We start from the raw sequence: 72,089 nt of genomic DNA on the forward strand, positions 1-72,089 counted from the left end.
ATTGCAAGAATGTGATCTATAGAGAAGCCCAAAAGATGATAAATTCTCACCTTTACTAAAATTGGAACATGATTGAAGAAGATTTTACATTTGTTGATATTAATCTATTGCCCTAAAATACTGCAATATGTCTTGATAATTTTATTTATCACTTTGGTTTCCTTCGTTGACATTAGACCAAAAAGAAGGGTGTCATTAGCAAAGAGGTAACATGTGAAATAAGAACTTTTATCTATAATTTCTTTCTAGCATTGTCATTCTTTGAGAGCTAAAATAGTTCTTCTTAAAGCTTCTTCCATGATTAAACTAGAAATAGAGAGAGGGGGTATCCTTGTTTGATACCTTGAGAAGATTGAAAGAATCCACATAGAAAACCATTAGTAAGAACAAAGAAGTTTGCACTTGAAATATAAAAAATAATCTAGTTACACCAGCTTTTATGGAAGCCAAACCTCTATAGAATTGTAGAATAAAAATGCCAATTGACTTTGGCATAAGCCTTCATCACATCCAATTTGATGATCATAGCTGAAATTTTACCTGCTTGGATGGTATGTAGAATCTTGTGTGCCATAAACTCAATTCCTTCTACTTGCGAATAGCCTTTGCATACCAACCTTGCTTTATTTCTTACCACTTCTCCATCTTCATTCAATTTGTTCTTGAATACCCATTTTTGTTCTTATCATATTCTTGTTAGTAGGCCCAGGAACCATCTTCCATGTCTAATTTTTCTCAATTGATTCAATTCTTCTTCCGTAGCTTGTATCCATTCTTCATCTTTGTTGGCATCATCAAATTTCTCGGGCTCTATCTTTGACAAAAGACAATGATTCACCTACTCACTTGCTTTTGCAAGTCTTCTCCTAGTTTGCACTCCTTGATTCATATCTCAAATAATCTGATCTTTCAAATGATTCTTTTGGATATACTTGGCTAGATTTTTAGGGGATTTTTCTAATGTTTGTTCATTCTCTTCTATATATATATCAATCACTGGTTTGAGTCAATAGACACCATCTCCCATTGGCCTCTTTTAGGTGATAAACATTATCTTTAGTCATATATCCTTCAACAACTAATCTTCTACAATTCGCCTTCTTCATTTCACATCCTTTGCCATGAAATGTGAGATTATATCCTTTGTTATATATTTGACTAAGACTAAGTAGATTGTGCTTTAGCCCTTTGACACAAAGAACATCCTCTATCTTATTCACTCTATCAATAGTTATTGTACCCTTTCCAAAAATTTATGCAGAGCCTTCATCTCCAAATTTGACTGATCCATCATTCCACTTCTTGAGGTTGATGAACCTCCTCCTATCACCATTCATGTGATTGGAACACCCACTGTCAATCACCCAAGCATTTGGTTCTTCTTTTGCATGAAAAGGTCCACACAACCATTGATATTTCACTATCCTTGTCAGTCTGCAAGGTTTCAAACTTCTTAAAATTTTCAACATCAACATCATTGTCACTAACTTTTAAGGCCATGAAGAGAATTTTATCATTCAAATCATCATGGTCCTCGTCTTCTGAAGAGTAGTTTCTCTCCTTGAATAAAGACTTATTTTAAACTTTTCAATTTTGTTGCTATCTTTTGATTCTGTAAAGGGGCATTAAGAAGAAAAATGACCAATTCTACCACAATTGAAGCATTTGAAGGGTAACTTTCTTGTGTGTTTGTCGATGCCCATTTTCAATCTTCTTACAAATTTTGCTTCCTCATTAAATCCATCAATCTGATTAGATTCTTCATCCTCCACCTTCTTACCAACTTTGAAAGTTGCTTCTTTCTTTGGGGCATTTTTGTCAAATTCTCTCATTTCAAAAGTAGTGAGAGCACCATATAATTGACCCACTGAATAGTTATCTAAATCTTTAAATTCCTTAATATAGGATCATACCTTATGACTATATAATTTAAAGAGAGATCTCAAAACCTTTTTCACAATCTCATCTTGTTTCACTTCTCCACCAAGACCTCTAATGCCATTAACTACTTCATCCACCTGGAGCATATAAGTAGTGTAGACGTATAAAAATAACCATATTCCTAAATGAATATTTTATGTTCATTCCTCTATTTAATTAAATCCAATTTAATTAAATCACCCACATTCCTCTATTTAATTAAGTAAATTATTCAATTTATTTAGTTAAATTCACTAGAGCCCTTTTTGCATCATTTAATTGAATAAATCATTTTATTTAATTAAAACCCTTCTCTCTACTTTTTAATTAAATTCACATTTAATTAAATAGTTTACCCTAATTAAATAAGTCTAATTTATTTAAAATCCCCAACTTGCAACCAAATTGAAATAAAACAATTTATTTTAATTAATTCTATTTTCCCTCACCCACTTGCACTTTCCTACATCTCCCACTTGCATCCTAAACCCTATTCCTAAATTCTTCTAGAATCCATCTAATCCTAATCAATTAACCCAAACCCATCAATTATCCCCTTTCCCTAAATTTGAGGAGGTCACTTCTCAAATTTGGAGTAAAGTCTTCAAAATGCATTAAAGCCTTTATCCATTCAACAAGAACTTGTTGAATGCCCCCAAATTTGGAAGGACTCTTACAAATTTATCCCCAAAGTCTTCAAACCATTAATGGTTAGCTAACCCTTAGTGGCATGGTTAGAGACTTTTTGCCTAACTTAACCTCCATCTAACCCAAGGGTCTCATCAAGCATTTATTGCTTCGACCATAGTTATTCCTTTAACCTTTGCACAAGAGTTTACCCCTTGGGTAAAAGCTTTATCCAATGGATAACCTTAACCTAACCTTAACCCTTACCTCCTAGGGTAACCATGAGGTCTTCTCAAGCATTTAATGCTTCTTTCATCTCCTCTCAAGAAGTCTCTTGTTGACAATTGTCACCATTTCATTGGTGAGAATTGTAAACATGGATTGACAACTTTCAATCTTGACCCTTGATTAACTCTTTCAATCCTGGCCATCCATTGCCCTATTTTTGCTATAAATAGAGCTTTCCTTCCTCCATTTTGGGGATCCATGAATCCATGAATCTAAGAAATCTATTATCTAAGATCCATGAAAGCTTTAGTATCTCATTTATGCTCAATTTTAGCACATCTAGTCTCTCTTTGAAAAAGGAATTAATCTAATAAACATTTTAGACTACTTCCTTTATCATTAGCTTAAATCATATAACTAGTATATCATGTTAGGATAGTATTGCTACAAACCTTGTCATCTTATAATCTAGTTTAATCCATTTTTGTATAAACATGCATAAATAGGATGAATTCTCATGTTAAAATCAATCAAAAACATCCCTTGTTCTTGTATTTGTCATCCCTAAGCCACTTTGCTCAGTGATCTAAGAGCAAAGGCATTGGCTTGAGGGACCTTGTGAGATAGAGAACCATGGAACCATCCTTGGGAAGTTGAGTCATTCTTCATGACTCCATAAATTACACCAAGAAGTCTTATGGGTGTGTGGACAAGCCTCTTGGAGCTTCATTTTCACATTTTAAGCTTCATCTTCCCGCTTTTCCTGCATACATTTCTGGCACCCACCATGGGGCACTACCCCATTAATCAAATCGGTTTTAAAAAATAAACACTTTTGCAAGTACACAGGAAATAAGAATTAGTGCATAGGAACATCCCTTAGCACATTTGGTGGATCTTTTAGTGCATCCAGTGCACTGTTTAGCGTGTGGGGTCTATTCCCTAGCGCGTACGGTCTTTACCTTAGTGCATTGTCCCCACTAATACTTTCCTATAGGTCTCAGTGCAGGAGAAAAATAGAGTAGTGCATCTGAAACATAGTTCAACACGTCGGGCCTTTTCGATAGCGCATCCAAATTACTTTATAGTGTGTACAATTTGTTTTTTAGCGCATCACAAACTGAGGCAAAAAAGTAAAAGTTGTAACTGAATGCGAAATTAGACTTGTTGAAGTCCACATTTGTCTAACAATTTTGCTTGTTATTTCGCAGGGTTCTAACAATTTTCTTGTAGATAGGAGCTCCATTTTTAGGATCATTAAGATAGTCTAGAGTTTTTACTAACTTAGATAAGTTAGTTAAAATTTGAACCTCTTTTGATTTTTCTTAAAAACTGAACTCACATTTCGGTTGGGTACCTAAAAAGAACCACAATCAAAATATTTATTGCTTTCATAGGAGAAAAACTTTCCTTTTTGGGTTATTAAAAAGAACAAGACAATCTTTCATTTTGCAAAAAGCTTTAAAAACCACCTCACCATCCTTTGGTGTTTAAAAGGATCAACTTCAAATTTTTGCAAAGTAAAAGAAACCACACTTGTCAAATTTTTGTTTTCAAGTTAAAGAGGGAAGTCCTTCCCCTTTTATCGATTTCTTTTGTTGACCACCAAGATCGAAGTTCTGCTTTTGTTGACTAGGTTCTTTTCCTAGATTAGAAAATCATTGCTTTAAAGGAATAAAATAAACACCATGTTTTTGTGGAGCAACATCTTCATATAGATTTTAACAAATCATTGCAATGAAGAGTTAAAAAGAACACTTGTTTGCTTTGCTACGAAAGTGGAAGGAATATGCTCTCCCCTTAATTGGGTGATCAAAAATCCAGACCACTCTTACACGTTCAGTGTTTATTGCATTTAAATCCTTTAGCGGGCCTGCCTTCCCGAAGGGTTGAAAAACTCTTAAAGCCATTTTTGGTTGGTGTGAAGGGAACGACCTAAGTGAGAAACAACTTTGAAGCCAAGTGTTCCAACCCACTATAATCAAAAGTGGAAAGCGACGAAAGTCCTTTTCAACGGTTGCGGACAATGATTAGCCTTCCCCCAGTATCCTTGAGATACGTAAAGCCTTTGTTCTAAAGGTTGGGAAGCCTCCTAAGGGAGTTTATCACTTACGACCGAACATGAAGCTTGATTACAAACCTTAGCATATAAACTTTGAGCTAAGTCAGTAACCAGACATTTGTAATATCATAGTGCAAGGGTGGGGAAGAATCCACCCCCAAGATCGCTCACCATATATCTCCCAAGATAACTATTCAATTGTGAAGCAATTCATTTTGAGTTAATTTCTGGCAAAAGGCAAAAAAATAGGTGCCCTCTAGGGGTTGACACTGCTGTTTGAGTTGACGGAGTATCGAGACTAGTGGGCTATGGTATTACTTATGACCCTTGAATTAAGAGTCTTTTTGAAATGTATTCTTTGTATCCAAACCTGTTGAAACATTGGGGATTTGAACACATCCTTGCAAAACATACACTTACTGTTTAGATTAAGCAAAAATGGTTACTTCTTTGGTGTTGTGTCTTCATTTGTTACTTTAGAAAATCATCTATCATCACTGAAAACTCAAGGCAAAACTCCAAAATTGCAGAAAACAATCAAGTCAGGGCAGTTTAGCGCATAAGAGCAACATCTTAGCGCATAGGAACCATACTTTAGCGCATCAAACCCTATCTTTAGTGCATAGGAACCATACTTTAGTGCATCAAACCCTATCTTTAGCGTGTAAATTCTTAACAGTAGCGCTTCATCAAAATCTAAAATCAGCAGTAGCAGTTAGCGCATCCTGAAAATAGTTTAGCACGTTGAAGCATCAGCTTAGCGTGTGGAAGTCAACCTTTAGCACATAGAGTATAAATAGTAGCGCGTCAGTGGCTCATATTAGCGCATGATCTTTTAAACCAAAGCTGAAACAAATTTAACCAGTGAAACCAGTTAGCGTGTAGCAGGGGGCAATATAGCGCGTGGGGTCTTTTCCTTAGCGCTTTGACGATATTCTGTAGCGCATAGCGTCTTTGTTTTAGCGGGTGCTCAAAACCAGAAAAATAGGGGGAAAAATAGAGGTCAAATTGGAAAATTTTGAAAACATTTTCGGAAACCTCCTTCCATCAGCCTTAACTTCGTCAAATCAGAAAACCAAAAACAGAGTATCAAAAGCTATTTCCAAAGCAAGTTTCTCATCAAACAAACGTTGTCCAAAATCTAAAACTGGTCGCACGATAAACATATCTATCCTATCAAAATCAGGAAACATCATCACAAGTGGAAAATAGGTCCTTTTTATCACACAGATTTTTATCCCAAAACACACTTGTTTAAAACTCCAAGTTGTCAAATCGAGTTTCCATATTGGGAAAACTCTATTCCATATCATTTGATGCACTTTGTCGTGAGGGGGCATCTAAACCTTCACTTTGATAAAGTAAAACTTAAGTTTCCAAAACAAGATAAACTAAATTCAAAACAACTCAAAAGGAAACCATTGATCGCTTGTGCATGACTAGTCCTCATATTCTGAGAAGAAATAATATTTATCATAATACTAAGTTGAAGAAACAACAACCAAGTTCTTCGAAACTTGCCAAAAGAAATAAATTTTTATACATCAATCGTCAACTCTTCAAATCTCATCGAACATTCCTTCGTCATGTACGATTATATATTTAGAACAAATCAAACGAATTTGACAAGGAACCTTTGAAGAGTAGAGCATTTTGTCAAAAATCTGTGTTTAGTCAACAAATAAATCACGGAGGAAAGATCAATCCAGCATTCTTTCCCGACGAGTGCATCACTTATAACTTCCCAAGGTTACCACCACCAACCCCCGAATATTTCTAAAATGCCTACTATTACTCGCTCTCAACGAAACAAACAAAGCAAAACACCACCAAAATCAAGCATGAAACGAAGGTTATCTAATCCTTTTGAAGGTCCACATCTAGAGGACACTGAAATTTTTGAAGAACTTCTTCAAGAATGTCAACAAAGCGCTTCATTTCAAAAACTTGTGGAAAGACTCATGGAAAATGACAAAGAAAAATACCTACTCATGCTCACAAGCAAAGGAGTTAAACTTCCGGAGGACTTTGATACAGACATTTTTCGAACAAGATCTCAACATTACGAATATCAAGAATGACAAAGAGAAGAAGATGCACGTGACCCTGACCAAGATATTCCTGAACAAAATCTACAAGAACAAAATATACCTCAGCAAAACATCCCCGAACAAAACATACCGTCCCATACCCCATTTCAGCCTAGAATTAATGTAAGAGAAGAATTCTTCCCCCGGCAAAACAATGCACCTTTGATTGCTCTTACTCAACAAATGCAAATGTTACAAAGACAAATGCAAGACATGCAACAAGGTACAACAATACGATACTCCTTAACTAAAATTTCTCCTTATCCGTTTGACAGAAGATTGAACATGATACCTTTTCCTCCAAACTCAGATGTTCCCAAATTTGACAAATATGGTGGAAAAAGCGATCCCCGTGATCATGTTCAAGAATTCTGCACAATGAGTCTTGAATTCGCTCATGATGATACCTATTCGATGAGGTTATTCCCAAGAAGCTTGGGATGGAAAACAATGGAATGGTTATCCAAAATCACACCTCTGGTCAGATCATTCGATGAACTAGTCAACAAATTCATAACTCAATATTCCTATAACATTCAACATGCTATCACCATGCTAGACGTCTGTAACACCAAACAGAAAAATAATGAAACATTCATGGTTTTCCTTCAACGATGGTGGCGTATGGTTTCAAGATATCCTCGAGATATCCCTGAAAAGGAGAAAATGGAAATTTTCATCGACAACTTGAATGGTGAGATGAGTTATAGGCTCAAACTCCAATGCATACCATCTTTTGCTAAATTGATTGAAAATTGCATTCAAGTAGAAGAAGCATGTGTCAAGAAAGGAACACTAAAATTCTTTAAAGAAGGAACAAGTTCATCGCATTGCAATAACCAAAACAACAACAATTTGGACAAATCTAGATTTTGGACCAGAAACAAAAACAAAGGAAATGAAGGAGGCAATGAATCACATGATCCAAAATCTAAGCAACTCATGCTCGCATTATTAGGAAATCCTCAAGCAACAAAGAATCCCAAAGGTGCTAACCCAGGCACTAACACTTACGCACCGAATACTAATCAAGATCAACCCAACACCAACAACGCCAACAATGCTCAAAACAATCACACAAATTGAGGGCCTAATAACAATTCACGAGGTAACACCAACAATTTTCAAAAACGTGTCTACACACCATTGGGACAATCACTAGAGTCAGCATTCAGAGAACTCCTGGCAAACAAAATTATCTCTTTACCAGCAATCAACATCTATGAACCACAAATCAAACCACCTTGGTGGAATGACTCACACTTTTGTGATTTTCATTGCAACAAAGGTCATCAAACAAATGACTGCATGAGATTGAAAAACATTGCTCAAGACATGATTGATAGAGGTAATTTAACGGTGGATGGTCTCAAGACAAATGGTGACCATGGAGCCTTTAAGAATCTTCTTCCAAGCTACAACAAAGATGGAGCTTCAACCTCAAACGATACACGTGGGGCTCGTATCAATCATATATACAATAACACCATCAATCATATATCAGTTGTAGACAATCAAGTAAGCGTTATCACAATCAAAGATAGACATGAACATGAATCCGTCAACGTAACAACCAGAGCTCAAAAATATGTCTTGAAGGGACATATGGCAACAAAAAACATCATACCCAAAATTCAATATGACCTAGTTAGTCAACTATGCAAAACTCCTGCCCAAATATCTATATTGGAGTTGTTGAAACTTTTGCCAAAACACAAAGACATATTGGAACAAGCGTTACTCGAAAGAAATGTACCTCAAGATCTGGATGCTGACAAATTCCAAGCCATGGTGGCTCATATGACAGGACCTCATAACCTCACTTTTTCTGAGCATGATAATATCTCATTGAGCCATCCACATAATACTCCTCTCCATATTTAAGTCATAATCTATAAACACTGGGTTAAACGAGTATTAATAGATGGAGGAGCTGGACTTAATATTTGTACCTTAAAAATTATCCGTGCATTAGGCTTTTCTGAAGAGTCTGTTGATCCACGCAAGAAGATAACTATAAAGGCATATGATGATAAGGAAAGATCATCTAAAGGAACCGTGATGTTTCCTATTCAGGTAGGACTGATACAAAAGGATACTATGTGCCAGGTCTTAGACATAGATTTCACATACAATATCTTATTAGGTCGACTTTGGATACATGAAATGCAAGCAGTGCCTTCTACATATCACCACTGTGTCAAATTTCCCTATAATGGGCAGGAGGTTTCTATATCATCTGATCATAATCCATTTCAATATTGTAATGCAATGGGGGAAGCCCAAGATGGCCTGGTTCCACATAATAGAGAAAAATAAAATTCATCAGCACAAGATCTTCAACAAGAAAAGTCTAAATCATTACCTAGAGATTTCAAGAAGAAAATGAAGATCAAAGAACAAGGCATGGGAGAATACTCTTTGGAACCCATGTGTTTGGCAAACTTACCAACTTCACCTAGATCTCATGGATTACCTACCGCATCAACACATCAAGCAACTAAGCCCATCACCAAGTTTGATGGCACATTCATTCAACTCGACACTCTAGCACATGAATCCAAGGAAAAGAATATCCTTAGTTGGCTATACAAAGATGAGGAAGAAGACCGAGCAGCTACTGTGGAAGTAGATATACCCACACACCTATATGGAAAAGGCTACTTAATCATGCAACAAATGGGATACAATGGCAAAGGACCTATTGGTAAGCATCAGGAAGGCGTCACAGAACCATTTGATCCTCCTTCACAATTCAGTAAAGACAAAAAGGGATTGGGCTTTGAACTCACTCTACTACCAAAGAAGGTACCCCGCAAATATCAAAAACCTCAATGGAAAGCAAAGAAGAAGTTAAAGGAAGACTCCTGGTAGGAGGCACTATTTGAGTCAGCAGAGACAATACGTAGAGAACATGAACATCAAGAACAAGAACAATGTAAAAAGCAGCCTACCAACCAAAAGAAGGAAGCATCTACTACAGAAGCACATCATATTCAAGAACCAACATCCAACAAAGAAGACTCCCCTCTAGATTACATCATTCCTCCCCGAGGAGAGACAATATATGAACAAATGCAAAGAGTGGAAGCATGATCTGACATAGAATTAGAGAAAACTATCAAACTTGTCTCAATTATCAAAGACTTGTTCTCACCCTACAACATACCAGTTCATAGCACTGCTAGAATCTGGGATAATACCTCTGAGACTAATTCCAATGAATATGAATGGGGCAACTGTTCTAATATTACTAAAGATATTTGTGCAAATGACAGTAATACACCCATCTCTCAAGAAGAACGCGACACAGAATCTAGACCACTTGAATTTGGTCCATAAAATATCTATGACGCCAAGGAAAACGAGCAACAACATTATGCGCAAGTCTATATGGAAGATGATACCATCAAAGACCTCGACGAAATCCTTAACTTCTTTAACACCCCGGCCAATCACGGTGATACTTCCATCTTGACACTTACAGCAGTAGAACTTGATCCACCAAATGATTCCTTACCACTTGTCTTTCCTGACCTCATAGACTGGGACGAACCTGAAACTCATGATATACCAATTTTCCCAAATGATGAATCCATTATCCATTACTTGTGTACCATTAACCTGGAAACAAACTCTACCAGTAAACAAAGTAATGATGTCTATAATTAGGGGAGTGCCAAGTCTCTCAGTCGCAAAAATGAACCAAATAAAAGATCTACTGCTGAAAACCAGTCAATGGCAGCAATAGATCACACAAAAGTAAAAATAAAGGACGCATCTGAGGGTGAAAACCTTTTTAAGGAACCTAAGGATGGGAGACTTGACACTCTTCCTGAACATTATCACGAGCGATCACCCATATTGATTGAGTCTACTCAATCAATCAACATTGGTACTATAGAAGCAGCCAAAAATATACACCTTGCAAAATCTCTGATGGAAGCAGAAAGATCAGAATTTATCAAATTTTTTAAAGAAAAGAAAATCAACTTTGCTTGGTCATATGTAGATATGCCCAGGATTGATCCACAATTAATCATGCACCACTTGTCCATTGCTCCAGGAGCTAAGCCAGTCAAGCAAAAACTGCGAAAGATGAATCCACATGTGGCACTCATGGTTAAAGCTGAATTGAAGAAACTATTAGACGTTGAATTTATTCGACCCATTGACTATGCTGAATGGATTTCCAACATTGTACCAGTATCAAAACCAGATGGCAGTATCAGAATCTGCACTGATGTCAGAGATGTCAACAAAGCCTATCTAAAGGATGACTTTCCTTTACCCAGTATCGACATAATTGTAGACCTCACAGCAGGCCATGCAATGCTATCACTAATGGATGGTTTTTTCAGGCTATAATCAAATCAAGATAGCCCTAGAAGATCAAGTTAGAACAATGTTTACCTGTCCTTGGGGAACATACTATTGGAATGTCATGCCTTTTGGCTTAAAGAATGTAGGAGCAACTTATCAACGAGCAATGACAACAATCTTTCATGACATGATGCATACCTTCATTTAAGACTATGTAGATGATTTACTAGCTAAATCCTTCACCAGAGAAGAACATCTAAGCATCTTAGAAAAGATTTTTGATAGATTGGAAAAATTCCAAGTCAGGCTCAACCCTAAGAAGTGTGTCTTCGGGGTTACATCAGGAAAGTTACTAGGCTACATAGTTTCAGCTAAGGGTATTGAAGTGGATCCAGCAAAGGTACAAGCCATTATGGAGATGCCACCACCAAAGAACATCAGCCAACTTAGATCTCTACAAGGACGACTCCAATCAATCAGGCAATTCATCGCTCAACTAGTAGATAAAAGTCTCCCATTTAATCATTTGCTACATAAAAATGTACCATTCAGATGGGAAGCCAAATGTGCAGAATCTTTCTATCAAATCAAATAGTATCTAATGAATCCACCAGTTCTAGTACCACCAATAGCAGGAAAGTCACTCATTTTATACATTTCAACAATAGATATATCACTGGGAGCATTTTTAGCACAAGAAGATCAACAAGGCAAGGAACGAGCTATATACTACATTAGCAGGACATTGAACAGATATAAATTAAACTATACATTCATTGAGAAGGCTTGTCTAATAGTAGTATTCACTTCTCAAAAATTCTGACACTACATGCTAGCTCACACAATTAAGCTGGTTGCAAAAATTGATCCTCTCAAATATTTACTTAGTAAAGCAACTCTTATAGGCAGATTGGCTAAGTGGGTCATGATCCTCAGTGAATTTGATATCCACTACATAGAACGACGAGCTATCAAAGGACAAGCGATTGCAGATCAACTGGCTAAAGCACCACTACCTGGAAAACAAACTATGGAGATCGAATTTCCAGAAAAAGATGTTCTTACTATCTCCACCAAACAATGGACCTTATATTTTGATGGATCCTACACACAACATGGCTCAGGTGCTAGCATTATGTTTATCACTCCTGAAGGACACACTATACCAAGATCATATAGGCTTATGTTTCCATGCACCAACAACATAGCTGAATATGAGGCATTGGTTATAGGCATCAAAATGGCCGTAGAATGACAGATCACCGAATTAAAAGTCTACGGAGATTCACAACTCGTCATCAATCAAATCAACAATGAATATTAGACAAAGAATGACAAGCTGCTACCCTACAAACGAATGGTGGATGATTTCAAGCAATATTTTGTACCCATCACCTTCAAACAAATACCAAGGTTGGACAACAAAGCAGCTGATGCCATGGCTACTATCGCTTCACTACTACACATTCTAGAGAAACAGAATCGTTACGAGTTCCTAGTAGAGCAACTGTTCTCCCCTGCCTATGACCATTCAAAATCCCATGTTATCTTTGCCTTGACTAGTTCTGACTCTCTATTATATGGACCCATCTATGACTATCTTAAGAACAATATCTTACCCATTGACCTATCCAGAAACCAGAAGCACAACTTTATCCGACAAGCCGCCCGATATACTCTTACTGCTGATACTTTGTACCCTCGAGGTCTAGATGATACTCTTCTTCGTTGTCTTGATCGTAATGAATCTGACTCCGCTTTACACGAGCTTCATGAAGGTATCTGTGGCACACATTCAAGTGGTACTACTCTTGCTAAAAAGCTTCTAAGAATGGGATATTACTGGCCAACAATGGAAAAAGACTCTTATCACTTTGCAAAAAAGTGTCCTAAATGCCAAATCTATGGCAATCTTATACATGCACCAGCACAAGAATTGCAGCCGTTCACAACATCCTGGCCCTTCTATCAGTGGGGACTAGACTTGGTTGGCAAAATTCATCCTTCATCTTCAAATGGACACAAGTTCATTATAACTACAACGAAATACTTTACATAATGGATCGAAGCAGTCCCCATGACCACAGTGACTGGGAAACAAATTTCCTATTTTATGCTTAATTATCTGATCTGCAGATATGGTATTCCGAGTTCCATCATCACAGATAATGGATGACAATTTTAAAAACCAAGATGTGCAAGAACTATGAAAAAAATTCAAAATACAACATCATTTCTCTACACCTTACTACCCATAGGGGAATGGTCAGGCAGAAGCATCCAACAAAACAATATTGAAAATCCTAAAGAAAACAGTGAATGATGCAGACAAAGATTGGCATATACAACTCAATCCAGCACTTTGGGCCTACAGAACTAGCATCCGCACATCTACATGAGCTACACCATTTTCATTGGTATATGGATCAGAAGCTATTTTACCTCTGGAGGTAGAAATTCTATCTCTCAGAGTCTCTTTGAAAGGCTTAATCCCAGATGGAGAGTATCGAGTTAACCGACTGCAAGAGCTCAAGCTTCTAGATGAAAGACGTCAACGTGCCTACACTCATCTCAAAGCATATCAGCAACATATGTGCAGGAGCTACAACCACAAGGTCATTCCCAGAATTTTTAAAATTGGTGACCTAGTACTCAAAGAAAATCCTAAAAATCAGCAAGATCGAGAAAAGAAAGGGAAATTTGAACCTAATTGGTTAGGTCCCTATGTAATCATATTAGCCTATGGATTAGGTGCCTATCAGCTAACAACTTCAGAAGGAGATGTGCTCGACGAACCAACTAACAATATTCATCTGACGAAATACTACACTTGAGTAAACTAATGCACGGAAAAGTCAAAAAAATCAAAAAAAAAAAAAAAAATCAATCAAAAAGGTAAATAAAAAGGTACAATAAAAGCAATTGGTGAAAACCTGGCAACAGACGCTATTGTGAGAGGACAACTCCTCTATCTATATCCATACCATTATCTCCACAGTAAAGCACTGTCGGCCATCACCCGACATTTTTAGCACACTATCCATCTAGGCCATACTTAGCGTAGTCACTATCCTAGTTTATCCACATATCCTTTCACCGCATCTCACTATGGTTTGGTAATCACTGTACATATCCACATTAAGAAGTACACTTGACTAGGGGTAGTAATCAAAACTTACAACATGTTCAAAACATCAAAACTTGCCACAAACTCAGAACTTCATATCCAACAAAACAAAACACCAACAATCGCAAAGCAAAACATTGATCACTTAACAGGATTCACAAAATATGATGGATGATATTCTGAAATATCAAATTTTGCATCTTTTGCACTTTAAACTTTTTGAATTGTTGGATCCTCTAAAATTTTCTCAACAATGCTTCAAAGCTAGAGAACGTCATAGGGATTCCAATATTTTTAGTTTTCTGTCTGTGAGGCGATCATTTGTACTGTGTAAATACTTGTCTCGAGACGTGATTCACAGCATATCACTGAAGACATGATTCCACTTTACGCATACAAATGATTTAATCTTGTCTATTTATACGCAATCCGCACTCAGGTTATCCTGGTTCAATTATACCTTGACGCTTGTGCTATCTTGCAAAATCAAAAATCATGTAAATTTTTCTCAGGTCATTATGGTTTAATTATACCATTATGCTTGTATAAATTTTCAACATATCCCACAACAAATCAATGCTCAATGATGATACATAAATAGAAATCAAACAACATGTGGCTATACAGGGATGACAAATATAGAATGAGGATGCTCAAAAACAATTAGTTGCATATTATATCATACATCTCATTTTCAAGATACATCTCACAACATATCATATCATACATCTCATTTTCAAGATAGATACATCTCACAGCATATCATATCATATATCTCATTTTCAAGATACATCTCACAGCATCATGCATTATCACATCATATTCATTAAATATCGCATCACATACATCTATCTAAGCATTTCATCATCATAGAATAAACAAAAGCATATAGAACATATCATCCATAACACATCACATGAAGATCAAAGAAAATGGTGTCATATATATATCTTGACAAATGCTCAATATATAAAATATGTCATGTTTGTGCCAAGTACAATACAATGATCAAAATACGATGGAGACAACGTCTCTCACATATGACTATCTCCTGAGGGAGACGGTCTCGCTGAAGATGTCTCGGCACCTGGATTTCCAGGTGGATCCTGTGTAGGAGGCCCTGTCACGCCTCTGTTCTCCATCCTCGACCCAGTCTCTTGAGATCGACTAGATCTCGATTGTGTAAAACTCTACACTTGGTGCTCCCTGAGTACCGCATCGTCATAATGTCTCCTGTAATACTCCGCCTCCTTGGCTCTCAAAGCCAACTCTCTCAAGGTGTCTCTCATCGGGACACCTGCTGCCGCTCTCTCCAAAGCCTCGGCTCGACCCAACTGCTCCAAGGTAGTATCCCACTCTGTGGTCAGCTATGTCATCTGATGCTGATGCGACAACATCTGTGTCTACAAATGCTACACTGACAACTGCAGCGATCTAATCTGTGCATCCTCTGCATGCATCGGAATCCGCATCTGCAAGGGTACCCCCTATCCCTCTAACTGTCCTCGGTGCTGGTGGAGGTAAAACATCTGACCTCCTCCTTTGGGTTGGTCGTCTGAAATCATCATACCCTCCCACCGCCGCTAACACCTCGCCAACCCACTCCTCCTCTCCAGCTCTGATTGCCAAACCTCCTCTCCCCCTATCCATCGCCACTCGCTGCCCTACTCTCTCACCCTGTATCCCTCTGGCACCACCATCTCCACCTCTCTATCCTCTCCTCCTCTGATCAAGTATCCCTCGATTCAATCTCCTCCTCTCCCCTCGCCGCCCTCATCCACCTCCTGAACCATCTCCTCCATCCCCTCCTCCTCCATCACCACTTCCCTCATCTAACTCCTCATTGTCATCAAAAGCTGGAATCATCTCAGCTGGATAAGATATCCTAGCCACTGCCTGTGCTGCGAAGAGTGCTGAAAACTCATTAGTCATCCCTGCATCCACGATCTTAGGGGCATAATCCCAAATCTGGTTGGCTGCATGAAATAACTCCTCCACTGCCACCCTGCTATCAATCGTCAGTCCCCAATCCGAAATATCTTGTCTCCATTGAGCATAAAAACATGCTCCCTATGGAATCCCCTACTGTCGACCATACTACCGCAACACCTGGCTATGCAAAAACCTCCCAATCACAAAGGGCATCCACCCTATCAAATATCTGGTCATGTAGACATAGGGCATCTCCATCCCATCCTCAGCCCATACCTCGCAACCTGTATATGGTCGCTAGACGACCGTATCAATGTCATCTAACACTCTCCTCCAATGCTCTAGTTTTCCCAGCTTATGCTGGACAACTATCCCTCTATACCCATATGCGTACGCACATCCAATAGGCCTATCTCTATCTGCCAATGGCCTAGTTGTAGGGATATGCTCCCATGCCCATACCTATAGCAGTGTCACTCCAGCTGATAGACTATCTTAACCCAAATACACTACCTCATGCAAATCCCTGTATAAGTGGGCCAGCATAGCCAACCCCCATGTAAATCGACGACCCTGCATCACCATATCCTCTAACACCAATCCCCATCCCACTAACAGTCCCTTCTACCTATGGTCGGGACATAAGAAACCACCTATAAAGCCTGCTAGAACTGATGGTAGAGGCGCATAATCCAAATCTAAAAAACCCTGCGAGGGGATCTCATACCCACAAATAGTGTCATCCTGAAAAATCTGGCGAAGTACCTCAGTCCCACCCTCCTCCATCTGCTCATAGGGTAGCAATGCACCTACTACAAGAATCCGCAAAATACGGTAGCAATCCTCAGGGGTCACTATAATCTCGCCTGTCGCCAAGTGAAAGGTGTTTGTATCACTGTACCACCTCTCTGCCAAGGCTATCAATAAACCTCGGTTTACGATAAACTGAGGCATATCTAACAAAGAGGTCAAACCACACCTCTCAATAATGTCTCTGTCAGCCTGTGTCAATAGTGGTATCAAGGACCATGATCTCGGAAATTGCTCACGCGACTGCACCACTCCAAGATGCTCTTGTCAAAAAGCAACACAAGTCCAATATCAGTTCCCTCATCAACACATGGATATCAAAATCAAATTCATCTCAAAAACTTAAAAACTTTGAACAAATCTAAATCAAGTTCCACATCATATCAATCCATCAAAACATATCAGCTTGTAACACAACTCAAGTTTCACATTCATATCAACTTGTAACACAGCTCAAGTTCCATATCAACTTGTAAAACAACTCAAGTTCCACAATCCATATCAGCTTGTAACACAACTCAAGCTCCACAATTTATATCAAACACATTCATATCAAAAAATTGAAAACTTTGAACAATTTAAATCAAGTTCCACATCATATCAAAATCACATCAAATCGATATCAACTTGAAAAATCGCAAATCAAATCAAGTTATCTCAAAACTCATATTGGACACACTTATCACACCAATGGCAGCAGACACGAAGACTAGCAAAACGCACTTATCTCGACAGAACTGGCATCACCCTACCCATTTTCTTCATTCACAGATCCCACTATACCAAAATGTTTCCTATATGCGCTAAAACATCTTGTCTAAGTGCTAAGCTACTTCTCATGCACTAACCTGTTTTCTCAAAGCGCTACCCAATAAACCCTATGTGCTAGCAGAAACCTACGCGCTACCCTTTTCTTCCAAAGCACTACCTAACCTACCCTATGCGCTAAACCTACCCTATGCGCTATTCTATCTTCTCTACGCGCTACACACTTAACCCTATGTGCTAGGTCACACCTACACGCTATCTGGACCTACCCATGCGACCCCCTGGAAGCCCTATGAGCTGGATATTTTCTATGCACTACCCGTTTTACCCAACGCGCTACCCTGATCCCCCGGTGTGCTAACCTAATCCTATGCACTACCTTAACCTAACGATGTGCTATCCTAAACTTTTCAAACACTACCCTCTATTGTTAAAACCTACGCGCTACAAAAATTTTCGTATGCGCTACCCTTTCGATTCGACGCACTAAAACATAAAAATCCGCATAAAAAATTCAAAAAATGACCAAAAATGACCAAATAAAAAATCAAGCAGGGGTAAAAAAGGTTGACTTACCGGTGGTCCATACACGGCAGGCCTCCGATACCTCCTAATGCGCTCGAATCAATGAGAAGAATACATAATTGACATGTTGACTTCTCTCCAAGTGTCACTATCTCCAAAGTCAACAAGCACAAATGAGACAAAAAAAATCACTTTTTCCCTTTATATAGGGTAAATCGAAATTAGGGTTACATAGAGGAACGCAAAAATCACTCGTGGTGTCTCATGCCAACCTACCCAACATCATTATTGGGAGATGAATCAATTTTCGCATTCAACATAGACCAAAATTTACAATGCTATCAAAATTATCCAACTCAAATCAATTTTTCAAAATTTTTGATTCATCTCCCAAGGGGGCATTATCAACACCATTTATCAAATCTGGGGCATGACGTGAAAATCTCAAAATGACATAAAAATTGATCACAAACAAATCAGGATGACACATCATTTTCTTTGAATCAACATGTGCACACACGTCACTTCAAAGATGGGCAAAATGTAGACGTATAAAAATGACCATATTCCTAAATGAATATTTTATGTTTATTCCTCTATTTAATTAAATCGAATTTAATTAAATCACCCACATTCCTCTATTTAATTAAGTAAATTATTTAATTTATTTAGTTAAATTCACTAGAGCCCTTTTTGCATCATTTAATTGAATAAATCATTTTATTTAATAAAAACCCTTCTCTCTACTTTTTAATTAAATTCACATTTAATTAAATAGTTTACCCTAATTAAATAAATCTAATTTATTTAAAATCCCCAACTTGCAACCAAACTAAAATAAAGCAATTTATTTTAATTAATTCTATTTTCCCTCACCCACTTGCACTTTCCTACATCTCCCACTTGTATCCTAAACCCTATTCCTAAATTCTTCTAGAATCCATCTAATCCTAATCAATTAACCCAAACCCATCAATTATCCCCTTTCCCTAAATTTGAGGAGGTCACTTCTCAAATTTGGAGTAAAGTCTTCAAAATGCATTAAAGCCTTTATCCATTCAACAAGATAACTTGTTGAATGCCCCCAAATTTGGAAGGACTCTTACAAATTTGTCCCCAAAGTCTTCAAACCATTAATGGTTAGCTAACCCTTAGTGGCATGGTTAGAGACTTTTTGCCTAGCTTAACCTCCATCTAACCCAAGGGTCTCATCAAGCATTTATTGCTTTGACCATAGTTATTCCTTTAACCTTTTCACAAGAGTTTACCCCTTGGGTAAAAGCTTTATCCAATGGATAACCTTAACCTAACCTTAACCCTTACCTCCTAGGGTAACCATGAGGTCTTCTCAAGCATTTAATGCTTCTTTCATCTCCTCTCAAGCAGTCTCTTGTTGACAATTCTCACCATTTCATTGGTGAGAATTGTAAACATGGATTGACAACTTTCAATCTTGACCCTTGATTAACTCTTTCAATCCTAGCCATCCATTGCCTTATTTTTGCTATAAATAGAGCTCTCCTTCCTCCATTTTGGGGATCCATGAATCCATGAATCTAAGAAATCTATTATCTAAGATCCATGAAAGCTTTAGTATCTCATTTATGCTCAATTTTAGCACATCTAGTCTCTCTTTGAAAAAGGAATTAATCTAATAAACATTTTAGACTACTTCCTTTATCATTAGCTTAAATCATATAACTAGTATATCATGTTAGGATAGTATTGCTACAAACCTTGTCATCTTATAATCTATTTTAATCCATTTTGTATAAACATGCATAAATAGGATGCATTCTCATGTTAAAATCAATCAAAAGCATCCCTCGTTCTTGCAGTTGTCATCCCTAAGCCACTTTGCTCAGTGATCTGAGAGCAAAGGCATTGGCTTGAGGGACCTTGTGAGATAGAGAACCATAGAACCATCCTTGGGAAGTTGAGTCATTCTTTATGACTCCATAACTTGCACCAAGAAGTCATGTGGGTGTGTGGACAAGCCTCTTGGAGCTTCATTTTCACATTTTAAGCTTCATTGTCCCGCTTTTCCCACATACAAGTAGCAATATATTCATCATCTCTCATCCTTAGGGTCTTAAATTTTCTCTTGAAGTTTTGCATCTTGATTTAATTCACTTTATTATCTCCTTCATAAATGTTGTTAAGCTTTTCCCAAACATCCTTAGTAGAACTACGATTCATCACTTTCAGATGTTTAGAATTGGTAAGCCCACTCAAAATAGCATTCTTTGCCCTGGCATTATTTTTATACAACCTAATCTTAATCAAATTAGTTGAAGGAGTAGTAGGAGCAATATAACCATCCTTACTAAGTGTTAAACACCAAACCGTAGAGAGGTTAGATAGGATTTCATTCTTACTGTGCAAAAGGTATAATTTGTTCCGTCAAATCTAGGTGTCTTGTGAGATCCATCCTGAACCATCCCAGACCTTTATCGAGCAGCTTAGCTTCTTCAAAGGAACTTGGCTCTAATACCAATTGTTGAACACACTAAATATTGAGAGGAGGAGAGGGTGAATTAGTATCCCTTAAAAATTGTTGGTTGAAAATTTTGTACACCTGAGAAGATGTGCAAAATTATGGTTTTAGCCACAGTGTGTGAGTTTAAAAGTCTCCTAATTTAAAGAAGGCTCCCCCTTTTCTACTAACTAAATACTTAATCTAATTTAATCTAATTTGGATGGGACAACAACCTTTCCTCTTTTTTCAGAAAAGAGTATATTCCTTTCTCTTCCTAGAAAAGAAACAACAATTCTTAAATGATAATAACAACTTAAAGTAATACAAGAGAGGAAATGAAGTTTCCTGAAAGCACAATGACTTCGGTGACCTCCTCCAGGATGGGAAAATAGTAACTAAGCATAAAGTCTTGAATTCCCACAATCCTATCTATATTTTTTGAAATGATAAAACAAGAATAATATACAACATATAGCAACGCAAAGTCTACAAGTATGATGCACCTTTGAATCACTTTAAATGGGAACAACCACTACATTTTTTGAAATGATAAAACAAGAACAATATACAACATATAGCAACGCAAATTCTACAAGTATGATGCACCTTTGAATCACTTTAAATGGGAACAACCACACGCACAAAGAATTGCAACTCTTCTCAACTTTCAACACTAAACTATATTGATTTAATCTTTAATGTTTGCAACACAAAGTCTGCAAATAATCAAAGTGAAGTTCTTCTCAACAATTTACACTTTAACCTCAAGCAAATACAAAGTAATATTCCACTATGACACAAGAACACAATGGGCACATAAGTATGGCTTCAACACAAATTTTGAAATTCCAAACTCTTTTGATATTGCTTGAGGAGAAACCGTTTACAAGTATAAAACTCAAAGTCTCTACGATTGCAAATTTCTGCAGAGTTTTCTTGCTTGTTAAAAAGAAAAAAATTACAAAGGGCACCCTTGTGTATATGTAGGAGAGGGGTTTAAAGAAAAATGTGGGAGAAGTATAACTAACTGAGACATTTTCCACAACTAATTAACTAACCATGACTTATTCAAATTACAGTTCTATTACTAACCAACTTGTAATTTGTTTACATATAATTACAATTTACAAGATTACAAGTGAGAATCCACTTGTAATCATGAATTCTAACAATACATGTAATTTGTCAAAAACAAAATGCATAAAATAAATGCAAGTGTTTCTTATTATTTTCTATCTCTAGCTATGAAGGACCGAAACCTATCGATGGATTTCTGCAACTCGTTAGGATCATAACCTACTATATTCCTAGCAACGACAATAGTCTTGATGATAACATCAAAATACCTTACTATTTCCTCCTTATTCTCCTCAAGAACAATTTGCATCTTATCAATGAACATTTGGTAACTTACAAACTTGTGGATTAAAGCCATAGTAAACTATTTTGATTCTAGTTCCTAGCGAAGTCTTGACACTAATCTAGTAAGTATCAAATATTCCACAAGCAACTCTCCACCATGACTTAAAATATTACAAGATATCTTGTCAAGATTAGAGAAGATATCTTTCTTTGCTTCATCACTCATTTCAAGAGTAGCATGTACATCTTTTATGAGATATTTGATAACTAATGACTTGTTTGTCATAAGTTCTTCAAATTCTATGTATTTTTCCCTGATTTGTATCACCATATGGTTGCACAGGATTTCCAATTTGATTTGATCCATCTCATACCAGATTTTTAAATCTTTTTGAACTGAAACTAGACTTTGTTTAAAATCCTTCAAATTCTGATTCAACTTCAACTTCGCTATTCTTACATTGCTTAATACGTGCAATGCTTTCTTCACCACTTGAGTGCTTTCTTCAATCAGTTGATCCACCCAAGAATCAACTACCTTGCCCTTCTGGGCGGCTTTCTCCAATTGTTTGATATATTCTTTAGATGTGGAGGAGGCCAAAGGATCAACCTATTCTAAAGAATTAGTGATCTTTTGGATCACTATGATGAGTTGTGAATTATTTTTCTTGAGCTCATTTTTCTTTTCCAGTAACTCATCGTAGTTGTGGACCAATGAAGCCACTAAATCCTAAGCATCATGCATAAGACCAGAATGTGCTTGTTTCCCAAGTTCTACCCTTGTGAGCCTGTAATCTAACAGTTGCATTTCTTCTAGCGGTTTCTAAGCTAAGGGTTCTACCACTTCTACATATTTTATTTTATTATTATCTACCACCACCCATGAGACTATCTTTGCCTTCTTAGTATTCCTTGGCTTAGGTTTCCTGAGTTGTTGGAAATCAAATATGTCAGGAGAGATCTCTTGCTTCTTCCTCTTGGGAGTGATTGAACTCAACCATGGGGGTAGTTCTAATGAGTTCACATTCAAGACAACAATCATGGTTTGTGAAGAGACATGCTTTGTCTGTACCACAATTGTTACTCTAGGAGAAGTCTATGTCTGAATAGCGAAAAGTATTTGTTCAGGTGGTAAATCATGACTAGCTTCAGTCATGAACTTATGAAAACTCATGACAAAAGTATCAACCTTAGAAAGAGATACATTGGAAAAGAAAGCATATGAGGGGTTTTCATCAAAGATATTCTCCAGGACGCCATGATAATCCTCAATAGGTACTTCTTTATTAGTACAAATGGATGTACTTAATTCAACATGATCTACATGAACTGTGGAAAAAGAATCCACATATGTGTCAATTGGGGACAAGGGTACATCCAATGGCAATTGAGGAACAACTATATGAGGATAATATGAGCCTATAGGAGAGGATCCTTCTATATTGCCTTCATGCTCTTCACCCTTTGGATCAATAACATGGATCTGCACCTATGGTTTCTCCTTCCCTTTCAATGACATTTCTTGTGGAGGAATAACCAAGTCTCTACTCACCCTTAACTTGATTTTGGTACCTGAAGAAGAAGAACCTTGTTTGGACTTGATTCTGACCTCAGATCTTCACTCAACTGGTCTAGCTGAATCACTTTATGCTCCACCTTTAATCTTGATGGTCTCAACATTATTATCTTCAGCCAAGCATTGGTGTTAACAAGAATGGGAGCTGAAATCTATCAAAAATAGAATCACACTCCTTTTTTAACCGTTGAGGTAAGGGAAGAGGATCTTTTGCAACACTTTTCTATGTATATTCTAGGTCAAGGATTTTCTCGTCATCCACCATCCCTTATGGAATCTTGGTTAAATCCAAATCTACAATCTACTCCAGAGTGAGCTTGTTGTAATCCATTCTCCTGATATCTTCTTCAGTGTGAAGATCAACCCACACATCCTCAAGGAGATGAAAATGAGTGAAGGCTCTCTTGATTTTTTCCTTTATCCCTCAATAATCAAAATCTTTCCTCTCTTTGAACTTCCTCAATTTGATTTCTTGAAGTTCAATTTCCATTACCTTGGCTCTAGCTAAGATGGTCAAAGAATACCGACCAATTTGCAATGGATTGTGAGAGGAAATATTAATACCTGGCTTATGAATGGCTAACTAGATTGCATGAACTGCCATCAGTTGCTTGGCCAATTCCATTAGAATGATCTTGTCGGTGGAATATCGAGGCAAAATGTATGGTTGTCCTTCAAAACATCCAACTCTCATGTAGGTGAAAGTTAGAAACTATAGGAACAAACATTTGTGCTCATTCACCTTCCTCCATGTTGCCTTAGACATCCTCCTATTCTTGAGTGTTTTTTCAAATAGACACATGAAATGACCAAAGAAAGTGTCATACACCCTTCTGTAATGTACTCTACTACCAACTCAAAGTGAGTTACTCATAAAACCTCCATACTGGCACTAGTGATCCATCACCTTTGGTAGAAAGACCAGGAAACTATCTAAGTGATGCCACTATGTACACCAAGTATGAATTCATGTAGAAAGTGAGAGTGGTGGGGACTTACATGATAGCTACTCACATAGGTTGTCACTAATTATTTCTCCCCAGAAAATATGAGATTGCCCTTTTCTCATAACTACGATGTACTCGTACATCCAGATCTCAAACACATTAAAGTATCTTAAACCCATTATTTTGCTGAGAAGTGTGATCATATCGATGAATTCTTCAATGAATTCACACCTATACAACTTGGGCCATCTTGAGAAATAGGTCTTGGGATTCTTGAGCCATTTAGAGTTGATGTATCTAATGCTGTCTGACCTTCTCTGATTATAATAATCTAGAGCACTCTTCATAGAGATGTCTACATACATAGGGGTTATTGGAACTTTGAAGATCTCTTCAATGGTCTCTGGATCTAACCTGATTATGACATTACCATCATCATCCTTGATTGTCCTAGTTTCTTGGTAAAAATGAGAAGCACATGCGAGCAAAAACTCTAGCTCCAAGGCAACCACTGGGAAAGAGGAAACCAAATGAATATGGCTATTCAGGAGAAACTACATCCCATGAGTCACTGATCCCTCTACTCTTTCCATAAACTTAGACATGTCAACATGTCTAATCTTTGTGTCTTTGATCTCATCAATGAGAGAAACCACTTGAGTGAGAGCAATCTCATTCTAGTATTTATCATACTTACATTTCATCTTCTTATTGGAAGGAGATGCTAGCTCCTTTATCATTGAACATGAATCTACAACACTATGATGAAAAATCAAAAGAGTGAGAACATCTTCAACAACTATTGGGGATTCCATGATTCCAAAACCTTTGAAAACCAATTCTCACACCAAGACTTGTGTGGGTATTTAGCATGAAAAGAGATGGATCAACTAAAAGATGCTTTATGGATAAGCTTGGACAACAACAAGGGTGAAAATCGAATCTTGGAGGGTCAACTGCAAGTAGAATGGAAGCAAGAGAAACTTTACAACTCACACTTGTAATCAGTTCTCTAGGACTTGACTGCAAGTGTGAGCATATTGCTTGAGAGGTGGATGGAAATCAGTACTTGCAATTGGGTCCTAGGGATCTAATTGCATATGGATAGCATGCAACGTAACTCTTGAGAGTACTTTGAGTATGGAGTTTGGGAACTTATGACAAATCTTCATATAATAGCCAAAGGTTTGTGATCAGATCATGAGATCCGATTACAAATAGTATTTGAAATTGCAAGAGGGGGAAAAATATGAATCTGCAAACACTTCTTAAGGCTCCGAAATGTCTCTTATAATGTATAAATAAGAGACACACTTCACTTGAAATCAGGTCCCCAGGACCCGATTACATATCATATGATTGACAAACAAACAAGGTTTTTGGAATTTTGCAATCACTTGAAATCGGGTTTTGAAGATCCAATTTCAAGCAAGTATTGTTTGTAATGCAAGATTTGCAGCTATAAATGAACTTGGTTACATCTTCTTGAAACCCAAAAATTAATATGGAGGCGTAATAAGAGGGAAATACAACAATAAACACTTGCAATTGGGTCTTTAGGACCCGAATGCAAGTAAATAAGATTGCATAAGTAATAACCAACTTGCAATGGGGTCTTGGAGACCTGACTGCAAATAAATGGTCACTTTAATCAAGCTCATGAACACGATGATGGCTAAAATTGCAAATGAACACTCAAAGCCCGATTCTAAACATCAATGAATGACTAATGATGAATGAATCAAGGAAAACACACATAGTGATATGCTAAGGGAAAACAATGATCTTACAATCGGGCCTCTAAGGCCTGATTGTAAGATATCAAACTTGTGATATGGGCAAATCATAGGGAAGACCATGGCGTGAAAGATGAATGCGATCATGAGTTCCGGTAAAATCAAGAACTTTCTAAAGTAGAGGGCGACTTAGGAAACATTGCACCATAGAAAAGCAAGAACATATATACACAACGACATGCCATGAGAAAAACGCGGGACACAAAGGGTTTTCAACCAAGATTTCTTTAGCAATGTTGGGATTAAGGAAACCGAAAACACATACTTAAGAGCCAAAATAAGCAAACATACAAAAAGAGAAGACGCACTTGAAGAAGACGAATAAAACCTTCAAAATCACCCAAAACCGAGATGAGATTTCTCAAGAAGCAATGAATAATGATCAAAATCCTGGCAATAACTTCCTCAACCTATTAGGACTGAAATTCATTTAAAACTAACTTCCTCAAAAATAATTTTGATGCATTGAAGAGGGGGATTCGCATCACTAAAACCTGATGAAAAGGCAAAAAATACATTTTCGTTTACTTTGACAAACACACAAAATACATTTTCCTTTACTTTGACAAACACACTTGTAATTAAGTTATAATGACCCGATCTGATAACAAGTGATATTATTTTTAGTTATGGAAAGCGTATTGCACATGTAATTGGGTCCTAGACCCCCGACCACATGTCTTTAAAATCTGTAGTGTGTTAATATCATCACTTGTAATCAGGTTTTGAAACCCTGATTGCATGTAAGTGATATAACTTGTTAACCCCCTCCCACTTGTAATTTAAGTCTCCAAACTCAAAATTGCACCAAAAAGAAATGAAAAGACAACCTAAAATGACCAAAGATTGAACAAGGAGGACCAAAACTTACACAAACGACTAGACACCAATCAAGAAAAATTTTGACCTCGAAAAACGTGCCTTAGAGAAAAGACAATGTGATTTTTTCTTGAAATCTAAAAGGGGTTGCCTTCATTTTTTTTTAAATTAAAAAATGAGGAAAACAAAAATTAATTTTTTTTGCACCAACTTTCAATTCAAACCCTTAATCTAATTAGCACCAATGAAAGATAATGCAATGAAAACAAGTGTACAAAAGAACACCAGATATATACATGGAAAAACCCACTGGAGAAAAACCATGGTGAGAAATTATGCTTGGAGATACTATCCAAATCCAACCTCATAAGATAAAATAGATTTACAACTTTTTTTTAGGGCTAGAACCTAAGGAAGGTGCCACTCCCTAAAAATATATTTTTATGGTTACAACCAAAGGAAGTTCACTACTCCCTAAATATCACACACTTACAACAGAGGCAACAACCTCATAATATCATGAATGATTGATGAGTATCCACTACAACACTTCTACACCATTAGATGCCTTTGGCACACTGCGTCTAGCAAACTTCTAGACTTATCTAAATGTAGATACCTTCATCTCACTACTTTTGATATTCATAAAGCATTTCTATGCACACTTCACAACACCCATAAATTGCCACACATATCACACACTTTACAACTGATTTTATCTTTCATTTATATCCTCTGCAACAATCAATAATCTTCTCCAGATCAGCTAAGTATGATGAAACATGCACTATCCAAGAGGTCAACCCAAATAACATTATTAGAGAAGGTAAACTAATCACAGTCCAATCCAAAGGATAAATATGACCTAATTTAATCTTAGAACATATCTCCATGCTTGCAAAAATATCATAGTAGTGGCGCACATACTCCAAGTCATTCAAGATAAAATGTGCATCCCCCAAGGAGGCAAGCTTCAAACACTTCTACGGTGGAAGAGAAGTAAATGCAGACCGAGGCAAGAGATAGACTAGACCCAAATAACCTTAGCACAACTTTCCATGATGGCACAAACCACAATGCATTAGTGCAAGTATCCTAGGTTATCCCAAGAACCACTTATCCTTCCAACCCATCCAATCTAGTTACCAAACAGTTCTAGAATGATTAGGAGCACCAATGCAGAGCACATGAAAACATAATATTGTTGAACACTATCAGAAGATGAGAGAGGGGGGAGAAATCAACATATACAAAAACTTGATCTCATTAAATTACTTGAGCAATAACATTCATCCAAATACTTATGCATGAAATTAAACAACTAAACCATCAAAAGCATCCACACAAGTACACCAAGATTTTTACATAGAAAACTTAAAATAGGAAAAACCATGATGAGAATTAAACTCACAATATATAAAGATTGTTTAAAATGATTAAGGCCATCGGCCAAAGAGCTCACTGCTCTAGACTTGCAGACTAAGGTGCACAACCTTAGGCAAGATACAAGATAAGGACTTGCACAATTGAAGACCACTGCTACAGAGGAAGATACAAAGCAATTGTTTAGATATAATAGGAACAATAAATTGAATTGTATAGAAAAAGCATTTGACAAAATGTGAATAATAGCTCACAACATAATACTCATATGTTTGTTCTACAATACATATGTACCTCTGACTCTCTTCAACTTCACATTATATTAACACCGCACATCTCACCACATTACATACTTCATACCCATGTAATTCACATTCTTTTTTATATATCAAATACAATTGATCTACACATTATATATCAATCAGATAAACAATAATATCTAATAGGCTTACCAAAAGAAAAGTGTAACGTGTACATAACATCAGCCCAAAATATATCATTTGAAAGGTAAAGAAGATGTGTGAGGGTTCAGACCAAGTTGGCACACCTTCCAATCATCATTAAAAGGGAAAAACCTTTGCACACAATCATTTGGACCAATATGTATAAGCCAATACAAATTTGCTTGCTTAATCTTAATTGGGACCCAAAAATGGAATAAGCAGTTCACCACAAAATAATCATAACACGTTAGGAATAGTAACTGTGAGAGGAAAAGTTAGGCATTTAATAAAATCCATAATTCCCACATCAATGAAGGTACAAAAATAAAGCATAAACAAGGAAATAAGGTAAGAAAATGCAAACCGTCCTTCATATGCTTGAAATGATCCCCTCCATTGTCCTTCTTGCTTCTCTAATCAAATGATATTTGGCTCTCAAACTCCAAATTGCACATTGGTTGAAAGCAAGGGTGAGAAGATTCAAAGATTTGAAGTTAATTTGACAACATATTGTTACTCAAAATGTGGATGTCAATGGTGAAGAAATAGGCTCAATTTATAGGCAAGTTCATGAGAATATGAAATTAGAATGAAAAATGTGAAAGAGGAAAATTCATTCAAAAAGGAAATGATTATGACAAAATATGACACATTTCTATGCAAAGAACTATGACACGTTGCTATGCAAGGATTTATGATGAATTGCTATGTCATTTTATGACAAAACGAGTGAATTGTGGAGGGAAATTTTTCATTCAAAAATGAGGAAAGTGGAAGGCTAGAAAAGAGGAGGGGGAGCTAGAAAAGAGGAGGGAAGCTAAAAAAGAAGAGAGTAGCTAAAAAAAGGAGAAGTGGGAGAGGGAGAAATAAGGTGGAATTAATAATTAAAAATTATTAATTCCACTCATAACTCAAATTCGCCAATTAAAATATAAAAATATTAATTTTGACATGGACAAAGAGGGTGAATAAATAAATACAAATTATTTATTCAAAAAGGGATATGTTAACAAAGGAGTTGATTAATTATTTAATTAATCAACCTAGGGAAATGATTTGAATAATCTAGGATACCAACCCTAATGATGATTGATTGGCTAATAATTGATAAAAATTAACGACAATTGACTGAGGTTGACAATAAAATAGGACAAAGGATTGAAAGAGACCCAAGATTGATAATGATTTTGATAAAAGACTAATAAGAATGATAAGATCAATTGACAATGACTTAATAAAGGATTGATAAGATCCATTGATAAAGTGTCATGAAAGGCCAATAAAGTGTCCTAAAGGACTGATTGAAATCGATTGATAAAGAGGTAGATAATTAATGATTGATTAATTATCAACAAAGAGGTAATTAAGTCTAATTGTCAAGATGAGACCAATTCGAATGATTTTAAAATATGATAAAATGCCAATCATAATGATTTAGGACCAAATGCGAATAAAGAAGACTAATTAGGGTTGAATTTAAAATGAACTGAAACCAGAGTAATGACACAATGCCAACATATGATGAAGATCAAATGCGACATAGAAGACATGTTAAAAATTAGGTTAGCTATGTGGGAGTGATGACCAATTTTGAGTGCCTACATTTTGCCCCTCTTTGAGATAATGTGATTCTAAGCATTGTGTCAAAGAATTATTAAAAAGATCATTCCCTAGTAGATCGAGGGATGGAGGTGGGGTGCCCCCTCAAGAGATTGTTTATGTATGGAAGGAACGAATGATCTCTCAAAAAGAAGAGAAGAAATGTTAGAAAAAGAAAATACGAGGGAACAAAAGAATAGTTAGTTGATTAGAGATAAAGAGGTGAATGATTGATAGAATAAATATTAGTAAGAGCAAATTAGACAAAGAAAAAGGGGGAAGAAACCTTGCTTTCATAAGTGCACATTACTGAATGGGAGCCTTTATTTAATATGGCAAAATGGATGTGGCACACCATGGCAATGAAGGCCAGGGTGATAATGCAATCCCTTTGTGTAAAATAGACACATTGCATACAAGGAATGAGTCAAAAAATAGCTTAAGACATTATGTGTGTCAAGGGTCGAGTTATGTGTGGCGTTCACAAAGCGAACACACTTATCACAAACACCCAAGCCATACTTGCCCCAGAATGCTAGAAACACTCCACAAACAGAAGACAAAAACAAAAATGACCACGAGCCATCCCGACCACTCTAAATCACTCAGTGACATCATCGAGTGACATAGGAACAATATCTAAGATAAATCAAAGAAAGATAAGACTCACAAATTCAAACAAGTCAAACAAAAATTCTAATCTTCATTGTCAAAAGTGATAATGTTGTGACGAAATGATGATCATGTTGTCTAGTTTCAGGGGATGCAATACCCCGTCTAAGATAGGACTCAGTTTGGTTGCGAGTATAGCACACCATGTATAAGACCCATGATAATGGTGACAAGGACCAATGATAATGTTGTTTGATTGATTGATGAGACAAGTTGACCAGTTTGAATGCTTGGTTAATTGAAAAGTTTGTCGATTAAAGCATGTTTTGTTTAAGCACGGTGTTTAATGCATTTTTTTTTGATGTCTACTCAAATGTCTATCTATGTACAAAAGGAACAGTTTATTGGTGAAATGAAAAGAAAACGATTGTTTTTGGACTTTTGATGTTTTCCAATTTTTAGAGTTTTTGTGAACTTTTTATTTTTTTGTGCTTTTTTCAAGACATTTCACAATTTTTTTATTTTATTTTTTGAGGGACATTTTTCAATTTTTTTGGATTTTTTCAAGACTTTATTTTATTTTTAGTAATTTTTTTTATGATTTTGCCCCCAGTGTCTAACAAGGAAAGAAATATGATGAATGGATAAACAAGCTTGCTGAAATGTTGGTGGATAGAGAAAAGATAAAGGCCATTTATGATGGAGACATAGTAGATTTAATTTCCAAGGGCTATCGCACGATGGGATAAGGGATTGGATATGTCAATGTAAAGCAATGGCATGAGAGACATGTCAAGAGGTTTTTGAAAAACATGTTTTGTATTTTACATCCTTATGTTGGATCAAGATCAAGGGACGAAAAAGAGTGTATGGACGGGTGATTAGGGTATGGATAGGACAAGCACGATAAAAAATGGATAAGGGATATGAATAGGATAAGGATGCGATAGGCTAAGTGATAGTGACAAAAGGTTGCAATAAGCCAAGGAATATGGATCAAAGGTTGTAATAAGCCACTAGATAAAGACCAAAAGTTGTGATAGACTAAAAGCCGTGAACAAGATATATGGCATTCATGAAGATCCTCGGCCTTGTCAAGATCAAAGGTGAAAAAGGGGATATGGACATGAGGGATGATAGGATAATGGAGGTTATGACAGGGGTACGAAAAGCAATAGGATATGATAGGATAATGAAGGATGATAGGATATGATAGGATAATGATGGACGAAACCTGTCCCCAAGTGTGAAATGAAAGAAGATGAAGGATTATGCATGACGTCTGTTTGCCAGGTTTTCATCATGGTACTTGTCCAAGGTGCCTGTTTGCCAGGTTTTCACCAGAGGACGAATGATTTTTTTTTCTTTTTTTTTTTGCATTTTGACTTTTAGCAGAAAATGGACACATGATACGGGATGGAAGAAGGACTCAAGCATCTTGTTGTTCAAAGAGTAGCCTTGAAAAATGGACCATGACTATTAAAAGTATTCTCAAAGATGTTGGCGAGATAATGACATGGAAATGAGATGGGACTAAGGTCAGTATTTATGCTAAAGATGGGATCAGAGGGATAGAAGGATGGAAAATATGCATTGGATAATAGATAGGGTATTGGAAGAATTGGGCTTGAGGGGATGGAAATTCTGGCAAGATCAGCATTGGCACATACCTAGAGGGGTGGTGAACTAATGGAGCAAAAGTGGATCTTAGATTTTGAGATTTGGATAGAGGAAAGGCTAGGGATTTTGGGACATAAGGGCCCAAAATGGATGAAGGAGGTGAAGGAGGAATAGATTTTAAAGGTTTAGATGGAGGAATAGCAATTTTGGATGTCAAACTAGATTTTTCTTTAGACTTTTATGCTTCAAGGAGTCATTTAGGGATCCACGTGGTTTCTGAATTTTCATTCTTTTGTGGTTCCTTGGAATGTATTGCTTGCACAAGGGATTTAGGAACCCAGATAGATTTTGAATTTTCTTTCTTTGCTCAGTGGGCCTTTGTGGCCTTTTGGATATTTCTTTTTCTTTTTGAATCATATTTTTCTTTGTTTTGACATGTTGATTAGATTGGACATGTTGATCCTTGAATACAGATGAATTGCTGGACTTATGAATTTTATTCTTGGCATCCAAATTTCTTGGAGGGGGAAAAGATTGCATGGATGGATATGAATGAAATGGAGGTGTATATGGTGAAAATGGATAAAACAATGTTGAAAGACTAAATAGATTCAACCATAAAACCCTAGCCTAACAACAACAAAGATCCACCATAACATATGAAGATTACCTAAGACAATGCAAATCAAATGAAATCACAAAGATTATACCATCACATGTCCAATAGGGTTTGGATCTCCATTATTCCTATCTCCATTGATCTTGCTTGATATATTTGCTCTCAGATTTTATGTGCACAAGAGCTCAACAAAGAACAAAAATGTGGTTGCAAGTAGGATCGCATATGAAAGTTCAAAAGCATAGTCAATTGATCAAGTAGTTAGGCATGGTTTGATAATGAAGGAAGCATCTCCTTATATAGAAGACACTATAAGAAATGGAGGGATAAGATTGAGAGGTGTAAAAGAGGTCGGCTATGATTAGAGGGTAGGTAAAGAAAATAATAAAATAATGAAAGGGTAGGTAGTGTATGAATTAAGAGATGAATGACATGTGTCATGGGTAGAAAAGATTAATGAATTAATTAAATAAATAAAGATTTATTTAATTAATAGAAGAAGTGGGATAATTAAATAAATAAGATATTTATTTAATTTAAGAAAAGGGGAATTTAAATAAATAAATGTATTTATTTAAATGAGAAATAAGGCTAGAAGAGAATAAATGATTAATTAAATAAATAAAGATTTATTTAATTAATAGAAGAATTAGGCTAAAATAATTAAATAAATAAAATATTTATTTAATTAGACATGACAATTTTAGGTGTCTACAGGAGGTATTTTGGATGGATGGAAGGTGCCCGAGGATGTGCGACTTTTTTGATCTTGCATAGGGGATGAAGGGATATAAGGACCTAAAATGGATGGAAGGGATGAAGGGGAAGGTGTATGTTTGGATTTAGGTTTGGTAGGGATACCAACATCTTGAGGAATGTCACTGAGGCCATGACCATTGATATTTTCTTTAACATGGAGGGTTTCTTGCTTGTGAAGGTCTACCCCTTTGCCTTTATAAATATTTTGAGTCGTACGATACTCTTTGTTTTGGGAGGCAGGTGTGAGTCCATTATAAGGTGGATATGATCTGGAAGAAATGACAAGATCATGAAGTGAATTAGACTGGACCAAAGTGGAGGAAACCATTGTGCATGTAGGGGTTTCATGAACATCTTGCACCAACATGGTAGAATCATGAGGGGGACTAGGATCGAGAGGGGGATTAGGATCAATGATAGGCTCTTCATAAGATGGAGTGAGAGGAATAATGGGATCATCAAAGGAAATGAGATCTTGGAGTGTATATGGAGGATCAGGACATGAAGATGGGGGAACAAGGGTATCTTGTGGAGGATCTAAATGAATGGTAGGGTCTTTTAGTGGACATGAATCTGGAAGGATACTTTGATCTTGACAATGAGGAAGATCATTGGATTCCTCTTTAAAGGTTCTCTGCTCTTGACCTTTAATGGGATCATTAGGAATGATGGAGGGGATATCTTGACCTTGCTCAGGAAGTGAAATGTTAATGGGATTTAAAAGGACATTTTGTTCATCAAATGGAGCGAGATCATTTCAGATAGGATGGACTAGGATATCTTGATATTTCTTAGGGAGAAGAGTGTCAATAGGGCTTTGGATAGGATGGACAGTAATAGGGGAATCATCATGAGTGTCTAGGAAGATAGGATCCTGGTCAGCAATTGGATGGCATTGTTTATTCTTGGTATCTTAATCTTGATTTGTTTTAGGACTCATTTCTTCATGCTCTAAATTATCCTCTTGACATGGGGTTGGACTTTGAACATGTAGTGCCCCTCCCTGATTCATCCTGTCTTTTTGTACATCAAAAGAATATATTGATCTAGTTTAGTCTACTTTATGATGATTTGATGGTATCATGTTATGTACTAACCCTATTTCATGATTGTATTGGATATGAATCTGATGGATCTATACTTGATCATTATCCATGATGGATCATATTGTTTATGGTATTTTGATGACATTATGATTACGCTAACCCTACTCTATGATTATGATGATTGAGTTGATGCTACGATGTTTGTGATTATCTTCTAGTATCTTCGTGATTAGAGATGATGTCATACCACTCATTGCGAGCATGATATGACGTTGTGATTCTCTATCACTTGCCTGATCATTTATGATGTATATATATATATTGTATTGTGTTTAGTGGTGGATGCAGGATTGCAGGTACCAGACATCAACTCCACCTAGTCTCACAGGTCTGAGCGTGTCTTTATCCCAATGGCAAGTTGTTGGAGATGGCATGTGTTTCCCTTTCATACTCTAGGCTTAAATTGATACCCTTGTCAATTAGTGTCTTGGCTTGAGTTGTTGGTCTACATCATGTGGTATGTTGCTCAACCTTATGTCGGGTTGCCTTGTGAGTTTGCAATTATTTATTAATTAATAATTAATTGGTTTATATAGTTTATAAATATTAAATTAAATCAATAGATGACATTAATATATAATATTAATGTGCGATTATTTTTATTATTAGAGAATTATTATTCATTAATATTTATTTTATGGATTTATATTTTATTGGTTATTTGGAATTATGGAAATTAATTAATCAATTACTACATTTAGCCCATTGGCGTAAATTATTAAATAATGGTTACTACGAATACAATATATTTATACATATTTATTTACTGGGAGTCTATAATTAATTAATAATTAATTGGTGGAATTATATTAGTTGAGTATTTATGCTTATCAGTACATCAATTTATTTATTTATTATTTATTTGATTATTTTATATGTATGTGGGGGATATTTATAGTATTGAGTTTAAATTATATTGGCTAGAGCATTTATATGTATTTGTACATTTAATTATTTGTTTATTTATTCTTGGCTCATCTCTTTATTGGTTATTTATTATTTATTTATATTGGTTTTGATTTATTATTTGAGCTTTTGATTTATTAGATTATTATTTATTTATTGTTTAATTACTAGATGGGTATTTATGTGTGTATGTACATTTATCTTCTTTATTGATTATTTATTTATTGATTGTTGGATTATTTATTGTTTATCTAATTATTTATTGTTTTGATTATTTATTTATTTAATTGCATTGTTGTTTTATTTATTTGTTATTATTCATTTACCTACCCCTTGTTATGATTGGCCCTCTTGGGAGCTGTGAATATGAGGATAATATTATTTAATTATTTTATTTATTTATTTATATTGTTTGTGCTTTTATATTTAATTGGAGCATTTATTTATATTGCTTTTGATTTATTTTATTAGACTTTAATTTATTATTATTGTTTATTATATTATTATTATTATTACATTCTCTTGTTACTAATTGAGTAATTAAATATTATGTTTATACCTACCCTATTATTTTATTGGTTGAGATTTGAGGGTAAGTAAATAATATTATTTTATATTCTTACCTCAATTTTTGGAAGGGGGGTTGGTATAGAATATATTTTATTGAAATATTTTGATTGGCATATATTCTTCTATAGTTTTGAATGAGATTTTATTTATTGGCTTTGTGAGCATTTTTGTGGGTGTGCTTCTGGATATCTTTCTGCGACCTTTGGATTTTAGAATTGCTTGGACTAAGAATTGTTTTGTTGGGTTGGATTTTGGAATGCTTGCTAGTTTGGATTTTTTACTCTTCTACGATTGCATTACCATCACTCTACTTCCAGGTTGGAGATCTTTTTCCATTCTTGCATTTTGATTTTCGAAAAAAGATGTTTTCTTCGTGACTACTAAAAGATTGTTTGGGGAGATTTAGGAATGAATGATTATTATATTATCAGTAATTGGGAATAATATTTTGGGAAAAAGATTTATATATGATTTTATGAATCTGTGTGTTGTATTGCCAAAAAAGGGCATTTGTGTATATTGATATGTTGATGCATTATGGTAACGGTTGGTTTTGTGAGGTTTATTTGTTGTTGCATACCTTGTCTTGTGTCCATTTGGTTTGACTAGATATGGAGTGGCTATGTCTATAATCTTTTATGTGCAAGTTATTGTCGGTATATGTTGGAATTCTTGGATGCATTGTATTTTTGGCCTTAACAAGGATTTGTTTTGGTTTCTTATTGGCTTTTAGTGACTTCTGGGTCGTATTTATGGCATTGTAAGGCCCGTGCCCGAATCTGGGCAAATTTGAGTATCTTTGTATCTCATTTTTTGTGAGTCGGTCCCCTGTTATAATAGCACTAAAATAGAGAACAATAGCACTACTCTAGGCTACAATAGCGCCAAAGTAGTGTCAGCATATTTATGGGATGGCTTTTGAGTCCCTCAGTTGATTTCTCTACTTGGTCTTCATTCCAGAGGCTTGTTTTATTATGTTTGATGGTTTTGGGGAATTGTGCCATTTATTTGTGATGTGTGTGAATCCATTTGGGTTTGGAAAGTGGTTTTGTGCTTCTCTATTGAGGTTTTGATATGTTGCTCTAGCAAGTTGAGTGATTCCTTGTTGTTGAGGATGGTTAATTGTAGCTCCAGCGAGAGTTTATGTTGTGCCTCGTTGTGGAGGATCATTCTATGTTATTAGATTCATGTATTTCCCCTATTTATGTGTATTTGACATTATTGAGTCTCTCTTTATTGTTGCATTTTGGCATTATGAGCTTATGTCTTGATCCTTGCTAAGTGTCTATTGATGACTATCTTTGTGATTCGATTGTATCAATTTTGTAATGACTTTTGGATGCTTTCCATGTTGAGATTCATGTTATTATTGTGTTGTATTTTTTTATGTGTTACCCTATGGCTTGGAATATGATTAGGGAGAGTGGGCTTCCTTGTGATGACTGGGGTCAAATGAGTTAGGTTGCTTGACACCTAGACCACCAGGGCACATTGGGAGTTTTCCTTTTTGTAATTCATTGATAACATTTAATAATTGATTGGGTTTGGGTTTCACCTAATAAGATAATTCTATTTGGTAGGGCCATATGAAATGGCAAGCCAATCTCCCTTTTACTCACATAGGTTGAGATGGCTCCAAATGTCTATTAAGGGATTGTTTTCACCCTTCTTTTGTGAGGGTAGCTTGTATAACTATTAGGAGTATGGATTGGTATTCTTTGTAAGGATAACATACATGTCTACTATTGGTGCATATTTACCTTCTTTGTAAGGCTAGCACGTAGGAGTGTGACTAGTAAGGATGGCCATATTATCTATATGAGGACAACATGTGATGACACTCCATTCCTACATGTGACCATGTCCATATGCCATGATTTATTGTACGCCTCTAGAAGAGTTTATTGTTGATTTCAGCCTTGTGTTGTCATGTGATTATTATTGTGTTGAGTTCATTATGCGCTATGTTGAGTCCCATGGTCGTTAGGTGTCAACCTAGGTCTTGAGTGAGTGTTGGAACCCCATGTCAAATCCTAGCATGGGGGGTGGTTCCTATTTGGTTCCACATGGTCAGGTGGTTTGATGCCTTCTTCCATTGGGATATTCTTCTTCTTGGATGATAGTGTGCGTGGATTGGATTCTTCATTATATGGATATTCTTTGGAGCTGATTTCTATGTACTTGGAATAGAAAACATTGTATCATGATTATTTCTATTTATAGAAGAGATTGTGTGCCTCTAAGATATGTATCTTCGTGTATTTGTTGATTTAATTGAAAAGGGAATATGATGTAGTAGTTTAGGAGGAGCTCTCATTGTACATTCATTAGGTATTCATTATGTAATGTTAGATTATGAGTTTTATGTGGAAAAGGTGGAATTAGTATTCATACATTTGTATTGCATTGAAATTGTAAGATGGAATTGTATGTATAATCTTATGGAAATTAAGATGGAAGAATAGTGGTTGTTGTTATAATTATTGTTTAAGGAACGTAAATTATCTAGATGAAATGGATTATGTTGCTTAGGTAAATGAGCTAGTTACCTTAGAGATATGTAATGAAACTTAAAGGATAATCTAGTCTTATTTAAGAGAATGGTTAAGTAATCTTTGATGCTTTTATGATGAATGAAAGAATGGATATTAGGAGTATTTGATTTGGTAGTTTCTAAAGGACTCTAAAGAGTATGTTATGTGACTAAGTTATGCATATGTGTTAAGGATTTATCATAGTTGTATGGAAAGTAAATGAATAGATGGTTAATATAATATGATATTCTAAGATGAATATGTGATGTATTAAGATTTTGTCAAGTAGTGACGTTGAGATACTCTCGCGAATGGATTTGCATTGTATGAGTTTATATATAGTTATGTTAATGATTAAATGGTTATTCAGATTGTGTGATATGATTCTATGGTTATGTTCTTGTTGATTTATGTATTCATGTATATATTTAACGATGCATTGATAAATAATGGTAGTAATGTTGCATTAGTAAACACTAGTAATAGCGTAGTTGTAATGGTTATGTTTAAAAAAAAAAAAAAACTCTTTTTGTTAGTAAATTTTGGTTTATTTTCTCTAGGGTATTTTGGCAGGTATTATAGAACATGTATGGGGGATTCTAACAAGGAATCAATGCTTGGACATGAGGGAGATGGGGTTTGTATGGGATCCTCTGAAAAAGGTTTTATGAGAAATGACACACATGGTGGCATTGGGTTTAGCATTTCTGAAACATGGCAAGGACTTGCATCATGAATTGGATTAGCATGGATATCTATTGTGGAAAACCATTGGGGAATTTAATCCTTGGGTGTATTGTTTGATGATGATGATATGGAAGGTGTTGGCATTACTGATAATGACAAAACCGGTTAATCCAGTGAACCAGTATATTAGGTGAGATTTGTCATTGATGACTAACACTGACCAGTGGAGTGGTGTATCTCAGTAGAAAAGGTGATGGATTGCAAACAACATGAAGTGACATTAGAGACAAATGATCAAGGTTCAATCGGTTCAAGGGAAAACACAATAAGCCAACCGGTCTGTCATTCAAGAAGGTCGGTGTTAAGGTCAAATCTTAAAGTTGGCTATTTTGATGATGATTTAGTCACAGAAGGTGACTTAGGCAAGAAGGTTTGAGGTCCTATGCAAACCGAAACCTCATTGGAAAAAAGGAAAAGAGGCTTGATGGAAGTACTACAAACTGGTAGAAAAGGATGAACCGGTAGTGAAGAGTGCAATGGTATATCGGTAGGCCGGTGAAGCAGAAGGAAGATAGGTGGTCACCTTAAATCTAGGAGTGGTGATCGGTTACAAAGTTGTGATGGCAAAAGGTGAGTTGGTTAGTTTGTGATAATGCCAAACTAAAGGTTAGTGAAGTCAACTTCAGTCATTATGCAATTAAGCCATGGTTTCTTGTGGATTTTCTGGTTCGCATTTAAAAGATTGAACTCGACCTAGAAGTTGCTATTTTTTGGGGATGCGATGGCAGATTTGGATGAATAGTTCATGGAATTGTTGCAGGGTGCACAGAGAAAGAGTGGGAAGATTTAAATTTGAAAGCTACTAAGATTCATGATTGCATTGATTAAGGAAACACCTGAAGGTGACAACAAAGGGAGTATAAAGTGTTTTGAGTTCATGCAAAACATTTTTGATCGAAAAATTTGCAAAGTGAAAATCCTGTGAGAAGTGATCCAAAGTGCAGAGTGAAGAGTGAGGAAGTACTAAGTTATTTAGCAGAGAAAAGTGTGTGTGAAGTAGACTGACAGAGTGCAGAGCTGAGGGTATGAGCAAAGAACCGGTGTAGTGTAGAGCAGATACAACCAGTGTAGACGGAGTGTGAGATTCATTGTTCTCTAATCAAGCTATCAGTAGTTATACCAGTAGATCAACTTCCTATTTCTTTCTAACCATTTCAACTCAAAATCTCTTAACCGGGTGGACTCTAATAGGTCCTGTTGTTTAAATCCCTTAATTGGGTGTCATCTTGATTGATGATTTAAGTCCTTTAATCATGCTCCCTTTAATAGGGTAAAGGCTTTAACAGGCCTAGATTCAAATCCCTTAACCGGGTGGCACTTAACAATGTGTCTGTAAATCTCCTAATAGTGATGGCTCCTTACAGGGCATGCTTCAGAACAGTACAAATTTTGTGAGCATCAACTCACACCATGGTTTTCTCCCATTTGGGTTTCCATGAGATAATTCTTGGTGTTATTGTGTATCTTTTCATGCATGCATGTTTTCCTACAATAACTATTTGTATTGATGAATATTAAGTTAGTGCAGACTTGAGTAAAAGGGTTTTAATTCTGTAAAACTGGTAGGTAACTAATTCACCCCCCCCCTCCCCGCCCCCCTCTCAGTCACCGGTAGAGACCAATAGAAGGTTCTTGCAAAACTTTGAAAGGTGTAGGGATAGATGTCACTAGAGAGTCAATTTGTTTGTGGGGAGATGAGCTGGTTCTAGATAGGGGTGTATGAATTGATCTTCCTCAGAAGAATCACTTAGGATTATCTTTAGGAAATGTCTAAAAGAGCTATCTTTCTTCGGAGATGCCTTTGAATTCTTACGAGGTTCTGACATGATTGTGTTCTGATTTTAGATTTGTTTGAAAGGGATTTTTTTTTATATGTGTGATGTTTTGATTTTCAATTAATTTCTGGTTGAATTGGTTTGTTATGTTTGAAATTTGGCTTGGTGTGTGTTGCAACTTTTGTTTTTGAACTTCTGGTTGTATTTGTTGATATTGACTTGTTGGTTGAGTTGGATGTTGATACTTGACAACTAGTTGAACCATTTACTAACATTGTGTGTTTGGTTGAGCATATTGTTGAAATTGTAACATCGATTGTGTTGGTTGGATATGTTGGACCATTGGTTGTGTTGGTTGTGTTGGCATGATTGGCATAACTGATGCAGATGAAGTATGATGACTAAACCGGTAAAGGACTGTTTGTGATGACATTGTGATGAAGAGATTGAGATTGCATGATTGGATGACTTTGATTAGTTATTTGTGTTGTCATTGATGGAAACTTATGTTTACTATGTTGTATTTTTTCATCTTAGTCTTTTTGGTCTACTAGAAAGACCTTACTAGTAAAGAAACAGGAAACTGAGAATTAGGACCTTAGCCAGTAAACGAGGAAATGTTTTGATTAGATCTGGTGATTGGTGATGATTGAAGTGTTGCGGTTTGGAATGTGATTTTTTATTATTATAATATGTATCTGACTAGAACCGCATCATGTTTTGGTTACTGGAAGTCTTGTTTATGATTTCTGTTATATTTTTGCTAGGGTTTAAGGACCGGTAAAGAATTCTCTTAACTAGTAATGATTTTTGGTTTGGCGGTGATCTACATCAAGTTCAAATGTTGGAGGTGATGTGGCACAAACCACATGAAGTGTTTGAATGATATTTTGGTGCATTTGAAGATGGAATTTCTTGGGAAACAACAAAGTGCTTAGAAGAGTGTTCTAAGGGTTTGAATTTATATTAGATTGAGGTGCGGTGATCATTCAACAGTTTTAATTAATTTTTAATTGATTGTAATGATCCATATGATGATCAATAATGATTTGTAATGAGTTGTGAAAGATATGTGATGATCTATGATGTAAGTCTTAGGGTTTTGTAACTAACTAATTTCTAAAGGTTGTTTAGGTCAATGCAGTTGATGTTTGTTGTGTCAGTGGTTTTTGAGAAGAGTGTGAAGCCAAACCAGAGTGTGAGAGATCTACCAAAGTGTAGAAGATTTGGAGCAAGAAATGGATCTGATCAAGCAAGTAGTTAAGTGCTATACCCAGATCATTCATTGTTGTTCCCTAACAGTTGCAATAGTCAAAATCCCTTAACCGGGTAGGTCCTAACATGCCTTACAATGTAAACCCCTTAACCGGGTAGCTCAACATTTGAGTGTTAAATCCTCTTGTGAGGTTGATCCTAATAGGTTGAAGCTCCTAATAGGGCTCACAATCTAAATCCCTTAACCATGAGACTCCTAATAAGGTCTGCTCCTAACAAGACATCTTTGAAAGCTTCTAACTGGGCTAGGCTCCTAACATGGTGCATTCCAAAAGAGTGCACAATTTTTGTGGGTACCAATTCCCACCGTGGTTTTTCCCTATTTGGTTTTCCATGTGAAAAACATGGTGTTCATGTGGTGAATGTTTCTGATGTGTTGATTTGATTTACTTTCAATTTATGCATGTTGATGAACACTTAATGAACATTTTTGTTAAATCAGTTTAGCAGCTGGTTATCAGTGATTACCGAAATGGTAAAGAGTTTATTACTAGTTTATGATTGATTTGGTGAAGTTTTATAAGTTCAAGTTTTAAGTTTAAAATTGTTGTTAATACTAATTCGCCCCCCCTCTCAGTATTAACTGGATCCTCTAAGATTAACAGGTTGAGTATGTTGGACCATTGGTTGTTGTTGGATCATTCATTGTTGATTGAAGATTTGACTTGAGGTTTGTCTTGGGATTTGGTTAAAATGTGTGCTTGTTGATTGAAATTGTTTCATCATCTCAATTTGAGAGATGAGAGTTGGTGTGTCTGATCATTCAATGAGAGTCTATACGTCAACTGGCTCAATGTTTTGATTTAGACCTTGAAATTTTCAAAGCATTTTTATCATTTGGGATCTAATCTTGTAACTGTTTTTCACTTTTTGTTCTACAATCTCTCTTTCTCAGGCTAATTTTTCCTCCAATTTTCATATTTGGACACTTGTTTCGTCATACAATGTTTGATCAATATTGCCTTATTGTTGAGTTGGATAGAATTGTGAATGCCTTGGATTAAAACTTGATTGTATTGTGTTATTCATTGGACCAATCATTGGTTGATATGTCAAACTTTGTTGCATCATAGGAGTTTGGAATCTTGTTTCAATAGACATGTCACTATGCAATTTTGGGGGGGTTTTTGAATTTTTGAATGATAATGATATGCAACTAATGGAATGACAAATGCAACTTATGTTTTTTTTTTGGAATGACAATGAGATGCAACTAAGTGCAACCTTAGAAAATGATCATGCAATCTAGGACAATAATTCAATCTATGTTTTTGTTGTTTTTTGAGGTTTCGACAAACTTTTGGAATACAAACCTAAAGATGTGACTCTTAGGAAATTGAAATGAAGTCAAGACCTTAAGAGGACAAAGGAAAAAATGATAATAGGACAAACTGACAATGTCTCACCTATATGCTTGGATACTAAGCTAGGTTTGACAAAAAGATAATGCCAAAAGGACAAATGATGGACAAGGTCAAGACTCCCTAACAACAACTTAGGGTTTAATCTAAAGTTTTGATTTTGCAAGTTTGGCAAACCTAATTTTGAGACTAAATGCATGAGGAAAATGACATAGGGTATGAACCCAAGATATGATGTGAAAATGAGCTCAAGATGTGTTATGACCTAAAGATATAAAATGACCTAAGGACATGAAATGGACCAAAGTTATGAAATGACCTAAGCATATAAATTCAACCTTATGTTATGATATGGACCAAAGTTGATTATGATGCCATGATATGACCCAGGGTTATATGATTTGACCTAAGGTTTGATGATATGATATGATTTGAACCAATGATATGATATGACCTAATGATGGTGAACTAAGGATCCAAATGCAAATGTATGACAATGTCAACCTAAGACGAGACCTAGGGAAAGGAATTTAAGCCTAGGTGCAAAATGATGATACTTACAATGAAATGGACTAAAATGGAGGATAATGACTATGTGTCCTAGGACCTAGGTTTGAACTATGCAAAACCTAACCCTAAGTGACATGAATTTTGAAACAAGGGTATCCAATAGTTTGAAAAGTTTTGGACAAAATTTTGACCATTGTTTGGACTTTGTTTTCTTTTGAAAAACCAAGGTTGATTGGGATGTTGATTATGTCCTTTTGTTTGTGATTCACCTTTTGACAAACACGGAAGACAAAATGTTTGTTTGAATTTTACATAAGACAATCATGTACCTTCGACAACAAATCCTATGGTTGGCAAGGACAATACTTTTTGGATTCTCGCTTGAGATTGCTCTCAACCATGCCTACTAATAGTAGATAGCCTAGGAACTTGGTAGCATTAGCTACCCTCCATGGTACTCACTTCTATAGGCATACCAAGTTCTAAATTCCTTAGGTCATCACTTCCCAAGGAACTGCTATCTCTACAATGAGCCGCAAAATTGTGGGACAGCTTTGGAGGTATGACCTCTTGTGCCAACAAATAGAAGTTTTTTGGTCTCTAAACACAAAAGGTTTTAGTCAAGGCATCCTTTTGGGTGGTCATAATCAACAGTGTTTTCCACTTTGTTAAAGGAATCCTCCCAACCTGCAAAGGTTATGTTCTACAGGTTTTCACATGCCACGTGGACACTAAGGGAGACATAACATCGTTATGATAACATGTAACACCCATCGCTTTCAAATTTCATCACAAATGCATTTGTTTATAATGGTTTGGAAGGGCTCGACTTCATCTTGTTACCACTTGGGTTGTTCCCTCTCACCAATGCATGTGCAAAGTGTCAGGCAGATCAGGAGGTAGGACCTCTAAAGATAAAAGCACACACACAAAATGAAATAAGACATAGCAAACATGGTGTTCTTTATCCTTTAGAAAATTTAAGCGTGTACTACACTAAGGAAAACAATCTTGCTTCAAAATTTACATGATATGAGCTCATTGATCCATTTGCATCCTAGTTAAGACTAGATGAGGTTAATTCCACCTCAATTTAAAAAGGAATTGATCAATTTAAACCACGATTAAATGCAATTTGTTGTTCATTTTAAACCCTTTGCATGCATTAAATATAAAATTTGTTGTTATTCTTTGATCCAAATCCTAATTAAGACAATGTCAGAATTGTAGGATTCATTCAAACCTCCTAATTAAACTATATGAAGAATTGTTGTTCATTAAAACCTCCTAATTAGGCTATGTGAATAATTTTTGTTCATTGCATGTTAAGAAATCATGCATGAATAATTTTTTAGACTCCATAAAACCCACATGCAACAATAGATTCTCACATAAAGCTTACATGCAACAATAGATCCTCACATAAGGCTTGCATGCAACAACAAATCAACACTCGAAACATACATGCCACAATAGATTAGTGTAAAAAATTGCATGCAACAATAGATTAGCACATAAAACATGCATGCAAACATATATCAACACATAAAACCTGCATGCAAATAGATTCATAGAATTGTTAGATTTTGCATGTTCACGTTGGGTTCACCAAAAATTGGTGAGAGGAAAAGTTAGGAATTTAATAAAATCCATAAATCCCACATCAATGAAGGTACAAAAATAAAGCATAAACAAGGAAATAAGGTAAGAAAATGCAAAACATCCATCATATGCTTGAAATGATCCCCTCCATTGTCCTTCTTGCTTCTCTAATCAAATGATATGTGGCTCTCAAACTCCAAATTGTACGTGTTGAAAGAAAGGGCGAGAAGATTCAAAGATTTGAAGTTAATTTGATAGCATATTGTTACTCAAAATGTGAATGTCAATGATGAAGAAATAGGCTCAATTTATAGGCAAGTTCATGAGAATATGAAATTGGAATGAAAAATGTGAAAGAGGCAAATTCATTCAAAAAGGGAATTATTATGACAAAATATGACACATTTCTATGCAAAGAACTATGACAAGTTACTATGCAAGGATTTATGACGAATTGCTATGTCATTTTATGACAAAATGGGTGAATTGTGGAGGGAAATTTGCCATTCAAAAATGAGGAAATTGGAAGGCTAGAAAAGAGGAGGGAAGCTAAAAAAGAGGAGAGTAGTTAAAAAAAGGAGAAGTGGGAGAGGGAGAAATGAGGTGGAATTAATAATTAAAAATTATTAATTCCACTCATAACTCAAATTAGCCGATTAATATATAAAAATATTAATTGTGACATGGACAAAGAGGGTGAATAAATAAATACAAATTTATTTATTCACAAAGGGACATGTTAACAAAGGAGTTGATTAATTATTTAATTAATCAACCTAGGGAAATGATTTGAATAATCTAGGATACCAACCCTAATGATGATTGATTGGATAATAATTGATAAAAATTAATGACAATTGACTGAGGTTGACAACAAAATAGGACAAAGGATCGAAAGAGATCCAAGATTGATAATGATTTTGATAAAAGACTAATAAGATTGATAAGATCAATTGACAATTACTTGATAAAGGATTGACAAGATCGATAGATAAAGTGCCATGAAAGGCCAATAAAGTGTCATAAAGGACATATTGAAATTGATTGATAAAGAGGTTGATAATTAATGATTGATTAATTATCAACAAAGAGGGAATTAATTCTAATTGTCAAGATGAGACCAATTCGAATGATTTGAAAATGATAAAATGTCAATCATAATGATTTAGGACCAAATGCGAATGAAGAAGATTGATTAGGGTTAGATTTAAACTGAATTGAAACTAGAGGAATGATGCAATGTTAACATATGATGAAGATCAAATGCAACATAGAAGACATGTTAAAAATTAGGTTAGTGACGCAAGAGTGATGACCAATTTTGAGTGTCTACAGTAAAAAGTAATTTACAATAATGTTAAGACAACAAGGGTGATGGGTAGTCTTTTTGGTTGTTTTATATGGACTTATGTTATGTTAAATTTATCATTTTATAGTTTAGACATTTCAGTTAAGATGGACAAAGTCTTTTTGCAGCTTGAACCTGTAAACTTTGCTATCTATTAAAACAACCTTAATGATATGATAAATCTCTCTTAATGATATGGGAATGCTTGATGAAATGTTGGTTGGAAGTAATATTGTTTGAGTATGTGTTTTTGTGCATTAACTTCTATATGTGTAGTTGGAAGAGAGACTAAGCCAATGAAGAGACATCGGTTGTTGTTTTAAAATAGTTGCAGTCCTACTCAAATAAGGACTGCTAAACTAGTCAATTTGGCAGTTGATGACCCTAGAAGATCTCCTAGTTGCAGTTAATTAGTTGTTGTTTTAGAATGTGTGTCGGTCTGTTGAGAAGATCTAGAGGGTGTCGTGGCCTATATTCATGCATTGGACTAAGTCCTAGAATGATTCACCCTTCTATGCTTTTACTTTCAATAAAAGTTGTCTGCATAGTCTGTTGGGAGTGGATCAACTGCTGAGTTAGTTAGTTGTTGAATTTCCTACAAATCCATCAGTTATGGATGAAGTTTCTAATGTAGTCTTTATCTTTCAAATACTTAATGTACTTTTCTTTCATAGTTTAATAAAGCAAGAGATTTCAGTTCTGTCATATCTGTTATTCAGAATTTCAATGTGCATGAGATGATGTTATAATCTTTAGGTCTGGTTAGAATCTTGGAGGCTCAACCAAGTGGTCCCACTTGGGGAGAATCCACACTTTCATTTCGATGCTTTGCTAAGTAATTTTACTATCGAGCTTAAGTTTATTTTTTTAGGTCTTTCAATTGACCGTTCTTGTAGCCAAAGGAAAGCAGAGTTTTAGTTACTAGCTGGGTTAGTTTATTCAATAGGCCAAGTTAATGTCAGTAGAAGCAATGTTAAAATTTGATGTTTTCCACTACTTTCTTGTTTAGTTATTTCAAGTTTGAATTAGTGTTCCTCAAAAGTCTCTTAGTGCACATACAATGTCGTCTTGTTTGAAGTATACATTCATAGGTTGACAATTGAATGAATTCCTTATAAATGAATTAGTGATAGCAGAGAATTGAGCCTTGTGGTCAAGGAAATAAATCTTTATTACTAAAGAATTATAAGAAATCAATATTTTTGGTGTCGTTGTCGGGGACAATGTCAAACTAAGAATTTATTGGGAATATAGAATTTAGAATCTTTAAGCCCTTGTTTGATGTTCTTAAAAGTTAGTCAAGTATGTAAGTTATCTAAGAAATACAGTTCAAAATTATTACCTAATATTTTGTGTAGGCATATTGGCAATTGAAACAACATATGCATGCATAAGGGAAGGAGAAGAAGGGATTCATTAGGAAGATTTATTCTCTCTCAGTCTAACCTTGAGATAAATCCTTACCAAGCTCCTGATATAAATCATTTTGCTGAAGCTTTTGTGGCAGGTAGGAACCAAGGTTTTTGTGATCTAGAAGAGGGTGATCTTGATTTCTTAATTGAGCCCCCTAAGGAAAATATTCTACTTTTGGTTCTTTATCAACCAAATATGGTGGGTGCTAGAGGAGGAGCTATTTCACCTCCTACTTTTGAGTTCCCCATTCCTGATCAACATGATAATGCAAATCTGAAGAATATACCAGCCTCCTCTCTTCCAAAGTTTTATGGTCTAGTCACTAAAGATCTAGATACCAACTTTTTGTTTGAATTTGATATCCTCTATAGAAGCTATGTGATGCAGGAGCATCCCCGGTTCATGGCAATCTTGCATCAACCAAAAATATTTCCTTTCTATTTTCCTTTTTGTTTGCAGTTTCAACATTTATTTCTATGTTTCCTAGATTTGGCTCACCAGATCGTGCAAAGTTGGATTTTGCTTGAGGAGTAGATTATCTTCCTTATTCCCAAACCATGGAGCATTTGGATCATATTGGTGATCTACTGGTTCCTTTTCGTAGCTTGTGGAGCCTTGAGCATTGATTTCATTGTTCCTTGGCATGTGGTCGACCTTCCCTGTGATTCTCACTTTGTCCTTTGGATTTTCTGAAGGATTTTCTTTGTCAGAGGCCGACCTTGTTGGTTCTACATGTTAGGTCTTGTTCTTTGGGTTTTGATCCCTTTCTGGGTTGACCAAATCCCCTTGGATCATATAAATCATTGTAATTGAGCATTAGAATGTATCTAAGGAGTCAGACAAAACATAGAAGCAAAATCTTAAGTCTGAGGTCCCGATTGTGACTGATGGTATGATGAACGAATAATTATCTGGTAGAATAATGAGAGGGGGGGAGTGAATTAGTATACTGAAAAACTGATACAAACTCCCAAACTAAAAAATAAACTTATCAACAAGTAACTTAGTCAAGATAATATCTCAAAGATTACCAACATCAATCAACATCAACCGGTTTAACTGTTATGACAACTTTAACAGTAAACAACTTCAATCTTGTAAACATAAAAAAATCTTAATCATATGTCAACATATTCATCTCTCAATGCCTCCAATTATCATGCCTTATCAGAATAGTTAAGTAGTTAATCAAATCAACAAATAAGATCATAACCACAAAAGCATTCACCACTTGACACAAATATTTATATGTGGAAAACCCAAATAGGTAAAAACCACGGTAGGATGAGACTCACAAGGATAGCTATCTGAACTCTTCTAAATTTTGCCCTGTTAGGAGCCAAGCCTATTAAAGCTTTTACAATAAGTCTTGTTAAAAAATAATTCCGGTTAGGAATCACCCGGTTAAAGGATTTACAAATATGCCTTGATGAAAAGCACAATACCCTGTTAGGAGTAACCTCGCTAGAGGATTTGAGAATCCAAACTAATGGACCACCTTGTTAGAGGATTTAGAAAGTAACCAAGCTTGTTAGAGCTTACCCGGTTAGGGGATTTCAATTTATGTTGTAATTGTTATAAAACAATAGGTTTTCTTGATCTGTCTGAATAGCACTACATCTGCTTGAATAGATCCTTCTTAAGCTTCAATATGTCTTTACTCAAACTGCAGATCCATCCACTGGTTAGGCAACCACACACTCAATTATTTTCTCCCAATCTTGTCAACTTTTCCAACACTTAACAAAACAATATCATCGACCTTAAATACAAATCAACTAGGTCGGTAACACAACAAAAACCTAATTCTCATCATCTAGATTACAAACAAGTTGGTACAATCTTGACCGTTAGAAATCATAACAATCTCTTCACATTCTTCAAGAAAATTCCAACCACTCCATGATCACTGCTTCATCAGACTTTGTAACTCATCACGTGCTATGCATTGGATGCAATCCACTTTGCTCCTTTCCAAGATAACAAACACACCAAATCAATCTGAACTAATCCTCATTCAATGATCACATGTGTCTCCATCATTACCGCTCAACATTAGATCTTAAACCAACAAACTTGATCAATTAGGGTTTAATAGAAAACAAACAGTAGGGTTTACCGGTTACATAACATAGAAAGGTTTAACCCTTTACACCGGTTCAACTTAGAAACTACCATATACCGGTTTACAACATCTTCCTCAAAGTTTAACATATCGGTTATAAGACAATAGAAATAACAACAATAACATCAACAATATCATGAATATCATTCACCGATTTAATTGACATCAATGACAACATATCATTAATGCAATCTATATGCAAAATGCCAACAATCTCCCCCTTTGGCAATAATGGCAATACAAATATCAACGCCTCTAATTGTTGTTGTGATTAGTGAATAGGAATCCTAGTTTACATTACCAAGTATTCACCGTGCTCTATCTATCTTCAGTTTGTCACTGGTTCACATAATCAGACACATAATTCTTCTCCCCCTTTGACAACAATGCCAAATTGAAAGTAAAACATGTAATTCCAAATTCTTACTGTGCATCAACATACTACAACTTGATGCCCCCCCTGTGGAATACATCCACTTCTAAAAACAATCAATCCATGTAATATTTTGTGAGTAATTCAGGGACTGATGCAATCTGCATCATGCTCAGTTGACTTCATGAAGAGGGACAACCCCCAACTGACTTCTAAGATACTCAAAAGTGGTCTTAGGTAGAGGTTTGGTAAAGATATATGCAAGCTTCTCTTGGGTAGAAACATGCTCTAAGATAGCATCTTTACTTTGAACTTTTTCCCTGAAAAAGTGATACTTCAATTCAATGTGCTTAGTCCTTGCGTGCAAAACAAGATTCTTAGAAATATTTATTGCACTTGTATTATCACACAAAATCTTTATAGGTTTTGAGATCTTCATCTTAAAACCTTCCAAAATGTGTCTCATCCAAATAGCTTGTGTGCAATTCATGTAAGTTGCTACATACTCAGCTTCAGTAGTAGATTCTGAAGTACAACTCTGCTTTTTAGTACTCCATGAATCTAGCCTTCCTCCTAAAAAGAATGCTCCACCAGTAGTACTCTTCCGATCATCAATATTTTATACACAATCAGCATCAGTGTATGCCTTCAGATCAAAATTGCCTCCATATGGATACCATAACCCATAGTCAACTATACCTTTCAGATATCTAAAAATTCTCTTGGTTGATATTAGATGTGCTTCCTTTGGATTTTTCTGAAATCTAGCAACTATACCATCTGCATGGGCAATATCCGGTCGACTATGAACAACATAGTGTAATTTTCCAATCATGGACATGTATTCATTTTCATCTATAGACTTAGAGGCATCTTCCTTGGATAGTTTACAACCTATAATCATTGGAGTTCCAACTAGATTACAGTCACTTATGCCAAAAGTCTTCAAAACTTCTTTCACATATTTAGATTGAGTAATGAAAATACCATTCTTCATTTGTTGTATTTGCAAGCCTATGCAATTTTTTATTTCCCCTACTAATGACATCTCAAACTCATTCTTCATTTCATCTACAAAATTGTTGCTAATGACATCATTACCTCTGAATATGATGTCATCAAAAAATACTTCACTAACCAGTATTTCATCTCCTTTAGACTTGAGATAAATGTTGTTGTCATCACTAGTTCTTGCAAAGCCTATCTTTATTAGATGTGTATGAACTCGTTCATACCATGCTTTGGGTGCCTGATTTAATCCATACAAAGCTTTATGCAATCTGCATAGCATGTCTTCCTTATCTATCAATTCATAACCATCAGGTTGTTCTTTATAAACCTCTTCTTCCAATATCCCATTCAAAAATGCAGACTTAACATCCATCCGGTATACCTTGAACTTCTTATGGGATGCAAATGCAAGTAATGTTTATTCCTTCTAGTCTTGCTACTAGTGCAAAATTTTATCCATAATCTTCTCCTTCTTCTTGCACATAGCCTTTGCAAACTAATCTTGCCTTATTGCGAACTACAACACCATCTTCATTTAACTTGTTTATGAACACCCATTTAGTACCTATAACATTTTTGTTTACCGGTTGGGGTACTAGGGTCCAAGTGTTGTTCTTCTCAATTTGATCCAATTCCTCCTCCATTGCTTTCACCCAATGATCATCACCAAATGCCTCCTTAGCACTTCTAGGTTCAATGGTGGAAATCATGCAAGAGTTCTCTCTAATTTTCCTTCTAGTTAGTACTCCAGCATCCTTATCCCCAATAATCTGCTCAGGACTATAATTCAATCTCACATACCTAGGAATAACATGATCTTTCTCATTAGGTTCAGCTTCTTCATTGTCTTCTTCCTCTGAATTTATTTGTTCTGGTTGAACAAGTACATCAGGATTTGCTTTACCAGTTTTTGATTTAACAGTTTCAAGTTCCGAAAGCAAAATGCAAGGATCTTCATCCTTTCTCTCTAAACAGGTTCCTTCTAAAATTTTACGACATTCATCTACATGAACATCAACACTCTCAACAATTCTCTGTGTTTGGTTGTTGAAGCATTTGTAGGTCTTACTCTTGGTGGAATAGTCAAGAAATATGCCTTCATCACTCTTAGCTTCAAACTTGCTTATGTAATCACCTCTTTTGATAAAACATTTGCTACCAAATATGTTAAAATAGCTAACATCAGGTGTTATTCCATACTAGTACTCATAAGGTGTCTTGTCCTTACCTCTTTTTACCAGAACTCAGTTCATTGTGTAGACCGTTGTACTTACAACTTCTCTCCAAAATGTTTTCGCTACATTTCCTTGTATCAACATAGTTCTAGCTACTTCAACTGCTGGCCGATTGTTCCTCTCTGCTATACCATTCTGTTGTGGTGTCCTTGGTGCAGAAAGTTGCCGCTTGATACCATTCTCATCACAATACTTAGTGAATTCCTCAGAAGTAAATTCATTGCCTTGATCTGTTCTCAAACATTTTATCTTTTTGCCACTCTCTTTCTCAGTTAAGCCTCTGAATGCCTTGAATTTACCAAAAGCTTCATTCTTATCCTTTAGGAATGTGACCCACATCATCCTTGAACAATCATCAGTGAAGATAATGAAATATCTATCACCTGAAATGCTTCTAGTTCTTATTAGTCCACATAGATCTGTATGAACCAAATATAACAAGTGCTATACCAAGAAGGACTTGCTCTTGAAAGTTGAAGAAGTCATCTTTCCTAACTAACATTCTTTACAAAGAGCATTAACTGATTTGTCAAGCTGAGGTAGACCTCTTGTTATCTTAGACTTGCTCACTTTAACAATGTTATCAAAGTTTATATGACAAAATCTCCTATGTCAAATCCAGCTATCATCTGTTTTTGCAATCAAATAGTTGCTAACTTTAGGATTAAGATGAAATAGATTACCTCTGTTTTGTTTCCTGGTTGGAATCAATTCACCTTTGTTGTCAAAGATTTTGCACATACCATTTCTAAACTCCAGTAGGTATCCTCTGTCATTAAGTTGTGCGACGCTCAGAAGATTGTGCTTTAGGCCTTCAACCCAGTAGACATCGTCAGCACTGCTCTTCCCACTAAGAGAAATAACTCCCTTACCTTTAACCATATAGGGTGAGTCATTGCCAAATCCGACAACATCGCCATCAAATTCCTTCAAGGAAAGAAATTTGCTCCAATCACCGATCATGTGATGTGAACAACCACTATCAATGATCCAATCATCAAAGTTATCCATCCTGGACACTAGTACTTTCTGATCTAATATCTCTTCCTTAATAGCCACAAACACTATATCTTCACTAGCATCATCATCAAATTCTTCATCAATTAAACCACTATCAACAGCTACAAGACAATCTTTCTTGCCTTTACCCTTATATTTCTTATATTTGTCTCTCTTGTATTCATTTTCACCATTACGACAATCAGTTGCTATATGACCAATCTTATTGCAAGCAAAACATTTCAACGATAGTTTACCTCTGTATTTCCCAGTGCCTCTAGGTAGTCATTTTGCCAACAATGCTTCAAGCTCCACTAAACTGTCTTCATCATCAGCATCTCTATTGGATCTAGATTCATAGCTATGGCTGGTATCTCTACTTCTTCTCATAGATGAGTTAGAAATAGAAGCTCTGAATGCAGATTCTGATTTTTGTACACTACCATCATAGCCATTTAGTTCAAAAGAAGTATGTTTGCCAATAGTAGAGTCAAGAGTTACCTTTGTTTTGTCAATGGATTTCAGCTCTTGAATAGCTGCAACTCGGATAGCATAGACCGGTCGCAGGGTTCTCATTACCTTACTAATCACTGTGGCATCTTCCACTTTCCCTCCTGCACTCTTTATTTCATGAACTATCTCTTTTATCCTTTGACCATACTGCTGGGTATTCTCATCTTCATAAATTCTCATGTCATCAAATTTTCCTCTTAAACTCTCTTCTTTGGCAATCTTAACATGTTCATCACCGTTTTAAATCTCTTCAAGTTTTTTCCATACTTCATATGAAGTTTCAAGACCATGAACATCTAGATATTCAGCATCAGATAGGGAACTGATAATAGCTTCTAATTCTTGATGATTCTCTTGTTGTTCTTTCTTCTGATCATCAGTCAGAGTTCCAGTAGGTGCAGTATACTTAGTTTCTATGTGATCCCAATAATGACTACGAAGACTTATAATGTAAATCTTCATTCTGTCACTCCATATTCTATAGTTATCTTTGTTGAACTTCGGACCTTCTTTCTTCATCATGATCTACAAGATCTTTTCCTCAAGCTATTAGGCTTTAGGTTAAAGAGGACCTGAGACGCTTTGATACCAATTGATGGTATGATGAAAGAATAGCTATCCGGTAGAATACTGAGAGGGGGGGAGTGAATCAGTATACTGAAAAACTAATACAAACTCCCAAACTCAAAAATAAACTTATCAACAAGTAACTCAATCAAGATAATATCTCAAAGACTACCAACATCAACCAGTTTAACTCTTATGACAACTTTAAGAGTAAAGAACTTCAATCTTGTAAACATAAAAAATGCTTAATCATATGTCAACATATTCATCTCTCAATGCTTCTAATTATCATGCCTTATTAGAATAGTTAAGTAGTTAATCAAATCAGCAAATAAGATCATAACCACAAAAGCATTCACCACTTAAAACAAATATTTTTACGTGGAAAACCCAAATAGGTAAAAACCATGGTGAGATGAGACTCACAAGGATAGCTATCTGAACTCTTCTGAAGTTTTCCCTGTTAGGTGCCAAGCCTGTTAAATCTTTTACAATAAGTCCCGTTAAGAACTAATTCCGGTTAGGAATCACCCGCTTAAGGGATTTACAAATATGCCTTGATGAAAAGCACAATACCCTGTTAGGAGTAACCTCACTGGAGGATTTGAGAATCCAAACTAATGGACTACCTTGTTAGTGGATTTAGAAAGTAACCAAGCTTGTTAGAGCTTACCCGGTTAGAGGATTTCATTTCTGCTATAATTATTAGAAAACAATAGTTTTTCTTGATCTATCTGAATAGCACTACATCTGCTTGATCAAATCCTTCTTAAGCTTCAATCTGCCTTTACTCAAACTGCAAATCCATCCACCGGTTAGGCAACCACATGCTCAACTGGTTTCTGCCAATCTTGTCAACTTTGCCAACACTTAACAAAACAATATCATCGACCTTAAATACAAATCAACTAGGTCGGTAACACAACAAAAACCTAATTCTCATCATCGAGATTACAAACAAGTTGGTATAATCTTGACTATTAGAAATCATAACAATCTCTTCACATTCTTCAAGAAAATTCCAACCGCTCCATGATCACTACTTGATCGGACTTTGTAACTCATCACACGCTATGCATTAGATTCAATCCACTTTGCTCCTTTCCAAGATAACAAACGTGCCAAATTAATATGAACTAATCCTCATTCAATGATCACATGTGTCTCCATCATTACTGCTCAACATTATATCTTAAACCAACAAATTTGATCGATTAGGGTTTAACAAATAACAAACAGTAGGGTTTACTGGTTACATAACATAGAAAGGTTTAACCCTTTACACCGGTTCAACTTATAAACTACCATATACTGGTTTACAACATCTTCCTCAAAGTTTAACATACTGGTTATAAGACAATAGCAATAACAACAATAGCATCATCAATATCATGAATATCATTCACAGGTTTAATTGACATCAATGACAACATATCATTAATGCAATCTATATGCAAAATGCCAATAGTGACCCAATCTGTATTTTGAGCATGTTTTAGCAGGTCTGTGAGCCAGTTACTATAACTCGGTTGTTACCGATTGGTTGTGATAAGTTTCCATGATATAATTCAATTTGTTATGCATTGTCTGCATCATGCCCTTGTGTTTCTGTTGTGTTTACTCTTGTTGACCAGGTTGGACTGATCTCTTTGAGGTCCCTCCTAATCAGTGACTGCACCAAGTGGTATCAGAGTGAGCTTTCATTCTGGAGATTGCGTTGTCATGAGAATTTTGTTGGAGGGTGGCGGACTGTGGATCTGACCTACAGCTGCAAAGGACTGGCATGAAGATGGAGCGAAGAGGAAATAGGAATGGTGGAGCGTGTGGGAATGCAGACCCTGTTGTGATGGAAATGTTGCAGAGAATACCAACCCAATTGGAAGTCAGGGAGACAGCCCAAAGAAGAGGCCGACATATTAAAGATGAAGGAGAAGAAGACCCAATGGAACAAGTAAACCCACCAACAATTGACCTTGATGAAGAAAGGTTTTTGATGGTTTTGAGTAGGGTGAATACTAAACCTCATTTTATCCCACCAGAATATGATGGAAAGTTGGATTCAGATGAATTGATGGATTGGATCTCATAGATGGAGAAATATTTTAATTTTGAAAACATTGCTAAAGAAAGGAAGGTGAAATATGCCTGTACCCGATTGAAAGGTCATGCATCTCTTTGGTGGGAGCATTTGCAGGTTGATAAATAGAGAAGAGGTAAAGAGAAGATCAATACATGGGATCAGATGGTTGCTAAATTGAAATCAAAATTTATACCACTTGATTATTGAGTGGATTTGTTCTGGAAGTTGCCGAATTTGAGACAAAAGGAATCTAGTGTGAAGGAGTACACCAAAGCATTTTACAAGTTGAATATCAGATCCAAACATGTTGATGATGAAGTTGAACAAGTTGCAAGATATTTGAATGGATTGTGGGTGTCTATACAAGATGAACTTAGTTTGATCAAATTGTAGAGTGTCGAAGAAGTTTACTAGTATGCCCTGAAAGAAGAAGAGAAGCTAAACAAAAGACATGAGCAGAGGCAGAGAGGCAGAGGTGGAAGGTTTTTCGGAGGAAGATTTCAAGGAGGAAGAGGATATACCAGAGGTAGATGAAGGACAAGGAAGTAAGAAAAGAAGGTAATTCATATCAGAAAGATGATAGAAATTTCTACTAGAGGAGAGAACCGGATGGCTATCGGAATGAGAATTTTGAAAAAAATGATAGAAGACAAGACAAGAGAGTGTTTAGAGGAACTTGCTATAAGTATGGAGGAGAAGTACATCGTTATTTTGAGTGTAAGAAGATAGAGAATACTTGAAGAACAACAGTGGTGGAAGAAAACCCCATTGAATCAGCTAATAACCTGGAAGATGGAGAACTGTTGATGATTCAGAGAGCTTTGTGTCATATCAGAGGAGATGAAGAAACCTTGCACAGGAAGAATTTGTTCAAGACCATATGTAAGGTATTTGGTAAGTGTTGTAAAGTTTTTATTGATAGTGATCATCATAAGTTGTTAGTAAGTGAGCAATGTTTGGTGAAATTGAAAATTGGGAATTATCATGATGAAGTCTTGTGTGATATTATGCCTATGGATATTTTTCACCTTTTGTTGGGTAGACCTTTGTAGTTTGATAGACATGCAATACATGATGGGAGGAAGAATACATACACTATTGTGGCCAATGGGATGAAGCAAACCTTGTTGCCCTTGGAGGAACCTTTGAAGAGTGAAGTTTGTATGAATGCTAGAATATGTTTGGTGGATGGAAGGAAATTCTTGAATGGAATGTGACATGAGAATGTGTGTTTTTCCTTAGTTCCTAAGAAGACTGAGAATCTTGACCATGAAGAAGAACAACTGGAAGAGATAAAAGATTTGCTAACAGAGTATGAAGACATCATTTCAGATAATATGCCTGATGGATTACCGCCTATGAGAAGTATTAGTCATTGCATGGACCTGTTTCGTGGAACTAGTTTGCCTAACAAAGTTGCGCACTGGATGACACCTGCAAAGAATTAAGAGTTGAATAAACAAGTGCAGGAGCTATTGAAGAAAGGTTTGATCGGGGAAAGTTTGAGTCCTTGTGCAGTACCAGCAGTATTAGCACCTAAGAAGAATGAAGAATGGAGAATGTGTATCGATTCCAGAGCAATAAACAAGATCACAGTGAAATATTAGTTTCCTTTGCCTAGGATGTTTGACATAATAGATAGTTTGAGTGGAGCCAAATACTTTACAAAGATATACTTGAAGAGTGGATATCATCATATCAGGATCAGAGAAGGAGATGAGTGGAAGACAACATTCAAGACAAATGAAGGACTGTATGAATGGTTGGTGATGTCATTTGGGTTAACTAATGCACTGAGTACTTTCATGAGGCTGATGAATGAGGTATTGAAGAAATTATTGGATAAGTTTATTATTGTATATTTGGATGACATTTTGATTTTCAGTAAGACAAAAGAGGAGCATTTGTTACATTTGAGACAAGTTTTGTAGAGGTTGAGAAAATAAAAGTTGTTGATAAATCTTAAGAAGTGTACTTTCATGAAGGATGAGTTAGTCTATTTGGGATTTGTGATATCTGAGGATGGTTTGAAGATGGACCCTGAGAAAATAAAAGCAATTGTTGACTGGCCTACACCCAAAAGTATTGGAGAGGTAAGATCATTTCATGGATTGGCTAGTTTCTATGGGAAGTTCATCAGAAATTTCAATTCAGTTTGTAACCCTATGATTGAGACAATGAGGGGAGATAGGAAGGAGTTCAAGTGGACCACCAGAGCAAACAAAATTTTTGAACTGTTGAAGTGAAAAGTGACTAAGAAGCCTGTGCTAGCATTGCTAGATTTCAATAAAGTATTTCAAGTGGATTGTGATGCAAGTGGAACAACAATAGGAGCAGTCTTGAGTCAGGAAGGGAGAGAAATACCTTATTTTAGTGAGAAATTGAATGATGCTTGGAGGAGATATTCAGTGTATGATCAATAATTTTATGTCATAGTTCAAGCCTTGAAGAAGTGGAGACATTACCTATTGCCTAAGGAGTTTGTGTTGTATATGGATCATCAAGCTTTGCAGTCTTTGAATAGTTAAAGTAAGTTGAATGAAAGACATATGATATGGGTAGAATTTTTGTAGAGTTACACCTTTATGTTGAAGCATAAAAGTGGGAAATATAATAAAGTTGATAATGCATTGAGTAGGAGAACGAATTGGTTGACAGAAATGAGAGTAATGGTACTAGGATTTGAGGAATTGAAGACCTTGTATGATGATGAACCATATTTTTGCATAACCTTGGAGAGCATGTAGAGAACTGGTTACGGTAAACAGAAGCAAGTGGTTGGATTACTTCATTCAAGATGGGATGTTATTCAGAGCAGTTCAGTTGTGCATAAATAAGAGTTCTATGAGGGAGAATCTGATAAAGGAGAAACATAGTGGAGGATTAGTCGGACACTTTGTTGTTGATAAAATAGTAGCAATGGTGAGTGATCATTACTTTTGGCCATAGATTCATAAGGATGTTAGGAAATATGTGCAAATTTGTAGAGTTTTTCAAGTTGCAAAAGGGAGTAGTTAGAATGTGGGATTATATAAACCTTTGATAGTTCTGGTAAGAACTTGAGAGGATATAAGCATGGATCTCATACTAGGATTGCCTAAAACATAGAGAGGGAATGATTCTATATTTGTGGTAGTGGATAGATTCTTGAAGATGGCTCATTTCATACCTTGTAAGAAGACATCAGCTGCATTACATGTAGCAGACTTATTTTTTCAAGGAAGTAGTGAGATTGCATGGATTACCTAAGATCATAGTTTCAAACAGAGACACTAAGTTTGTTGGTTAGTTTTGGAGAACACTTTGGAAGAAGATGAAGACAAATTTGAAGTTCAATTCTACTTTTCACCCACAGACTAATGGATAGACAAAAGTAGTTAACCGAAGCTTGGGAAATTTGTTGAGATGTTTAGTTGCAGACAAAATTGGAAGTTGGGATTTGATTTTTGCACAAGCAGAGTTTGCCTACAATAATTCAATAAACAAGAGTACCGAAAGGAAACCTTTTGAGATTGTTACCAGAGCACACCCTAGAGGTATATCAAAATTAAGAGATATTAGCCATGAAGACTGAAGAAGTTCAGAAGCAGAAGAATTTGCAGATCACATGAAGGACTTACATATTCAAGTTAAGCAACATTTGGAGGACATGAAAAACAAGTATAAGGACAAAGAAGATGAGAAGAGGAGGCATAAGGAATTTGAAGTTGGCTATTAAGTGATGGTGTATCTAAGAAAAGAAAGATTCTCGATTGGAACTTATAACAAGTTGAAGATGAGGAAGTTTGGACCTTGCAAGATTTTGAGAAAGTCCAGTTCAGGAAATGCATATGAAGTGGAGTTACTAGATAGTCTGAGTATTTCACCTGTGTTTAACATTGCAGATCTTTATCAGTATCATGAACCAGGATTCAGTGAGGACATTATTATAGACTTGGAGAAATAGTTGCCCCTGAAGGAACCGGATCAGATTGAAGACATTTTGGACAGTAGGATTGGGTGTAGTACCTGGAACAGTCAGTATGAGGAATATCTTGTGAAGTGGAAAGATAGACCAGTTGAATATTCATCTTGGATTTCTCTGGAAGAGGTAGACCACCTTGGTTTTCCTCTGACCCCAGCAAAGTGAGAGACTCACTTTTTCAACAACCCCAGATGTTTGATGCAGGAGCATCCTTGGTTCATGGCAATCTGGCATCAACGAAAAATATTTCCATTTTTTTTGCTTTTTGTTTGCAGTTTCAACATTTCTTTCTGTGTTTCCCAGATTTGGCTCACCGGATTGTGCAGAGGTGGATTTTGCTTGAGGACTTGATCATCTTCCTTATTCCCAAACTATGGGGCATTTGGATCATATTGGTGATCTACCAGATCCTTTTCATAGCTTGTGGAGCCCTGAGCATTGATTTCATTATTCCTTGGCATGTGTTTGAACTTCCCTTTGATTCTCACTTTGTCCTTTGGATTTTCCTGAGGATTTTCTTTGTTGGAGGTCAACCTTGTTGATTCTACATGTTAGGTCTTGTTCTTCAAATTTTGATCCCTTTCTGGGTCGACCAGATACCCTTGGATCGTATAAATTATTGTAATTGAGAATTAGAATGTATCTAAGGAGTGAGACATAACATAGAAGTGAAATCTTAAGTCTGAGGTCCCGATTGTGACTTGTTCAGTATTTTTGAGCATGTTTTAGTAGGCCTATGAGCCGGTTACTGTAACCCGGTTGTTACCAGTTTGTTGTAATCAGTTTTCATGATATAATTCAAACTGTTATGCATTGCCTCCATCATACCCTTGTGTTTCCATTGTGTTTACTCTTGTTGACCGGGTTGGACTAATCTCTTTGAGGTCCCTCCTAACCAGTGACTACACCACTATGATTATACTACCGATGCTCATAAACTCAAGCTATTCCCTGTTGCCCTGAAGGAAGCCACTCTTAGGTGGTTCATGAGTCTAGGTAGGAATACAATACCTACCTGGGATGAGATGAAAGAAAAATTCTTGGCAAAATATAAAGATTATTGCAAAGGAATGGATAGACATGGTGATATCTTTTGAATGGCACAAAAAGAAGATGAAAGCCTAAAAGATTATTTGGAGAGGTTTATGTTCAGTGTCAAGAGGTCCAAGCATAACACCTTGAATGAAGACTCTATGAAATTAATCTTTCTAAGGGGAATAAATGAGGACTGTATTGAAGCACTTGACCTCATGGGAGGAGGAGACATTACTCAAGCTGAATGGGATGACGTTAGGAAGATTTTTTAGAAGTACTATAGAGCTTCCGCTAAGAAAGGTAGATACTATAGACTTGGGTCTACATCTGCAAAAGCATCTTCAATAGTCTCCAAGATGGAGATAACTCATTTAATCAAGGATTTCAAGGAAGACATTATGAACAACATGGCAACACAATTGGACACACTTCAGGAAAGCATGTTGAATCATAATCCATGTTGGATTTCCCCCATTGCAAATAGAAGAAGAGGGATTGTAGATGCAAGAATATTTTAAGCATTGAAAGAAAGCGACAGTATCCAGAATTAAGACCAATTTAGGATGAAGAAAGAAATTTTTCTTTGTTGCACAAAGGAGACCATGGGCACCAAGAAAAGGTATGCCTTTGGACCCTCTCTCTTTCAATCATCCTTATGCAAATCCCAATGCTAATAGTAATTGGCAGTTCCCAAATACTACTAATTGGTCAAATTATGGGCAAAACTATAGGGGAAACCAAAATCCTTAATGGCCAAATTACCCTAATATGAACATGAAGCAACCACAAGGGAATTGGAAACCCCCTTAAGGGAATTGGCAACCCCCTCAAGGGAATCGACAGTCAACACCTCAATGGAGAGGAGGACAATAATGGTAAAATCATTATGTTGGTTACATGCAACCACCTATTCCTCCTCCTCAACAAGCCCTATTACCTCAAGCTAGCCCAAATGAAAATCCACCTAGGCCCACTCAATTGCCAGCACAACCTACACCAAATCCTAACACTAAACCATAATAGCAGACGTTTTCTACTGACCCTATAAAATACCCTACTTATGCTATGAATATCAGCAACATGCAAATCCACTTAAGAAATGACTTGAGGGTTCCTCATTCACCAATTATTACTGAACTCTCTCCTGAATAGGAGGAACAGTTAGAAAATGATCAACCTCAAGTTAGATAGCCTACTCCAAAAGGACAAATTGAGCAAGCACAAATAGGTGAGTCGGACCCTCCATTTCCTCATAGGTTAGCAGTCAAAGAACCAAAAGTAGAGCCATCCTTTGAATTTTTAGACCATCTCAAGCATGTTTGTGTCAAAATACCCTTATTCAAAGCCATTAAACATGTTCCCATATATAGTAAAGCAATAAAGGAAATGTGTCTCAAGAAACTAGGAAGGAAAATAAAAAACCCAAAAACTATCCATGTTTTGGGTCAATTGGCAGATATTATGTTGGGTAAAGTTATCACTCCTAAGTATTCTGATCCTAGTAGTCTAGTGGTAGAAATAACTAATGAGTCGATGATGAATAGTTAGTACCAAATCGGTACTGAGAGGGGGGGTGAATCAATACAAACAAAAACACTTTTCCTTGAACCGGTTTGACTGAAAACACTGTACTTGACTGGCAAGCAATAACACCAATCTAAACTAGATTATTGTCGGTTAAACACAGTAAGAATGTGAAAGACATAAACCGGTAACTCTTAGCTTTCCACGCAATCTAACATCTTATTTCCACTTCACCCATATGCATACACAAGTAATACATCAACAAAAATGTAAAGACTTGCTGGTTCAACATGCTTTACCGCTTGAAATGTAAAGACTTACTGGTTCAACATGCTTCTTGGAGGCTGATAACCCATCATGCATTCTCCACTGTTTATAGATACTTCTCACATTCCCAAGGTAGATAGGATCTATCTCCTTCATGCAAGATCCTTCACGCGCACAAGGCTGACGTGGCAACACAATCTATTCTTCATTACAATGCTAACTCATCACACGATGTCATCGGTTGAATCACACAGGCTTGGAACACTTCAACCAGAAACCCTGAAGCTAAGACTACCAACCGGTAGTCATACCATATGAAACCTTGATACAAAACAATCCATATACCGGTTCACATTTTAACATACTGGTTTACTTGGATAGACATACCGCTTCACTTTTTCACATATACCGGTTCACAACATCATACTGGTTCTCTTACAAGTTGCTTACTTCAATATACCAGTTCACTCTTCAGCATATTGACATCAATGACAACATACAATATCATCATGTCATCATGCTCTGCACATATACCAACAATCTCCCCCTTTGGCATTGATGGCAATATACAAAGATATCTCTCTGCTTCACATCTTCTCCCCCAACACTACAGATATCTTCTCTGCTTCACATCTTCTCCCCCTTTGACAATAATGCCAAAGTGGAGGCATATACATCTATGTCCCACTATGTTTCTCCCCCTAAGGAGTAACATCCTTCAACACACCAGTCCTGAAAAAGATATATCAATGTAAGTCCTGACTGATGTGGACCACACACCTTTAGTTCACCTCTTGAAGGGGAAACACCCCTAATTCACCTCTCAAATAGGTAAAGGTAGCCTTCGGTAGAAGCTTGGTGAATATGTTCGCTAACTGCTCCTTATTGGAAACATGTTCCAGTACAACTTTGTTCTGAACCTTCTCCCTAAAGAAATGATACTTGAGCTCGAAGTGCTTGGTTCTAGCATGTAAAACCAAATTCTTGGAGATGTTAATCGCACTTGTGTTTTCACAAAATATACTTACCGGTTCAGATACAGGAATTTTGAAGCTATTTAATACATGCTTCATCCAGATTATCTGGGTGCAGTTCATAAATGCTGCAACATACTCTACTTCTGTTGTAGACTGAGAGATACAACTCTACTTCTTACTCATCCATGAGACTAGTCTACCACTAGGAAAGAATGCACCACCAGTTGTGCTCTTTCGGTCGTCCACATTACTAGCCCAGTTAGAATCTATAAACACTTTCAGGTTGAAATCATTATTGTATGGATACCATAATCCATAGTCAATAGTTCCCTTTAGATATCTCAGAATCTGCTTGACTGCTACCAAGTGGGATTCTCTTGGGATTTTTTGGACCGTGCAATAATGTCCACTGCATGTGTAATGTTCGGTCTACTATGTACTACATAGTGCAATTTACTAGTCATTGATCGGTATTCCTTCTAATTTACCAACCCTGAGTCATCCTCTTTTGATAATTTACAACCGGTCACCATCGGTGTACCAACTGGTTTGTTGTCTTCCATGCCAAAAGTCTTCAACACCTCTTTGACATACTTGGATTGAGTGATAAAGATTCCATCTTTCATTTGTTGAATCTATAGTCCAATGAAGAACTTAATCTCCCCTATAAGTGACATCTCAAATTCCTTTTTCATCTCATCTACAAAATCATGACTCATCTTGTCATCTCCTCCAAAAATTATGTCATCAACAAATACCTCACAGATTAGAATCTGATCTCCTTCTGACTTCAGGTAGATATTACTATCCTCACTTGTTCTCTCAAATCCAATCTTCATAATATGGGAGTGCAAGCATTCATACCATGCTCTAGGTGCCTGCTTTAGTCCATACAAGGCTTTATGTAGCCTACACACCATGTCACTGTCTTCTGATAGGGCAAACCCATTTGGTTTCTCTATATACACCTCCTCTTCTATTATCCCATTCAAGAATGCAAATTTTACATCCATTTGATATAATTTGAATCCCTTGATTGATGCATATGCAAGAAGCATATGAACTCCTTCCAATTTGGCTACTAGAGCAAAGGTTTCTCCATAGTCTTCTCCTTCTTCTTGAGCATATCCTTTGCACACCAGACTGGCTTTGTTTCTTACCACTGTGCCATCTTCATTCAGCTTATTTCTGAAAACCCATTTGGTGCCTATGATATTTTTATGCTCAAGTCTGGGTACCAGAGACCATGTACCATTCTTTTCTCTCTGGTCAAGTTCCTCTTCCATTGCCTTGATCCAGTCTTCATCTTTATGTGCCTCTCTAAATGTTTTAGGCTCAAATTCAGAGATCATGCAAGAGTTTTCTCTGACCTTTCTTCTTGTAAGAATTCCTGCATCCTTGTCTCCTATGATCTTCTTTGGATCATGATTCAACTTTACATACCTAGGAATGATCTTAGTTATTTCCTCTTTCTTTTCTTCTTCATCCTCATCTTCATCAGCATCAACATCTGTCGATGTAGGAGCACTGTTACTGGTGCTAGGCTGTTTTGCAACCGGTTTCTAGAAGGTTACTACCAGTTCACCTCCTGCTTGCTCACTGTCAGTTTCCTCAAATTTCTCAGAGGTTTCATCAACTCTTACATTGATGCTTTCAACAATTCTCTGAGTCCTATTGTTGAAACATTTGAGAGCTTTGCTCTTTGTGGAATACCCTAGGAATATCCCCTCATCACATTTAGCATGAAACTTGCTCTGATGTTCACTCCTCTTGATATAACATTTGCTACCAAACACTCTAAAGTAGTTTACCATTGGTGTCTTACCTGTCCAATACTCATAAGGTGTTTATCCTTACCATTTTTGATGAGTACCCGGTTCATTGTGTAGACTGCAGTGCTCACCGCTTCTCTCCAAAAAGTGTGAGCAACTTTTCCTTGGATCAACATTGTTCTAGCTACTTCAACTATAGTTTGATTATTTCTCTCTACTAGGCCATTCTATTGTGGAGTCAGGGGGCATACAATTGCCTCTTGATGTCATTCTCGTCAAAGTACTTGTTGAATTCACCGGAGGTGAATTCTCCTCCTTGATCAGTTCTTAGGCACTTAATCCTCTTACCGCTTTCTTTTTCAACCAGTGCTCTGAAGGCTTTGAACTTTCCAAAAGCTTCAGACTTGTCCTTCAAGAATGTGACCCACATCATTCTAGAGAAATCATCAGTAAGAATCATAAAATACCTATCTCCCTGCACACTCCTATTTTTCATAGGACCACACAAATCGGTATGCACAAGATCAAGTAAATTGTCTGCAATGAAAGGTTTACCTTTGAAGGTTGAGGAAGACATTTTCCCCAGTTGACACTCTCTGCACAAAGGATTCTCCAATTTTCTCAGCATAGGCAATCCTCTAACTACCTTGATCTTACTGGCCTTCACAATATTATCAAAGTTTACATGGCAAAGTCTCCTATGCCATATCCATCTATCCTCAAACTTAGCCATTAGACATGTACTAAAATGAGCATTTAGCTGAAATAGGTTACCTTTGGTCTGCATTCCGGTAGCCATCAGTTCATCGTTCTTTCCTTTGATTTTGCACACTCTATTTTTGAATTCCAAAGTGAGTCCATTATCATTCAGTTGAGAAACACTCAAAAGGTTGTGTCTGAGACCTTCTACCCAATACACATTGTTAGCACTGCTTCTTCCATTTAGAGAGATGGACCCTCTGCCTTTTACCATACATGGTGCATCATTACCAAAATGAACCACACCACCATCATACTCTTCTAGAGATAGAAACTTACTTCAGTCACCAATCATATGGTGAGAACAACCACTATCAATAATCCACTCATTGGAATTATCAAAGCGGGAGACAAGAGCCTTCTTGTCTGACACATCTTCTTTAACAGCTACAAACACAATGTCTTCACTTTCTTCATCTTCTGACTCCTCATCAGTGGCACCTTCATCAACTTCTACAAAACAGTTTCTTTGGTTTCCTCCTTTAAACTTCTTGAACTTTTCTGGTTTGTCCTTATTATCACCATTAGGATAGTTTACAGCAATGTGTCATATCCTATTGCAAGAAAAGCATTTCAAAGGAAGCTTACCTCTGTATTTACCAGTTCCCTTGGGAAGTCTCTTGGCAAGAAGAGCTTCAAATTCCATCAGGATCTCTTCATCATCCATTTCTCTACTTTGTCTTGGTTCACCACTGGTACTAGCTTCTTTTCCTTTTCTAGATGGTGCAGCAAATGCTCTGAAGGCTAATTCACTCTTCTGAATACTACCATCATAATTATTTAGCTCATAAGTTGTTAACTTTGCAATGATGGAGTCTAGGGATACCTTTGTCTTGTCTACAGAACTCAACTCCTAAATAGCAGCAACCCTTATTGTGTAGATCGGTAATAAGGATCTCAAAACTTTGCTAACAACAGTGGAATCTTCCATTTTACCACCTGCACTCTTGATATCTCCAACAACAGTTTTGATTCTTATTCCATATTGTTGAATGGTCTCTCCTTCAACCATCTGCATGTCTTCAAAATTTCCCCTAAGGCTTTCTTCCTTAGCTTGTTTCACATGCTCATCACTGCCATAGATATTCTCAAGAGAATCCCATATTTATTTGGGATTCTCTTTATCCTGAACATCAATAAACTCAATATTAGATAAACTGTTGATTATGGCTTCCATGACTTGCCCATTCTCCTAAATCTCTCTCTTTTGATCATCAGTGAGGGTACCAGTAGGGATAACATAAGCATTCTCAACATAGCTCCAGTGTTGAGCACCCATGCTTCTAATGTATATCTTCATTCTGTCCTTCCATATTTTAAAGTTGTCTCTGTTGAACTTTGGACCTTCCCTCATCATCATTAGAGTAGGATCTTTACCTCAAGCAGTTAAGCTTACAACACAAAGGACCTGGAAGATGCTCTGATACCAATTGATGAATCAATGATGAATAGTTAGTACCAAACCAGTACTGAGAGGGGGGGGGGTGAATCAGTATAGACAAAAACACTTTTCCTTCAACCAGTTTGATTGAAAACACTACACTTGAGTGGCAAGCAATAACACCGGTCTAAACCAAATTACTGCCGGTTAAACATAGTAAGAATGTGAAAGACAAACTAGTAACTCTTAGCTTTCCACACAATCTAACATCTTATTTCCACTTCACCCATATGCATACACAAGTAATACATCAACATAAATGTAAAGACTTACTAGTTCAACATGCTTTACTGCTTGACAGAAAATAACAAAGCATCACACATAACACACATATTTTTTCATGTGGAAACCCAACTGGGAAAAACCATGGTGGGGATGAATACCCACAAGATGTTCTTTGAACCCTTTTGAAGTCCACTCTGTTAGGAGCCTAGTCTAGTTAAAGACTTTACAATAGGTTATGTTAGGAACCGATCCTGCTAGGGATCACCCGATTAAGGAATGGCTAAAATACCTGGTTAAGGGTTAAACCCTGTTAAAGGTTACCTTGTTAGAGGATTTTAAGAACTCAAAGATTTTGAGTCACCTTGTTAAAGGATTTACAGCAAGTCGGTTAAAGCTACCCTGTTAAGGGATTTTCCAACTGTTGAAGTGGTTAGAGGTCAACAGGTATTACAATGATCTAGTAACAACACTTCAATTCCAATGCAGAATCGCTTTAGTTCCTTCCTTCTACAATCACACTCTATAGGTATCTATTCTCTTATATGGTCTAGCAAGAATCACGTATCTCTGCACTTAGATACACACACAACATTTGCCAGCAACCTCAACATGAAAACAAAATCGACCTTATAGGAAAGATAGGTCGGTAGCATAAACCCTAAACCCTAAACATTTAGGTTAAGCAATTCAGTCGGTTCAATCCTAACCATTGAACATATTGCATTGATTACAACAATCTTGAACAGATCTCAAGACGTTCTCCAACATTCGTTCTTCACCGCTTCTTGGAGGTTGATAACCCATCGCGCATTCTCCATCATTTACAGAGACTTTGCACATTTCCGAGGTAGATAGGATCTATCTCCTTCATGCAAGATCCTTCACGCGCATAAGGCTAACGTGGCAACATAATCTGTTCTTCATTACAATGCTAACTCATCACATGATGTCATCGATTGAATCACACAGGCTTGGAACACTTCAACCAAAAACCCTAAAGCTAAGACTACCAATCGGTAGTCATACCATATGAAACCTTGATACAAAACATTCCATATACCGGTTCATATTTCAACATACCAGTTCACTTTGATAGACATACCGCTTCACTTTTTCACATATACCAGTTCACTCTTCAGCATATTGACATCAATGACAACATACAATAGCATCATGTCATCATGCTCTACACATATGCCAACAATAACCATTAATGGGGTTTTGGTTAAAAATACTCTTATAGATTTGGGAGCCGCTATAAATGTTATGACCAAGAGCCTAATGAAAAAATTGAATATTACAACTCTAAGGGATGCACCTATTATGTTGCAACTAGCTGACAGTTCAACAGTTACTCCAGATGGAGTTGTTGAAGACCTTATTGCCACCCTATACTCTTGGGAGTATCCAACAGACTTTATGATTCTATCCCCCAAAGCCACTTTGGGAGGATATCCCATTATATTGGGAAGACCATGGTTGGCTACTGCAGATGCTTATTGATACAGGAGCATCCCCGGTTCACAGCAATCTTGCATCAACCAAAAATATTTTTTTTTCTTTTTTGTTTTTAGTTTTTAGTTTTAGTTTTCCTTTCCGTGTGTCCCGGTTTTGGCTCACCGGATCCTATGGAGTTGGATTCTACTTGA

This window comes from Cryptomeria japonica, chromosome 7 (genome assembly GCF_030272615.1).
Source record: "Cryptomeria japonica chromosome 7, Sugi_1.0, whole genome shotgun sequence".
NCBI lineage: Eukaryota > Viridiplantae > Streptophyta > Pinopsida > Cupressales > Cupressaceae > Cryptomeria > Cryptomeria japonica.